Raw genomic sequence first — 72,089 nt, forward strand, 5'->3', positions numbered from 1 at the left:
ATTGCTTAGGTCAATGAAAACCCCATTAGTCCAGATTTGTCTTCCTTTGTTTCTGCTCACATCTAGTCTACAAGTTCTGCCTCTCTTAACGACCATCTCTCTGTACTCACCATCTTTACTTTTGTCTGAGTCTTCATTATACTTTGTCTGGAACATTTTAATAGCCTCCTGTGTGATTTGCCTCCCACACCAAACCATTCTCCACCCAGCACCCAGAGTGAAAATATCATAGCACGAAACTGGCTGTTTCACCGGCTCTCCACTGCCTACAGGGTAAAGTTCACTTTCCTTAGCAAAGCATTCAAGAGATGGCCTTTTGGACTTTGAACCTCATCTTTTGGTTTGGTTTGTTCCACCACTTCCCCAGAGCTTCAGTCATATCAGACTACTTATAGGACCCCAATGTGCATAACGGTTGCATGCCTTTACTTAAACTTTTCTCTCTGTCTGGAATATCCTCCTTCTCAGCTCACAACTACTTAGAAAAAGGCTAAGGGCCAGATCTTCTGTTTGAAGATGAGTTAAGAGAGGCAAACCTATGCGAGAGCTTACTTACTCTTGGGGGAAGTTCCAGCCGACTCGCTGTTGGTAAATTGCACCTTTTACATCTGGGCTCTGGAGCCCTGTGGTGTGGTGACCCTGGATCCCTTCCAGGAGCTGCAGGGCAAAGACAACTTCTGTGGTGAACTCTTCTGGATGTGTGTCAGTTCCGGGTGAGGCTGCAAGGCTGCCAAGTTCTCAGGCTGGATCTCCTGCTGGCAGGCTGACAGTTTCTCCGTGCCCCGGGTGCCAGCATTATGAAGGCTTCTGCTGGGGGTTGCAGTTCCCCACAGCTCCACAGACAGCTAGACCTTCCCTTGTCTTAGGGCCTGATTCAAAACAGATGGGTGGATGGGACCATTCTCATCCCTATTGGCTCCTAGGCAGAGCACTCCACCTGCAAAAGTGCTGTTGTTTCTCTAAATAACTTATAGGATAACTTCTCTCTCTCCCTCTCAGCATTTATTCAATCAACCAGTATTTATTGACTAACACTTATACAGTAGGCATTCTACTAAATACTGAGGACATAGCAATGTACAAAACAAGCAAAAAAGCACTGCCTTCTTTCAGTCTGCAGTCCAGTATGGGAGATAGACATTAAATAGAAAAACCTACAAATATTTATTTAATGACAGTTAAGAAGGAAAAAGTGCAATAAAGGAAAAAGGCAGGGTTCTATGAAAGAACTGGGTCTTTACAGCCTGATTTGTGGAAGAAATGACATTCCTGAAATGAGCACAAAGTAATGGTTTTTCTTGACCTTTTAGGTTTTTCTCCTCTATTTGTATGATTTTTTTAATACATTAAAGCTATTTTTTTTTTTTTTGAGATGGAGTTTCACTCTTGTTGCCCAGGCTAGAGTTCAATGGTGCGATCTCAGCTCACTGCAAACTCCACCTCCCAGGTTCAAGCAATTCTCCTGCCTCAGCCTCCCGAGTAGCTGAGATTAAAGGCACCTGCCACCATGCCCAGCTAATTTTTTGCATTTTTAGTAAAGATCGGGTTTCACCATGTTGGCCAGGCTGTCTCGAACTCCTGACCTCAAGTGTTCCACCTGCTTTGGCCTCCCAAATTGCTGGGATTACAGGCGTGAAGTTATTCTTTTTACCTTTATATTATTAAGTATTTTAAGGACTCGTTCCTCACCCTGCTTAGACTGCAACATCCCACACCAGGCTGCCCCTCCATGGACACCATTCTCACTCAGGAATGGACAACCTCTTTACCCTGTTCAAGCTCTGGCACCACACCATGCTGAGCTACTCCCATGTGTGGACAGTCTGACCACCCTGCTCAGACTCTGACCCCCTGTACCTGCTTGGCATCTGTATTAGTTCATTCTCACACTTCTAAAAAAGACATACCGGAGACTAGGCAATTTATAAAGGAAAGAGGTTTAATTGACTCACAGTTCAGGTTGGCTGGAGAGGCCTCAGGAAACACAATCATGCTGAAAGGGGAAGCAAACACATCGTTCTTCACATGGCAGCAGGAGAGAGAAGAATGAGAGCCAAGTGAAGGGGGAAGCCCCTTATAAAACCATCAGATCTTGTGAGAACTCACTCACTATCATGAGAATAGCATGAGGGTAACCGCCCCCATGATTCAATTACTTCTCACCAGGTCCCTCCCATGACACATGGGGATTATGGGAACTACAAGATGAGATTTGGGTGGGGACACAACCAAAACATATCAGCATCTGACTCTGCACACCATGCTGGGGCTCTGCAGGGACACCATTCTCACTGTGCTTAATCTCTGACTCCTCCCTCCAAACTGCCTTTCCATATACCTTGCTCCAGACCTCATGATGGCCTGGGCACTGAATTATTCAGGAAGAGAAGGACAAGGAAGAGAAGAGGAACAAGTAGAATTCTACCCATTTAACAGGCTCCAACCACTCTGCTGCCTTTAGTTTCTGAGGCCACCATACCTCTCACCCAGGATTACCTGAGTTACTTCAAAAAGCTCCACCTTTTAAAAGGGTCATTTTAAATGTCATCTCTTTATGAAGCATTTTCTTCTCAATCTATCCACATGGCATGGACTACACTGGAGGCAAGAAAGACGAAGAGAAGCTGATGGATATAGAATACACGATGGAGGTAAAACTGACAGGACCATCTGAAGGATTGTTTGTGAGAGGGAAAGAGAAGAATCAAGAATGACAGGTCTTGGCTTTAGCAACGGGGTGGTGCCAATAACCGAGACAGGGAAGATTGGGAAAGAGAAAGGTTGGGGTGGAGGGGGGAAATCTAGAATTCTATTTTAGCAAGGATGAATTTTGAGTTCTATCAATCAGATATCCAAATTGAGAATGTTAAGTAGGCAACTGGATATAAATCTTTGAAATTTACTCTATTTTAAAATTTCTGTCATACCTGCCTTGCTAATCCTCAATACTGGACAAACACAGTTATGTCTCTTTTTTAAAAAAAAATTTGTTCCCTTTACGGGGTTCATGAACCCTCTGAATTTGTGTGAGAATTTTGTGTAAGAACTCTCTGATGTTTGTGTAAGGATTTTCCATATGCATGTATGTACAGTTATATGGATAGACAATTCATCATAGTTATCACATTTGCAAAAATCCAGGTTGTAAAAAAAGTTTTAGAACAATTGCATTCAATGGTACTGACACATATTAAAAACAAGCCAGAACAATAATTAGTCTCATTGTAAATTCATGTTATCAAGCTTAGCTGGTTTCTTAATGTTATTTAGTGATTTTTTTTTTTTTTTTTTTTACTGTTACTGTTTACTCCTGTTAAAAGTTCAGGTTGGAGATATTTGAGGATAAAAATATAGGTTTTTTTGAGACAGGGTCTCACTCTGTCACCCAGGCTGGAGTACAGTAGCACAATCATGTCTCAGTGCAACCTCTGCCTCTTGGGCACGAGCAGTCCTGCCAAAGGGCTAAGGTTATAGCATGAACCACTGTGCCACCTATACAATTATATTGAGGTTGATTCTTGACTTATAGATGTTTCTCAAGGTATGCTGAATATTCAGCTAGACAGGGTAGAACAGAAAAAGCATGGAATCAACTGACCCAAGTTCTAGTTCCATATCTGCCTAAAACTCAGGGTGTGTGTTTGGGCAAGTCATCTAACTACCTCTAAGCCTCACTTTCCTCATCTGCAAATAAATATAATAATATCTCACAAGGTTTTTAAAGGTCAAAATTGTAACCAATATTTATGAAAGCATTTAGTGCATATCTAAACTTCAAACCACATGCTGAAAATGAGAAATGTCTTAATTTTTGATGGTGTGGTTTGAGGAACTGCTAGACTGTTTTTACTGGGCAGTTTTTAGAATCTACAAATGCACTGCCCACCTCACTCATCAAAATCAAAATTTCCCCTTTTACAACAGGTTGAGAAGAAGGGTCACCAGAGTGAAGGCCTGGAAGCAATAGAAAGTGGACTGAAAATTCATAACTAGTAATTGATTCAATGTTTTGGTGTAAACATACTCCTGGAAATATTTTCGATCTTTAGCTGTAAATCTCTAGGCACTAAGCTGGGGCAAACAGGGAGGGGTTCTCCTTGGATAAACGATGAAATCCAGGATGTGTCTTTTTGACCCTCTCATGCCCTCCCCACCCCCACACTCCATCCCTGCCCTCAGTGTCCCCTACTGGCAGAATCAGAATATATCTCACCCTCCAGAAATGTGGGAATGTGGAACAGCCTGAGGGCCGAAAGAGGCAGAGAGAAGTCAAGCAATCATTCCTGCCAATTTCCCTTCCCTTTACCGCTTGCCCAAAAGAAGTCATGTGTTTACCTGGTTCTCTCTCTGTCTGTCAACTTCCTTTCTGCCAGGGAGCTTTGCAGTTTCTTAAGAAACTTTTGAAGACCCATAATCTTTCCAGGCCCAAATGAAGGATTTTTTCATGGTGTTATTCTAGGTAATGTGACAAGCAGTATGTGGAAGCTGGGCTTTCTCAGCACATTGAAAATTCAGCCTGATATTTGCTGTCTTTCCTTCCTGCTTCAATGATGAGTCTTGGTGACAGAAAAGAGAGCTACAAGTCTGGAAAGTCCTAGTCAAACCTTCTCTTCCCAGAATTATGTCACTAAGTTAGTTGACTTAGCTAATGAATAAATATTGAAGTACCACTGGCTTCTTGTTGAATCCTTGCAGTTGATAATTATTCAAAAATATCTAATATTAAGTAGTGCCATGTATCAAATGTCATTGAGATTATGGTGTATCGCAATGGTGCTCAATGCAGGGTGCACAATGGAGTCTACTTGGAGGGTAAATTATTGGAATCAAGTGACACCCAACCCTAGCAAGTATGATTCATTTGGTCAGGGTTGGGGGATAAGTGAGGTGGGCAGTGCATTAGTAGATTCTAAAAACTGCCCAGGTAAAACAGTCTAGCAGTTCCTCAAACTATTAAATATAGAGTTATATGACCTGGCAATGCCAGTCGTAGGTATATGCCCAAGAGAAGTGAAAACATATGTTCACACACAATATTGTACACGAGTGGTTTATAGCAATGTTATTCACAACAACCAAAAGATGAAAGCAGCCCAAAATCTATCAATGGCTGAAGGGATAAACAAAATAAATACATACATACAATGGAGTATTATTTTGCAATAAAAAGGAATGAAATACTGATACATACTGCAACTTGGATGAACCTTGAAGACATTATGCTAAATGAAAGAAGCCAGTCACCAAAAGTCCAGATATTATATGATTCCATTCATATGAAAGCCCAGAATAGGGAAATCTATAGGGATAGCCAGGAGATTAGTGGTTGCTTAGGGCTGACTGTGGAGGATGGGGGATGTCAGGGTGATAGCTAGTGGGTATGATATTCCCTTCTGAGGTGATGAAACATTCTAAAATTAACTGCAGTGAGGAATGCACCTATCTGTGAATATATTAAAGCCATTGAATTGTACACCCAAATTGTACGGTGTGGATTATATCCCAATAGAGTTGATTTAAAGAGAGAAAAAAATACTCCCCAGATGATTTTAATGTGCAGCTGAGTTTGAGAACCACTGATGTAGTTGAAAGAGCATGCACTTGAAGTTAGACAGATTGGAACAAAATGACTGTGTCATTAGGTGACCCAGCTGTGGCTTTCTGAGCCTCATTTTCCTCATCTGGAGAATGAGGATAATAATTACTGTCTCATAGGCTTTAGAAAGAGGATTTGGTGTGGAAAACAAATGAAAGTATGTGTAGAGTCTGACACTTAGCAAGCCAGCACTCTACTAAAGGAAGCTATTGCCATCATTGTTTTTCTTTTCTGCCTGAAGGCTCACAGGGCCAGCATTAGAAATATGCGTCCTCACTGCACTGACCGGGGAGAAGGTGATCTGGAGTAGAGGGGACCAGGCCAAATGCATTATCTGAATGCAGACTCAATAAATGTCCTCTGTGCTCATAACAATCTTTTTGGTCCCATCACAAAGCCCACATTCTTCCCATGAGTAAGACTGCAGCGTCATTGTTCTCTAAGGAAATGTGATTGCTTTTGTTTTTGTTTTTTTTTTTTTCTTTTGGGCCATTAAAACTTATGGAAGACCAAACACAGGTCCACAGTGGGATCTTACTGGTAGACCCTTGCCTTTCATAATATATTTGTCATCAAATTCTATCAAATCTACTGCTATAATACGCCTCTCAAATCCAGCCACTTGTATCCATTTCCACTGCAACTACCCTAGACCAGGCCTCTAGCATCTCTTACCTAATAATTCTGATCTTCTTTAACTGCCTCTACCCTTTTCCCCCTCCAAATCCTTCTCTGCACTGCAGCCAGAGTGATTTTTGTAAAATGCCAATTTGATCAAATCTCTCATTTAAAGACCTTCAAATGGCTTAAAATCTTTCAATGATCCCCTATAGCTCTAAGAGTCCAACGTCTTTCTTACCCTCCAGCCTTATCTCTTACTACTCTCTGTCTCCTAAATATCTTTTGAAATTGGCCATTTCTTTGTTGCTCTACACTGTGAGTCCAATCTGCCATCATACTCAATCAGGGCTCTTGAACAGCTTGCAAACAGTTTTTCCCAGCTTCAGCCATGCCCCCTTTGAATCCACCTTCCACACAGCAGCCATTTTGACTCCTTTGCTTAAACCCTTTTTATGTCCCCTAGTTTGCCTAAAAACAAAGATCAAGCTTCTTATCAGGGCTATAAGACCTTCCATGATTTGACCCTGCTGACTTATCCCCCTTCAAGCATAATTACTCAGTTTTCCGTACACATTACTTCTTCCTATCCACAGACCTTTGCAAACATTCTTGCTTTCTGGAATTTCCTGCCTCTGTCCTTGCACGTCCAAGTCCACTACATCCTTCAAGGCCTAGTTCAAATAATACTGTATTCAGGAACTCTCCCCCAACTTCCCCGAGGAACAGTTCTTCCTGGCTTTTAGACATCTCATTTTGCATTATCTTTGTCTCATCACTTTCTCATTTAGTTTATCATCATGTCTAGTATGGATCTCTCTGCCTCAAATCTAAGATTGTTGAGATTTAACCACAAATTTTGTTTGAGCCACAATAACTGAGTCTTAAACAAAAAAACAGAGGATCTGGGCAATACCTGAAGGTATTGATTGGGGAGGATGTGGCTATGCAAGTGTGAGGAGTAACAAGCTTAAATATATAAACTCCTTGGATTACTAAAATAGATTAGAATCATCCCTCCTAGGTGGTGCAATGTGTGAATTTAGATTGAGGGGAGTTAAAATGAGAGAAGTTGTCATAGAGTTGAAAAACAAAATCAAGATCATTGGCAAGGAACTAGATCTAACTAGAAACGTGTTAGAAGGATGTGCTGGGCGTGTACCACTGAATGTGCATATGTATACATAAATGTGCACATGCATGCTTTTTTATAGGTATGAATGATTACATGTATGCATGAGTTTAAGTGTGTGAATGCATAGCTCTACACGAACAGACATGTATGTATCTGTTATAAATATTTTAAATGTGGTTTTATATGTGTGCATAGTTGGGGAGCAGGGAGGGTCCTAGCTTGAGCCTAAGCTCTGTCATTGCTGACATTCACACATGCCTGGGCATGGCTGGGAAACTGGGGGCAGGCCCGTCAGAAATATATTTGTATTGAAGGACTAAGGATCCTCCTGGGAGATAATTTATCCTGGAAAAAGAAAGAGGTATACAAACTTGGCCCAGTTAGAAAGCTTTAGTCACTAGAGGGAGGGACATTTCTGAATAGAGCACAGTGGCTGTCACTTGAGTTTGTCTACAGACTTAGCACCATAGATTCAATGTCTGAGCCTTATGAGTATGTAAGAAGTTGTAGTCAATAAAAACAAAAAGAGTTGTTTTACAAAAAATATTTTGTCATTAGGCACATGCATGACTGCTTTGGGACTGTACTAATTCATTCATTTTTTTCAGTCAACAAATATATTTATCTAACACCTGCTCTGTACCAGATACTGTGCTAAACGTTGGGGATGAAGTAGTAAACAAGTGACAGCTTACATTTGAGTGTAGCCCCCAAAAGAGGCATTTTCTGCCACATCCTCCAATTATCATATACATGGACATCTACAGGCAGAGTTGCAGCTAGTCTATACTGTATCTGTACAAATTAGAAAATGGCACTTGCTCTAGGCAGCCCCAAATCTTAGAGAGGGGACAATGCACTCTCTGAGCAGGTGAATTAGAAATAGGTATCCATCTTCTACTCTAGGACAGATTCAACTCCACAGGCATACTGCATGACAGGGGAACATGGGATGAAATTGACAACTCCTTGTCCTCTCAGAGAGGCATCTCTTGTGCAGTGTGCAATCTGCACAACAGTCCATGGTGACCGTGGCTGCAAGTCTTCAAGGTGTCAACAGTTGCTCTGGGCACAAGATAGTGATGGCCAACACTAATTTTGGTGGGTATCTTAGAAAAGCTACTACTAAGGGAAACTATTATTACTCCATAGAAATAACAGCAGTTTCTACTATGAATTGCAGAAGCCAGCAGAGGCAGCTGATATCCAGTTGATGTGGTACCATGCCTTCCAAATGCAGCATTACACAGCCTAAGTGTCAGCTCTGCTTAGAAAACATAGCAATGCTTAGATCACATAAAGGCACCTAGAGGATATAAGCTGGAGCACAATAATGGGAGAAAGAAAACATAAAAGCCATGTACTTATTCTGACACTACACATTCATGATCATGTGTGAGAACCCCCCTAAAAACACCCAGAGAAAATTTATTGTGGTACAAACCCTTCAGGGGGATAAAGGAGAAGGCCAGGACTAGGAAGTGTGTGTGTGTGTATGTGTGTGTGAGAGAGAGAGCACATGCATGTGTGCAAATATGTGTGTGCACAGGCAGACCAGGGGCTTCTCTTTGCATTTCGCATAAAGGATAGAGCCCAAAATGTGTAGCTATAGCTTTCCAGCCTCTCCAAGAAGAGGGGTAGTTTTCCCTTGAGTAAAATAAAATCCATTTGTTCAGCTACGCAGAGAGTTTTCCTCAATATTGGTTGAACAATTGAGTTTAGATCCACAGGACTCAAAGTACTATTGATAGCAATATTAGGATATTTATATCTAGAATCTTAACGCTTTGTTTAGATTTATGCGAGTTTTTTGTATAATAAGAATATCAACCATTTAAAGAACTGCTGTAAATATTCACAGTTTTTCCTAATGTGTTGCTTTTTATTAACAGACTCTTTTCTGATTTTAAAAGCAGCATATGCTAGCCTGAAGAGTATGTAAAATTCATAAAGAAGGAAATAAAAATTAGCCATAGCCCCACCATCTACACACACACACACACACACACACATACAAATGCTAGGTAAATAGTAGTTATACTATATTTTTTATTTTCATTATTATAATAATATATGAATAGTTTTGATCAGCATTGGTTGATTCCACAGATGCAGAACCCATGGATATCCAATCCTGGTTACAGAGGGCTGATTGTATATATACATATATAATCCATATCCACGGGATTATCTGCTATACACATTCTGCGTTCTGATTTCACTAACCTTATATATATATATATATACAATCAGCCCTCCTTTCCATGGGTTCCACATCCATGTGTTCTGCATCTGCAGAATCAACCAACCGCTGGTCAAAACTATTCCAAAAATATATACAAAAACAATAAAATAATACAAATAAAATATATAGTACAACTATTTACATAGCATTTTCCTTGTGTTAGGTATGATAAGTAATCTAGAGGCAACTTAAACTGTATGGGGGGATATGTATAGGTTATATGCAAATACTACACCATTTTATATCAGGGATTTGACCATCACAGATTTTGGTATCCACGGGGGTACTGATAGCAATCCCCTACAGATACTGGGGGACGTGTGTGTGTGTGTGTGTGTGTGTATCCGCTAATATTGTGATGTTTTTCCCTGCATACACACACACACGCACATTAGGATTATGCCTCTATATACAATTTTGTGTTCTGATTTTCACTTAACCTTTTATCGAGAACATTTCCCCATGTCAAATTGTATATTCTTTTTTTTTTTTTTTTTGAGACGGAGTCTCGCCCTGTCACCCAGGCTAGAATGTAGTGGCACAATCTCGGCTCACCACAACCTCCACCTCCAGGGTTCAAATGATTCTCCTGCCTCAGCCTCCCCAGTAGCTGGGATTACAGGCACCCACCACCAAACCTGGCTAATTTTTGTATCTTTAGTAGAGATGGGGTTTCACCACGTTGGTCAGGCTGGTCTTGAACTTCTGACCTTGTGATCCACCCACCTCGGCCTCCCAAATGCTGGGATCACAGGTGTGAGCCACCGTGCCCGGCCGTCATATTAATTTATTAAAATTATTTAATAAATGGCTGCATACTATTTCATTTTATGAATATGCCATAAAGATTTTCTTTTGCTATTATAAATACCATTTCAATAAACATCCTCAAAATACATGTTTATGAGCATCTTTGCTTAGTTACTATTATATATTATTGGAAGTGGAATTATTCAGTTGAGTTGATGAACATTTAAACAGATTCCAGATACATATCACTAAAGTGTCCTCTATTTAAGGTTAAGCTAATTTACACTCAATGTACGGTCTTAGTAGTATGTATAAGTACTCTTTTTACCCCATGTCTGTTAATATGAGGATTATCTTTTTATAAATATCTTTATTAATTTCACTCATAACAATATGTATGTTTTAGTTTCAAATAGTATGGCTGTCTAGGAATTTCGACATATTTCTGCAGGCAGAAAATAGCTAAAACTGCTGGATAAAGTATATGCATATTATGCTAGTACAGTGTATATATACATACATAGATAGTGTATATATGATATGTGTGGAGAAAGAGAGAGAGAATCTTGTTAAAAGTGTCAAAAAGCTAATGAGATGGAAATTACCAGGCACGGATCTAAATGAAGGCAGCAACCCAAAGAAATAAGCCAAGCCCTGAAATTTTTCCCTAGGGCCATTTGCCAAAACAGCCTAATTTGAGCTTTGCTCTTTTGGTCTATGTGATTTATCCAGATATGGGGACAGAACATAAAGCTCAGGGCTCTACCAAGATGGGGAACTAATTAGGATTCCCTACCACTATAAATCTAGTGTCCTAAAGGGTTATGTTTTAGTGTAAAGTGAACCAGAAATAAATACATATCCTCAGGAAAATGTAAGGAAAGTTTCTTTGTTGCCTATCACAGCTAGTTGGTGGGAAAAGGCAAATAATCATTCCTGGTAAATTATAACCACAATTTAGTTCTTGTGTGGGTTTATTGCCCCAAATTTACATTACAAGTGAGAACATGTGGTATTTGGTTTTCTGTTCCTGCATTAATTCATTTAGGATAATGGCCTCCAGCTGTATTCATGTTGTTGCAAAGGACTTGATTTCCTTTTTTATGGCTGCATAGTATTTCATGTATGTACCACATCTATGAAAATATCTTTGAATCTTGAGGATAAAATACAATTTTCAAACAGAGACTTTGCCACCAGCAGACATACAATATAAGAAATGATAAAGGATGTATACTACAGGCAGAAAATGATTTTGATAGAACATCTGATTACCAAGAAAGGTTGATAAGCAAAGAAAATGACAAATATGCAGGGATAAGGAAACATTAACTATATAAAACAATAGTAACTTGTGGAGTTTTTTAAAAATAAGAGAAGTTAAGTACACAATAATGAAATAATATTTTGCTGTTGTATTATTTGCATATTTTTGTTACCAGTAAGCTTGAACAATTTTTGTATGTAGCCATATATATCCTTTTCTATGAAATATTTTGTCTAATTTTCTCGAGTTTTAAAGTTTTTCTTCTCAATTGTATGAGTTTTAAAAGATAGATAAAGCTATCAATCCCTCATTTATCATATTTGTTACAATATTCTTCCAAGTTTTAAAAATCTAGTACAATCTAAAAATATTTTGTTATGTCATCCATTGCTTTTAAACTAAAAAGGTTTTCACTATTAGCAGATCTGATGAACAGTCTTTTTGTTTTTGTTTTTCTATTGTTTTTGTTCAGTTCTTCACATTCCCTTTTTCAGATCCTTCTGGATTCTATACTGATACATATTGTGAGATGAAGCTCTAAAGAAGCCATGTTTGCTCATTTTTGCTTGCAAGCATAATTTCACAAATACCCTGACTCTGTGATAATGTGCATCTCTCTGGAAAGATGCTTTGAAGACAAAACAGGATAGAGCACATGGTCCCCCACTTCTCTTGCCTGAGACCTATATTCCTTGAAAGATGAATGACCCTAGTCCTTGCCTTTCAGCACAGAAGATAACATCTGACTGGGTTACTGATTATGCCTCTGTATTGATAACCATATGTAATCTTTATTTTTTTCAGACGGAGTTTAGCTCTGTCACCGAGGCTGCAGTGCAGTGGCGTGATCTCAGCTCACTGCAACCTCTGCCTCCTGGGTTCAAACCATTCTTCTGCCTCAGCCTCCCAAGTAGCCAGGACTACTGGTGCACACCACCACACCTGGCTAATTATCTGTATTTTTAGTAGAGATGGGGTTTCACCATGTTGGCCAGGCTGGTCTTGAACTCCTGACCTCAAATGATCCACCTGCCTTGGCCTCCCAATGTGCTGGGATTACAGGCATGAGCCACCGTGCTCGGTCCCAGATGTACTCTTATACCCAAACACGTTATATGATTGGAATGTAACTTCTGAGCAAGTTTAAACCCTACAACCTGTATATAAGCAATAGGCTGAAATACAGTATTTAGGCCTTGGTCTATAGTCCTCCAGAAGACTCAATAAGACTAACTTCATTTAAAGGCTTGACTTTTTTCTTTAGTCAAAATAGTTATCTAATTATCCAAGCACTATTTGTAGTATAATTTCATACTTCCCCACATATGTTAATACCTTCTTATAATGTATTACATTTATGAACAAGAAATCTTTGGGGGGATGATCCTTCTTTCACTGATTTGTCTGTTCATTCTTACAGTTGTGTCAACCTGTTTTAATTACTATAGCTTTGTAGTATATTTTCATGAATGCTAAGGCTAAAGCCTTGTGCTTCCCATTACTCTTAGTTTTCCAAATAATTTGAAAATCAAGATGAACAGTAAATTGGTTTTCAGAAGTATATTGATTGATTTGATCTTGAGGCCATCTAATTCAATGTTAATAGATCATCAGGAAGATAAAATACAAGGTAATTAATATGCCTTCACAGAGTGTGACAGAACCAGAATAAAACATCATATCTAATTTACCTGTCTTAGGATACCCAGAAGAACATAAGACTTGGGGCAGACAAAAATGGCCTTTCCTTCCTCATGCTAACTTTTAGGATCATAATAAACTCTAAAAGAAACAAATGTGCTATTGTGAAGCTAGTACAGTGTACATGATCCTGATCTTAGGTGGAGGAAGGCCCTGAGGTAGCTAAGTGCAGAACTACCCATGTAGAGAGGTCCTGTTTCTTGAGTCAAAGAAGGTCTTTTAGGTGTAGCCTTGTCTTCTTTATGGTATATTTCTATAATGTCCATCATGGGGTTTCCTAACGAGACACATTTAGAGAACAAGACACAATAGGATGAAATCCTATGCTAGACAGCGTAGATGCATACTATAGGATGACTATCCTCTACAAGGTGGGTGATCTCTACACTCAATCTTATAACACTGCCATATATCATTTTCTAACAGCAAATAAATAAATATATCAGAGCCAGAATTATTTGCCAAAGGCAATGCATGTATTAGTTTCTAAGGCCTCCATGGAAACCTTAATCGGAGGCTGAAGCCCTTAAGTTTGTTTACATCAATGAAAGATACTTCAGCACATCCAAATAAAATATGGAAAAATACTCACTCACTCAGTAACAGACTAAGAAGCATCTTGATTTGCTGGAAGGAAGGGAAAGGGAAAGCGGGACTGGAATTTACCCATAAATGTGCAAGGTTTGCAGCAATAAGAGATCCTGATATTAGCTTCACTTGACTTTGGCTACAGCCCCACTTGAGGCTGATGGAAGAAAAAAAATCTTTATCATCCTATTCCAACCCCCATCTTCAGGCACAGAGCCAGAGGCAGAGAGGACTAGAAATTTGGCATGGCTGACTTTTCCGCACTGGGTGTGGATTTGGTGTTGATGTAAATTGGGAGGCTGACATCCACCATGCTTAAATAGAAACGGTGTTTGGGTCTGCTTTAAGAGTGCCACTCCATGAATGGGCAGAAGACAGAGGCCTGTCCTTGAGATAATTAGGGAAAGTACCCACCGCACCTCCCCACCTGTCACATGCAGTTCGCCATGCTCCAAGCTGAAATTACACACCCCCTTCACTCCCAACTACCCCATTAACTTCCTTTTGCAGTACAAAAGGTCTACTGATAGTATTATCATCTACCCAGCTGAGTTCAGTTCAAAAATCTTTACTGATCATCTATTTTGTGCTGGATACTGAGATAACTAGTAAATTACACATTAACCTTTCTCTTTTAGAGCTTACAATCTAGAAAAAGAGACAGACAAGCAATTTCAGTGTATGAGTAGGATAGGAGATAGGCAAAGAAGAGGAAGGAAGTTTCATATGGACGAAAGATGCTAAGCAAAATCTTGAGAGTGTATGCAAGAAGTTATGAACTCATGTGATAGTCAAAGGGAAAAGTGTGAGGATAGAAGCAGTGGAAAACAGAGACAAACAAGTAGTCAGGGGCCAGGTCATTCTAAGAAGTCTGGACCAAGCCTGATAGTGATAATGAGACACTGGGGAGCTTTTGACTGGGGAGAGTCAGGATTATATTGACATTTGTAAAAGATCATTGTGGCTGTTTCATAAAGAAAATACTAGAATGGATCAAGAGTGAAAGCAAAAATACTTATTTAGAATCTAGATTATTTAGGCCTGTCCAGTTACCCAAGCTAGAAATTGCTTACTTTATACTTCCCCCTTTTCATCATAACCAATAATCACATCAAGTTCTCCCAGTTCTACTGCCAAAATTCATTTAATCACTCAGCGTTTATTGAACTCTTCTATGCATCCATGCCATGATAGGTGAAAATAATTCATTTTTCTCCTGAGAGGCTGATTGCCTTGTGGGAGTGGAAAACATGTAAACAGGTAATTTTGAAATAATATAATAAGTATTTACTGGGTGCTCTCCAAGGTGGAAGTGTAGAGAAAGATGGGGGTGGGGGAGAAAGATAAAGAGAGGGAAAGAGAGAGAGAGAGAGAGAGAGATTCTCTGTGAGGTGAATGAGAGAGAAATAAGGGATCCATGGAGATGAAGTATGAGTTATAAAGATGAGTAAGAATTCCCTAGGGGAGGAAGTTGGGAAGAGGGTATTGCATGTGATGGAATAGCTCATGCAGAGGCATGGAAACATGATTGAGTAGGGCTTGGTTTAGGAACCAGCAAGAAGTTTGGAGTCGCTGAACTGGAGCTTAGGTTATGAGAGTTAGCATAAAAGGTGAGGTTGGAGAGGTAGGCCAAGTTGGAATGTGAAAGCCCTCGTGTGATGAGGTGAATCCTGGAGAGTCATGAGAGATTTTTAAGCTTAAGAATGTGATTGATCAGATTTCGGACTTGACTCCATATCCTAGGTCACTATAATTTATCACCATCTCTTCATTCTCCCTAATTGTGCCCTATGAAAGCTCTTGCTCTTTCTTATTTATATGATTGTAGTGGTCTCCTTACAGATCTCCCTGCCCCAGGTAAACCCCTCCAAACTATCCTTCACTTTTGTGTCTTTCTAAAACCCCAATCTGCTCCTACCACTCTGCTGCAGCAGGCCAGTGACTCCCCATCGTTGCCAGGAGAAATCCTCAAAGGCTCAATATGGCATGCAAGACTCTCATGTTCCAGCCTGTGCTGCTTTGTACCCTCATCTCCCATCTCTCTTTCTCACTCTTATTCTAGCCAGCCCCTCTTGACATCCCTGCTAACTCCAGGTCTCCCAAACCTGCCAGGCACACTCAGGACTCCACGCCTTTCCTGAGTCTCCTCTCTCAAAATCTATCTGGAGATGTTCTTACTGCAAATTGCTCCTTAATCTTCAAGAATCAGCCCACAAGGCAAGTTCCTCTGACCTTGCCTTGACTCCTACAGGAAAAATAAATCCCTTTCCTTCTCTGAGCTCCCTGGCATATGGCACATGCTGATATTAGCGCATACATCACATTGCCTCATAATTGTTGCTTAAAAGTTTGTCTCTTAGGCGAGAATATAAGTTCTACCAGAGGATGAGGCCATATCACATTCTTCCTATAAACTCAGCTCATAGCACCGTGCCTGGCACATACTTAGAAGCTTGGCAAATGTTAAAGACACTGATCTTCTTGTCCCATTTTTGTCTGGAATCTAGAATCTTCCTCACTAAGCAACTACTTCCTGTCCAAGGGAGGTCACTCTTTTTTGGGCTAGGTTTCCATTGCTAGGTCACTGCAATTATTCTCTTTAACCAGTCAGACAGTAAAAGGCCTGTAGCTGAGACATTTTTTGAGTTAGAGAGCACAGGCCTCATTCTCCATGCCATAGCTTCCAGAGGGACTCAAACACCCAACACAGTCTCAGCTTGCAACCAAGCAACATGATAAAGCCTGTGTTTGTCTTTTAAATGTCCACCCCTTCCATTCACCTCTGTATATTTTGGGGCCCAAGCAAAGACCAAGAACATTCTCAGAGCTATCGTGGGGCATGGCATAACGTCTATACCTCAGCTGAGATTTTTCTAAGGATAGCCATACATATGTCCCAAAGAGGGATTACAAAAAAACAGGGAAAACTATGTCTGCTAGTATCCGGGCTTCCTATGGCTCCCTCTTAAATGGAGGAACAACAAACCCCAAACTGGGGTTAGTTGAAGGGTCAGAGCCCTCAGAAATCCTTCTATTTCTCAATTGTGGATTTAACATCCACCCACTTTCAAACTCCAAGTAAAGTTCAGCATGGGCTCTAACCCACCCCCCACACCATTCCCTCAACTTTTACTGTTTACAGCAGCTGGTAGGAACTTCAAACTACTAAGCCCAGGGCACTACCTGGAGCTTACAGCATGAGTAAGAAAGTATCCAGTGCCTCAGGAGCCAATTCTGGAGGGCTTTCTGGGGCACCCAGGAGTCTCTGGTACTTGGCAGACTGCACAGGCTACTCCTATTGAAGCACACATGTAGGGCTAACATTTTGCGGGGTAACCTTAGGTCGGTTTAAGGGCAACCTGAAATGTCTCTAATTATTGCTGTCAAAAGAGTTGAAGACTGACTTTGGGAGGCCAAGGCAGGGGGATCACCTGTGGTCAGGAGTTCGAGACCAGCCTGGCCAACAGCGAGACCTTGTTCCTACTAAAAATACAAAAATTAGCCGAGTGTGGTGGCAGGTGACTGTAATCCCAGCTACTTGAGAGGCTGAGGCAGGGGAATCGCTTGAACCCGTGAGGCGGAGGTTCCAGTGAGCCGAGATCACGCCACTGAACCCAGCCTGAGCGACAGAGCAAGACTCTGTCAAAAAAAAAAAAAAAAAAAAAAAGTTGGAGACTGAGTCTTGGGGCTTGTGGGAAGCAGAGTAAGAAAATTTTACTTCCAATAGCTTTAGTGCTCATAAAACTATCATGATTCATATAGAAAAAATGGAAGGGACAGGGTAGGAGTTCAGTTAAATGAGGGTACACATTAGTTGTGGGTACAATGAGGGTATGGGGCAGAGACAAAGGAAAAGCAGAGGAATTGACTGCAGGGAAACAGGTGGGGGATCACCCGAAATTTTGGAAGGTTTGAAGAACAGGTATTATTGCCTCATTAAGGGAAATACTTAAGATGTTTAGGAACACTATAAACATTTCTCTGATTTGCCTAAGAATGAAGTAGGAACAGGTCTGGGTAAGCTTCAGGATCTACTGGAGAGGAAACCCAGGCATGGATAGCAAATACCCTTTCTTTGATTGTATTCTTGTCCCTGTAGTCTTAGGGGATTTAGTTTTAGACTCAAGGCCCTCTAGTCCATATTCACAGTGTGACTGTATGGACCATCTCTCTATAGTATACATTTTCCCTGGAAGCGAGTTATAGAACAACTATTATAAACAAAAACAGGAAGCAAAACAAACAAGCAAATAACAATTTAGCACTGCAGAGGATGGGGGAGAGAAAATGCACTTCCCACACTACCTAAATGTTATAAATTTTAAAAGACCAGCAGAAAATGGCAAGGTTAGGATTTTCTAAACAGCAAACACCAACTGCTTTACTCATTCTGTTACTATAACTTCATTAAATATTTATTGAACACTATAAAGTACCACAGATAAGCACTAAGGATGAAGAGGTGACTTATGCAAAGTCCTTACCTTCAAGGAATTCACAGTCTATGGGAGAACACTCATAAATTATAACACCATACCAGGGCCATTGAGCTTGGGAGTGGGATGACCTCACCCATTGAGAACAATGCTTTTAAGCACAGGGATATGGCTCTGTGCTGACAAAAGACGAGTTGAAGATCAGCTGCACTTCTGGTTCTCCATTCAAACTGTAAGTTTAGGTAGAAAAGGGGTGCAGCTGAGCTTTGCAATTGATTCAGAATACAGCTGCTAAATCTAACTACAGTTCTTTTGGCACTGCTTACCAGGTTGGATTCTGCCTGGTGGTCAAAGGCTGCCAAATCCTAGATTTAAGACATTGCCTTTCCAAAGAAAAATAGCTATAATGAAAATAGCTTATGACTTACATAAATTTTAGTAATATAACACACACATTACCTTTAAAAAGGATGCTAGTATTTTGTTACATATGGACCATCACACTGACTTAAAATAGTTATTTCGTGCTTTATCTGGTTTCCAAGCTTTATAATTTTAATAGTACCCATCTGACTCTACCTAATGATACATTTTTTTGAAAACTTTCCAAAAGAAACTTTCTCAACATTTTAATTTGGACCTACCTTTATGAACCTAAGGCACAACTTTCCTGAGCCTTGGTTTCATCAACTATAAAATGGGAACAATAAACTCCAAAACACCAGCTAGCGGTAAAGTTCAAATGAGATTAATATGTGTACAAGCTGAAGTTTAACAGAAAAATGGTCTCTACTTTAAATCTAAATGAGAAATCTTATAGCCTTGAAGCTTGACCCAAGATGCTATAACCTGGAAAAGTGTTAAGACTAGGTAAATCTTTTCCCAGGATAAGAATGGCACGAAGAGGACAATGGGGAGGAGATAAAGGTAGTCGGCTGTGACGGAGTCCCTTACTGATATTCAATGCTGATTTGGCTCATCAGGCTAGTTTTCCTTAGCTCTTACCTTCCTGTCCTCTCATCCTGTTACTCACTTGGTTAAACACGTTGACCTTGCTGGATGAAGGGATACCACTCCTTTAGTGGAAAAAAGGTGGAAGGTCCTGAATCCTGAGTGCCTTCATTTTAGAAAAAAGTTATGATTGACTGCAAGGGCAGCATCTAAGGCAGCACATATGGAGTGTCTGGAGCCCAATTGATGGCCAATAGTTGATAATAATAAACAATAAGATATTTTCTATATGATACAGGCACATAAACTACCCATTCATTTACAAATATTTAAAAATGCAGTCCACGTACATTTGGATAGACAGAACTGCCTAACTTCAAAGAAAAGACTGATAATGATTTTTAAAAATTAAGGTTAAAAATCTATTCAACAATTAAAAATTGTTGAATTGGACAGCGAATTAAAGTGATTGTCAAAATGTTTCACTGAATAAAACAAAATAATTGTGTCAGAGTTCCTTAACATTTTCAAATTTAATTGTATTGCTTAATATTGTCTGAAATCTGGGCTGGACATGGTGGCTCGCCCCTGTAATCCAAGCACTTTGGGAGGACAAGGCAGGAGGATTGTTTAAGCCCAGGAGTTTGAGGCCAGCCTGGGCAACATAGTGAGATGCCCCCATCTCTACAAAAAAAATGGAAAAATTAGCTGGGCATGGTAGCAAGCATCTGTAGTCCCAGTTTCTCAAGAGGCTGGGGCAGGCAGATCACTTGATCCTAGAAGTTCAAGGTTGAAGTGAGCTATGATTGTGCCACTGCACTCCAGCCTGAGTGACAGAGCAAGACTGCCTCCAAAAAAATATATTGTCTGAAATATTTTATACATGGACCATTCCCAGTGGACAAATTTGTTGTTTGGCCACTTTCTGCATGTAGATCAGGTTATATACATCATTCTTTTTTAGCCATTGTCTATAATTTCTGACTTATTTACAAATTATTCAAATTGATTACATATTATATTTTAGGGCATATCATTCTCAGTTTTCCCCAAAAATATGCCAGAATGGTAATTAAGGAAACAGGCAAATGAATGTTTAACTTTGTTTAAAAATGTACTGCAATACACATGATCATTTTGATAAAAATCAATGACTTTCAGTTTTGAGAAAGATTTATAAGTTAGCAAATCCAGAACATGAAGCAATACACCAAATAATTAAAGAAACCAACCTCAGTAATACAGATGTCTATTTTATTAAAAAAGTTACAAACTGGTGGACTGCAGGGTCGTCTTACAAATGACAAGAATGAAATCTATTGGAAAAATTTTACTGTTACAAATCTTTATAGGTAATTGTTCAATGTTTGTACTTGTTATTTGAGATTTTACCTTTCACTGATAAAGTTACAGTACATTAGATCCATGATAATAGGTTACATTATTTTATTTGCAGAGCCCTACTGCAGTGATTTGAACAACTCCTAAACAGATGCCATAGTAAAGACAAGACATATATTGCATTTAATATTAATTTATTATCCTAATAAGCAACATGCAATCTATTGAGGAAGCTAAAATAACTTTTGGTCCCTTTTCTTAAAATGTGCTGGAGAAACCACCTTTAAAATCACTTTCCCCTGATTCCTGTGATTCTAAGTGAATTCAAGTCAAATTTGCTGCTGAGGTCAATGACAATGAACACTGTAATTTAGAGAGAGAGAGAGGAGAGAGAGAGAGAACAAGAATACAATCTATAGGAAAGAAACACTACAAAAAATCAAAATCTCTAGAAAATTTAAATCATGATGAATTATTTGATTCCTTTAGAATTTCACAAAGCCACAAAGCTAATAACATGATCCATGATCACTTAACCTACTTTTAAATGAGTGTTTGGTTTTAAGTTTGGTATTAAAGTGCAAACTTAAATTAAGTATTCATTTCAAGCAGTTCATAAATAAGTAACAATGTTTCAATTGCCTCTATCTTTACAATCTCACCATAAAATTCAAATTTAAGAATAAGAGTTCACTTTGAGGGAATTTGCTCAGGAATCAAATGCAACACGATTTAAAAAAAGGAAATCAAAGTTTAATCAATTTCTACTCAATAATTAATGGTCATGCTGACCAATAAATCACATGAATGTAGATACCACTTTATTTGAACATCACACACAATATAAATTTAAAATTGCCACACCCTTTCATAAACCATCACTGCATATATTAGAGCTTTCCTTGACAAAGTTATTGAGCTATTATTATAGATCAAAAGTATAGTTTTGGTTTTTTTTTGTTTTATTTTATTTAGAAGCATGTTCAAATGACTAAAGCTGGGCTCCTAAAATCGAGAACTTTGGTGCAGTAGATGAGCTGCAGTTACTAACTTCTGCAAATGAAAAGCACACAACTAAAACCAAATAAAAACCCAACAATAAAATACTGTCAAACTTATACAATTTAAAAATCATTGCTAGAAAAAGCCCTCATTGTCACGATGTTAAAACTGAACCAAAATATTACTCTTCATAAGTTTCCTTTCTGATTCTATACCTGCGTTACTGTTAAAATGTTCAAGTATTCAGACAAAATGTGCTGATTAGGTAAACAACATGGAAGGCAATGGCTATTAGAAAGCACATTTGCAAAAATAAAAAATAGCCCAGAGACTTGGCGCTATTCTCCCTCCTGTTACACAGATTTTGTCTCTACTACGAACATGCTTCTTGAGAAATAACTAAAAAGCAATTGTGATAGTGCAAGAAAACTTTAACAAATATTGCTTTAAACTATTATTGAGAAAGACAAATATTAAGAACTAGAAAGTGTATATGATTTTATTTGAATTCAATTTACATGTGCAGAAGTCTACTAGATGTCAATTACAAGCCTGATAGGCAAAGATGAGCTATCTCTGTTTAGGTATACAATTAATTTACCATGGATACAATATCCCTTTTCAAAGGCATTGCTAAATAGGTCATAACTAAATTTAGAACTTCACAGAAAGGAAAATGTTACTGCCGCAATTCAATGCTGTAAATGAGATTAACACATGTGAAAACCTAATGGAATTGAATGCTTAACTCTTCAACTAAATGCTCTACAGTCAATTTCAAATATCAATTGTAACTTTCAGAACATGTTAATTACCAAAAACAAAACAAAACAAAACAAAAAAAAAACAAACACACACACATCACAAACTGCACTTGAAGAAAAGGGATATTCCATCCATACAGGTAAAATGTGATCTTTAGTTTCTTTTTACAACACTGCCACACGTAAACAAAGTCTCAAAGTATTAACCAATAATTTTAAAGGAGAAAGATTTTACAAATAGGATGAAGCACTGGTACGAGGTAATATACAGAAGTAACCATTTGTTTAAGGCTCAATTTTTTCTCCATTATAACTTTCTTTTAAAAGGCATTGAGTAGGTAATACTGAGTTTGAGTAGTTAATAAATACAAGTCGAGAAACTGATTAAAGAAATCAATTAAAATATTAAAAATTAACCCTTGCATATTAGCCATCAATAAGAACTTAGAAAGCTATAAAAGGACTGATTGATAAAGAATAGATTTTAAACGTATGGTAAACGTGCTAAGCATTCCTGTTTAAGGTCGATGGATCTTGAAGGCCAAAGACCTTACACACTTAAATAGATGTATGGCAACATGCTGTAATAGAGACAGGTTTACCAAGGCTCAGTTCTGCAACCCAGGTTGTAAAGTTCTCCAAAGCAGCATCTGTGCAAATTTCCTCTGAGTTTTATCTGCAATTAAGATAAAACATGTCATAAAAATGTAGAAATATATAGTTTAAAAAGAGAACACTGACAACAGATCTATATACACAGCGAAGTGGTAACAGAAAAAACAAAACAGAAACACAGAAGTGATGCACTGGATATAATGTACTTTGTGTGTGCATGTGTGTAGCTATTCTAGCTTATTTTTATAATATTATTATGCCTTGTACTTGTATTATACTTATGCAATATTTAAAATGTCCTTACTGGTTTAAATGATCTTACAGTATAAAAGTTGTTGCAAATGCTGCTTCTACTTTGAACTTGATCGCTTCACATTTTAACTGGAAATGGTATTGTTATCAAATGCATGCTAATTATGAGTTAATAGGCAGTATGTTAGACTTTTCCCAAATTTAGTTTCTTGAGAGATTAAAATGAGAAAATGTCATTCAGGCCAGGCACAGTGGTTCATGTCTGTAATCCCAGTACTCTGGAAGGCCAAGGTGGGAGGACTGCAGAAAGAAAAGAAAAGAAAGAGAAAAAAGGAAGGAAGGAAGGAAGGAAGGAAGGAAGGAAGGAAGGAAGGAAGGAAGGAAGGAAAGAAGGGAGGGAGGGAGGGAGGGAGGGAATGCAATTCAATCAAGGTCTAAATATTGAGCACCTACTAGGTGCCTAGGTTAGGTCAGATGCTAGGTGATAGCAGCAGTTCACATTTTCCACTTGGGTCTTCCGTTTTTGGGGGACATCCTCCCAACCACAGGATCTTCTTTTATGACTGGAATTCCTCATTCCCTGCTCTTATAGCTCACAGATTTCTGCCCTTCCAGCTAATACCAGGGAAAAAAAAAAATCTATCGTTCAGACAGACAGAGCGTCCTTCAATTGTGCTGAATCACCAAATAGCTTCTAGGGGAGTAGAGTTATGTTTGTTTTCAAACGCATGAGATAAAAAATGTTATCATAAAGCCAGAAACAAAAGTAGAACAGCAACTATGAAAGAATGCCAAGGGAAACCAGTTTATAATCATTTAAGGGCTCTACCAATGTTTATAAATGCATAATTTTAATTTCATTTGACAGGTACACTTCTATTAGTGTTCAAAGTGCCTGACATAGTGCTTTATTAGCAGCTATATCATAAAAATGATTATTATTAAAGGACATCACTCTGCTCATTATTGAAATTCTGCTACCTAAACACATTAGGAAAAAACAGAACAAAAGTCTTCCTCTTTAGAAACTAGTATAGAAACATTTTTCCAACTAAAAGACATTTTGCATTAAATTGTTAATTAGGACACCAGTTATTTAAGCTTGGGCATGTCCGGTTTCCTCATCATTGGAAACGGATAAAAATACTTTCTTCACAGGGTTGCTGTAAATTTGTTTTCCTTTTCCAACTATGTTATAAATTTCTAGAAGACTAGGATTGTACTTTTGATATCTAGACTAAGGACCTTTATATTTTTTTGGCCTAGCTGGAACTTCTATACCTACTTGAACACAACAGTATTTCATTACATATACAGTATTCATAATGAATAAAAAATATTCATTATGAATACTTTTTTGTAATTTAGACAAGACTTCCTTCAATTAGTTTGAATTAATGAATTTGCTATAATTTTCATTTCCCTTTTTAAATCAAACAAGTATAAAGATGTTGGGATTTTCAAAAATGATTATTTCTCTTAACTATTGGAGACCTGTTCAAGCATTCTCTAAAATCAAATTGAGAAAGTAGTTATTATTTCTAGCCAAAATATTAATAATCAAATCATTTTACTAACCATAATCTATATTGAATAAAACGTGATATATTAATCACCTCCCACCCTCTAAAAACCTGGGTAACATTTGGTCTATCCACATACACAGGATGACAATACTCCTGTGAAATCCTGAGTTAGGCTCAATAATATTAACATTAGGCATACCTTTAAGCAAACAAAGTATTAATACTAGCTACTTTTCAAGAGAGTAATAAATTATAATTATCTGCAGTAATAAATCCTGAAGTAAAATGCTCGCATTAAACAAAAACAACAGTCTCTTTCAGATTAGAATTTCAAGTGCAAATGTTCTTGCTCCACAGTGACAGCAAAATTTTCAATATACTAATACACTCATGTATGTAAAAATAAATCGCTGAAGGTTTAAAGGCAGCTGGTCAAATCAGTACTTTTTAACTTGTAGGATATCACATCCAAGCACGTTGCAAAGGTATAACTTGCAGCTTTCAAGACAGAACCCAAGTTATCCTCGACCTCGCTCTCAGGTTTCCAGCAAGACACTCGACAAATCTTAACTCTGGAAGCTTCTATTCAAACTCTTACTTGTCTGGTTCTACTTTTTAGCTTTTTACTAATGCAATATTGTAGGAAAGTACAAAACAAAAACACACACTAATCCAAATCTTTTGCTCAGGAAATTATGAAATAAATAGGGTCTGTCAAGTGGGGTAAATTGGTATATGAGAGTACCAAACACAGAACAAAAAGGAACAAAGATCATTATTTATGTCAGCCTGAAGAAAAAAAGGGGATTCTTGATTCAAGACTAGCACATCATTTCACATGGCAGTAGAATGCCTGGTATGTTAACAAAGGCTCCTGAAAGGCTTAGCAGTTTATGAACGTCTTTTTAGCTTAACTGGACTTATCTAAATACAATGGTATTTACTAGCACTGTCTCTCTCTCTCACACACACACACACACAAATATTAGCATGTAATCATAATCACTTTTAATTTTTTTCTAGTTTTAGGTATATGATATTCTTGGGATTTAACCAAAATACTTTTTTGAAAACGAATTTCCTTTCATGTTTAATTATCATTTTATATACAAGTTAAAAGTTAGTTGTATTAGCAAAACATCAGGCTGGAATTATAACTTTAATAAATCATTATTTTAATAATAATGTTAATAAATCATCAAAAGTGCTATTTTAATAAATCATTAAATTATTTTAATAATTTTAAGAAAACATTAAAATTATTATTTTAATAATATTTTTAATCTCAGAGACAGGATCTTGCTCTGTCATCCAGGTTGGAGTGCAGTAGTGTAATCATAGCTTACTGAAACCTGGAATTCCTGGGCTCAAGAGATCCTCCTACCCCAGCCTCTTGAACAGCTAGGACTACAGGCACACACCACCACACTCAGCTAATTTTTTTATTTTTATTTTTTGTAGAGTCGGGGGGGGGGGGGTCTCATTACATAGCCCAGGCTGGTCTTGAACTCCTGGCCTCAAGTGATCCTTCCACCTTGGCCTCCCAAAGTGCTGGGATGAGAGGTATGAGCCACTGCATCTGGTCTTAGGCTGGAATTCTTCTGATACAGGTTATGTTTTTGTTAAATATCTTTTGTTTTGTTTCTCTATCCTAATGCGCATAGTACTCATGAAGCTTACTGGGGTTGGAGTGGGAGGACTAGGTCTTTAAACATGTTCACTGTCACCCATTAAACACAGAGAGCAAAAGCGGAACCTATGGCATAGAATCCTTGAATGGAGATGGAATCACACATGAAAGAAAGCAAGCTCACAAAATGTTTATGGTGAACCCAGGGTAGAAGGGATGGGATTAGCTATTTTTATGTACTAGATCTAAAATCTCTGAATGTTTAAATTAATATGATGAGTTCAATTCTGAGATCTCAAATATTATAACCAAGTCCAGTGATAATAAACAGCAGTGTGAGCCCAATGATCCAATTCCAGTTGCTAGCTTTGAATTAGACCAGGTAAGTTAGTACACCCCTCAACTCTAAATTGCTTTTTCTGAATTTGATATTCCTAAGATTGGCTAATCAAAAGAACTTGGGAGTATGTTTTTGATTGGATACGTTTTTCTAACAGCTGACAGGACTTAAGTTTTTCTTACTGATACTATCTTCTGAATTGTAGAATTCTGCTGAGAAGTAATCCCACGGGGACAATCTTTTCTGTAGTATGGCTAGAACACTTCCTTGGTGGCAATTCTCCAACTCCATGATGCAATTTTTGTTACTTCTACCGATGGTTCATTCTAAGCCAGAGAGGTAATGAAGTAAAACTGAATGGCTCATATGCATTTTATTCTGCAATAAAAGCCTAATCTTGAGGTTAAAAGGAAGCAATTAAAGAGGGAACAGATATACAAAGAGTCATTCTAATCACCACACACCTCCAGATCTAGAGCAGGTCTAACTAGGCATCTGTCCACTCTCAAGTCTCAAACCATGAACCAACCCTACGAATTCAGTGAAGGTCTGGGAGAATTAGGGGTAGCAGAAAGGGCAAGGTGGCTTTGTTTTTCCCTTTTACCCAAGGTTCGCTGAGGGCCTTTATGGTACATACCACCCCCAAAGCATGTTTCTTCCTCCATTCAACTCCTCTGCTCCACTTGGACTCACCATGTGAACTGGATGACAGATGAGCATTTTAAATAAGCCATTTTCCCCATTCAAAGTGATATGCAAATAGAGCAGTGGGAAAAAAAGAAGTATCTAACAAAACTATAACTTCTACAACAGAATTCCACTCCAGCGTTTTACTGGTATTATTAATATTTACCTTGTATAGCAAATTATAAGTACATGATGTGATTTGAGGATTTTTCTCCTCACATTTGCTAAAGCCCCAGCATACCATAAAAAATTAAAAACTAGGCTGGATGTGGTGGCTCACGCCTGTAATCCCAGCACTTTGGGAGGCCGAGGCGGGTGGATCACGAGGTCCAGAGTTCAAGACCAGCCTGGACAATATGGTGAAACCCCACCTCTACTGAAAATACAAAAATTAGCCGGGCTGGTGGCGGGCGCCTGTAGTCCCAGCTACTTAGGAGGCTGAGACAGGGAACTGCTTGAACCCAGGAGGTGGAGGTTGCAGTGAGCCGAGATCGTGCCACTGCACTCCAGCCTGTGTGACAGAGCAAGACTCCGTCTCAAAAAAAAAAAAAAAATTAAAAACTAAAATTAAAAGCTAAAAAAATTAAAAACCATTCTGATTCTACTTTTTTTATTTTAAAAAAATGAAAATGTTAATCAATTCCACTGTATTTAGGAATAGTAAGTCTAGCTAGACTAAAATGATGTTCAAATATGGTTTAGCCTTTCAGTAGCCTTTGTTAGCATCCCAGGCATTCTGCTGCCATGTAAAATGATGTGCTAGTCTTGAACTGAGAATTCCCCTTTTTCTTCAGGCTGAAATACATAATGAACTGGGGCTCACATAAATAGTGATCTTTGTCCTTTCAGTTTGCTTCCCTGTGTTTGGTACTCTTATGCACCATTTACTCTAGTTGGGAGGACCTGTTCCATAGTACACTGAGAAAAATGGTATAAAATCTTACAGGAGACCTTCAAACCACAGTGAATAACACCCTTTCCCCCCATTTTCTTTCTTTATCACTTTCATCAATACTGGACTGACATACAGGAATCCTTGAAAAATCATCTTTAAAACATTCTATTTGCCAAAAGGATATATCAAGCTGTCACATTTAAGAGACATCTTTACTGCACTTCCCCCCTTCCTATTAGGGAATCAACAGAATATTTTAGGATATGATTATGCTCCTTCTTGGCATTCTTTCTGTTTGAAAGTCAACACTGACACCCCCCACCCCCACCACCAATCCCCTCAAGTCCTACCCATCTTCAAAGCCTGATTCAAATGCTATTGCTCCTAATATCTCTAACTCAGTGGCTCTTAACTAAGGACAATTTTGTCCCCAGGGGGCATTTGGCAATTTCTGGAGATATTCTTGTCATAATGGGGGATTAGGAAGATGCTACTGTCATCTAGTGGGTAAAAGCTAGGGATGCTGCTAAACATCTGACAATACACAGGACAGCCCCAAACAGCAAAGATCCCAGAATGTTAAGAAACTCTTTTCTAATTGGTTGTGATCCCCTGTTTCCCTGAACTCCACAGGACAGTGATTGCTTCTTTGATAGTATTACGAGATTATTAACAAAACATCGATCTTTCTCCACAAAAATATACCAAAACAGTGAACTGCCAATAATTTATACCAGCACAGAAGGGCTATGACATAGTGAATGAAACCAGAACAGGGAGACAATGCTGACCTGAGTTTCCATTATACTGCTGCCATACAGCAAAATAAGTCCCTTCAAAGCACTTGATCATACGCTCCTCAGATCAGTAAAGAAATCAGGATGATGGCAGTGTATAAGGAATCTGGTTATGCTTCCAAACTTACACTAAAGTTACTAATGGGAGGGTAAAAGGTGAGGAAACAATCCTGGGAGCCATGCAGACAAACAGGTGTTAGGCAAGAGACCAGTGACCCAAATTGAAAGGTGTTAAGACATAAATGTGAGGAATTATCAGAAGCAATTCTTAGAGCATTAATAAATTTTCCCTCTCAGTTAAAAAACAACCAATTAACAACAGTAACAGTGTTTCTGATTTACATCCTATTATTTCTAACTTGGACAAGGTACTCTTCTAAATATTAGGGACAAACATTTCTCAAATCACCTTTACCTGTCAAAATTTGACATTCAATTTAGATCTGGGTCTAACAGATTTCAAAGCTCCATGACTCAAGCTATAGTATTCAAAATCCACCATCTATTTTCTTTTCTTTTCAGGTAAATGGTGAACAAGGACAACCACAAATTTTACTAGCCTCAAATTAGAGATTCCCATATATGGGAATCAGTTCAATTTTATTTGATGTCAGAAAAAAACAAAAAAACAAAAACAACCCTGCATATAGTGCACTTTGTTCTAAAAGGTCTTGGTCAGGGAGTTCCCCTTAGTATTTTTAGAAATTCAGCTTATTGGATATTTTATTTCAAGGCTAACATCTTCATTTATATATTCTGCTTACAAAAACAAGCAAAAACCTACACACTATAAAAAAACCCACTACTATAAAAATGAATTATAGGTATTAATAATAATTTCCATTTTTAGTATGTTAATTAACCAAAAATATATAGTTGGCTTGAGATACTAAAAAAACTATGTACTCATTCCTGTAGGTAACCAAATAGGTTAAATATAATTCAGATCACAAAAAGTTACCAATGAAATAAACTCAGAAATGATTCAGAAGAAAAGAGGTTCAAAAATAGCTTTAGAAATTATTCACCTGCCAATTTGGCTGAGACAGCTGGCTCTTGACATGTGTGAGACCAATTTTATTCAGTTAACCTCCTATAGCTGTCTACATTAATGATGGAAGGAAAACTGAGAACATTTCGTGGGAGTTGATTAATTTTTAAAAAGATGATAAAACTAACACAAAATGTGTATGGACACTTACATCATCTGCCCAGTAAGTGTCAGATAGAAAAATAGAGCAAAACAGTAAAGATGCAATCACCACACAGAACTTGTTCAAATGTGAAGCTGGCTTACAATTTAAGGAGAGAGATTACAGCAGCAAGAATATGGGACTTGATCCATAAGCCTCTCCCCTCCTCAAAAGACTATAACGCAAGTGCGATGCTATCAACCAAACATAAGCTGGACTATGGTCTGGAAAGTGACTTTATAAAATAATAGATGTAGCTAGACATAACAAAATAAATGAGTTTTCATCATATTCTGGTATGCGAAAGGATGATGAGTGAAAGCATTTTAAATAAAGCATTGTTGTCATCCTTCATTTTCAAAGATGACATTATCTGACAGGAGACCTTGTCTGAAAAGATAAATTAGGGACCGTTAGTCTTTTCTCCAGGGAGCATACACAAAGCCAGACCCTTGATTAGGAATCATTGCTCCAATCTGAAATGCCTGTTGCCATTTGCAACACTGCCTCCTAGACTCGAGGTCAGCCTTGGCTCAGGAAGATCAATTTCATTCCTGATACTGCCAGGCTAGTCTGGCATTTGCTGCGGTTTCTCAGTCATTCACAGTATTGGCTGTTCTATCTTATTATCTAAGTGTTACTGTCTAAGTGAGACTATTTGCTCAATTACAATCTAGACTAAAAGATCATGACATGAATAATCTTGTTTTAAATGCTTCGTAGGTTTTACATAACCTTACTTTTTAAAAAAGTATGAGTTTAAAAAAAACTCATTCATTTAAAAAACTTGTAAGTTATCATTTAACTCAGTGAAAGGCCTGAAGGTTTGTTACTGTTCCTATTAATCTCATAATTTATTAAACTGAATAAATTTTTTTAATGCATGAAACTGTTCCTTCTAACACATCACAGATAATTCAACCAGATTATCGTTTGGACTGTATATTTATAATGAAGTCAGGGTACATTGTGGTACTACAATTTGTTATTATCAGAGGTCACTTAAGTCCCTCAAGTGTTAGGTACAGATGAATTTGATTAAATAATTGTATTGTTAATCAAGCACTTGGTGATTAGTAAACTGGTGATTTTAATTGCAGCAATTTGCTTGCTCAGGACATAAAAACATAAAAGTATAGAAAATACCACAAAACTTCTGGAATTATTACTGAGTGCTCTCCTGTGCATTTTGGATGCTAAATCAGAAGAACAGGGAAAAAGTGTGTTATGGTTTAACTCAATCCAAAGAAATGTTACCAATAAAGCAGAGAAGGAAGAACAATAACTCACTTAAAATCTTGGTGATGGGAATATAAGCAATTCTTACCTCCGCTTTGCTTATCTGCATTTAAAAAAATTTTCTTCATTGAATGTTGACTATTTTGTGTGATGGAAAATGTTATTTTAAAAATAAAGAAATTTAAGACAGTGCCATGTGTATTAACACTAACCAGCTTTTTGTTATACTTGATCAAAAAACAAAACACTACCTGATTCACACAGTTCCATCAAAAACTAACCTGCTCGGTATGGCCATGATTGAGGTTATCTTTTTTACTGGACGACGCAAGTTGTACAACACTGATCTTGCTTCTCGGGCAGGGATGAATAGTTCATTTGCCTGACGATCTCAGCAAAAAGTTCATCCACCATTGATTTACTTTTTGCCGATGTCTCCATGAAAGGACAGCCCCATTCTTGAGCCAGAGCTCTGCCTTCTGAAGACATAACCTCTCTTTCTGGTTCCAGATCCACTTTATTTCCTACTAGGATTAGTGGGACTTTTTCATATCGCTTCACTCTGACAATCTGATCTCTCATTGGCTTGATATCCTATTCAAGCAATCACAAAGAGAAAGAAAAACATTATGCTGTTTGTACAACCGTAACAGAAATATTACAGTATTACAAAAAGTCATACCTCAGTGAGTATACAAAGCTGAATCCAAAATGAAATCACACCTAAACAGAGAAAACGTCATCATTTTGTCCACAGAAGTAAGAACTAGATAATTTCCACAGACCCTACCTGCTAGGTTTGTCAGGAATATAAAACATGGGTTGCACACTAACCTTGACTCATATAATCACTTTTACCACCCCCAGTCTATACTGATTTAAAAAGCAAGTTTCCAAATGATTAATCCATTCGTACATAAGGATGTCTGGCCATCTCCCTAAACCTGCCTGCTTGTCATCACTCCTTGTAACACCTGTTATCCTAGCACAGGATTGCAGCATCTATGCATTCCTAGCCATGTAGCAAGAAGGCTTGAGTGAAAGTGTTTTAAGCGGGAACAAAAATCACTCTGTAATGCCTAGAAGAAAAGAGTTACAACCAGATGGATATACTTAAATGTTTTATTTTAAACTGAATGGTATGCATTTATTCCAGTAAAATCAAACACCTTAAAATACACTTAAATTCGCTAGAAACTACTGTAACAGTTAGCAACTCCTGGGAAGGACAGTGCAAGGGGAGTCTGGGTGGGAAGAAGACAGTTTTTGTTTTTTGGTTTTTTTTGCCTGTGTTTGTTTTTACTGCTTGATTGTTCCCCCATGCGTATTACTTTTTCCAAGTAGTTACAACGAATTACAAAACATAAGAGCGTTAGCAATCCTCCAGTAGCATCAATTTTGGGAGGTGGGGGCACGTATTGATTTAAGGCAATATTATAGATTTAATTATAAAATCATCATTTTTTGTAATATTTCATAATTTTAAAAGTTTGCCTTAAATAGAAAATGTATGCTTAATTGGAAGTCACAGTAAGCACAGAATATTCACATGTGGGTCTACGGGAAAGCAAGGGACTGTGAAAATCTATAAAAATATAGCTATTTGATATTTACATCAATTTGGTTTGATCATGTATCAACTCAGTCTTCTAGGTCACGCTTATTTCCCGTTGTCTTTATGGAAACATAAATTCAGCTGAAAATCCAAACTTATGGCATTTGGGCTCAAAGGAGTTTACATCTCCACTGAAATAATGGCACAGTTTTTCACTCCCAATTCATGTCTATAACAGAAATGGATATAACAGAAATCTTATGAAACACCCTTCAAAAGACTCTCAGCCTCCAGAGAGTAAGCTGATAGAATAACAAATCTCCTGAGGATCCTTTAGGGAAAATAATGCCTGTCAAACAGCACCTTCAGTACTTTGGTACTTTCTGGGGGAAAATGCTTTTATGATACTATTGTTTGGGAATTTACGCCCACATAAAGTGAATTTAGTTTGGTCTCAATAGCTTTGATTTATTTCCCCAGAATTTATCATCTTAAAAAAAAAATCTCTGAAGTTGTTCTATCAGGTTACTGGGAAAGTTCACTATAGTACTTTAATTTAAAATACTAAAGAAAGTGGAATTAGCACATTGTATTGGATAAAGCACTTAAGGTCTCTTAAGTAAGCTACATTAAGTGCATACCTTAAATGCAGAAAAAATATATCCATTTCCTAAATCAATGGAGGTCAATATAATGGGTCAATATGACGTATTTATTTTCAAGGAATAAATAGAAACATACATCGCATCTCCTAAAATAACGTTAAACCTTCAGTCTGTTTCCCAGTGAAGGACAAGACAGATTTTCTAAGAGATTGGACCACATCCAGTTTGGCCACCCAGCCGGAGTAAGAAATCTGCACTTGTTCAGTGTTCCCAGATCCACGTATTTTCTGTAAATACAGGCAGTTACCAGAAACAATTTGGATCAACTGCAGAAAAGGAGTCATTCCTGATTTTTGTTGGTTATTAATTCTAGGTACTAGTCTTTTCTATTAGTAACTTTCCTTCCTACTACACGCCCCAAGTAATTAAGTAAAATGCCTAGAAGGCAGGTCTTGAGTTCTTCATTTTGCAACACTAAGATTTATGAATCTAGTTGAGAAACTTGAGAGAGAAGGGGAGGGCGGCGGGAGGGGGTGTTGCGGGGTGGGAGGGGAAGGTGTGGGTGGGACAAACAGAGAGGACTTATCTGTGCAACAGATAATCGGCTCCAAATAATTTTTTCAAAGTGCTCTATTTACCCGAGATTATTTGTTAGATGTTTTGTTGAGTAAGTTAATCAATACTTGTTGAATTGAGCAAGCAACTTCAGAAGGTTATATTCCAGGCGAAATATACACAGACTGACATTTTTTTCACTTTTCTTTCACTTAAAAATAGCTTTAAAATATTTGTTGACGCTTGTTACTTTACTACGCTCTATAGAAACAACCCGATAGTCTTCCATGCCTGGAGTAACCTCAAAAATGCGTCATGTCTAACTTTCAAAAGCAAAGCACTGTCATTAATGCACGTTTCAAGCAACCCAGAAGTCGATGTCGGATTACCACACCCCCTTTCTAACAAATTACAAGACTTGGTTTGGTTACCTGAAAAGACTGTTGATTAACCAGGCTATAAACCAGGATGAAACCTTGGCCGTTTTTGATGTAGAGATCTCTCATGGAGGCAAACTGCTCAGTTCCTGCGGTGTCCAGAATTTCCAGCACGGAGGGGGAAGAGTCCACTTCGATCTCTTTGCGGTAGAAATCTTCAATGGGGGGTCATATTTCTCAATGAAAGTCCCAGTGACAAACTGCACAGTAAGGGCAGATTTGCCAACCCCTCCGCTCCCTAACACCACTACCTTGTATTCCCTCATGAGTCTCACCTTCACCAACTCCTACCAGAGAGGGGGAAAGATCACCCCGCTAGCTGCGGCGCGGCTAGACTAGGCGGAAGGTGGGCGGAAATCTGCGAACTGGGGAGGAGAGTGCAGAGGAGCAGAGGGCCCAACCGGGGAAGAAGAGGAAGTTACAGGAGGGGGAGGGGAAAGAGCGTAGAGTCAGGGAGGGTGGGGAAGGGATGGTAATGCCCTTCCTATAGGAACTGCGGCCCGAGCAGGGGGCGTGGGGAGGAGGGCGAGTCTGGGAAAAGCCCGGCTAGGGTGACGAGGAGGCGCGTGCCCCCGGGAAGGAAAGGGTGGGGGCCGCGACGAGGGGACCCCGCGGCGAGGCGGACGTCAGAGTAGCCCGCAGCCCAGGGCTGCCCGCACCCCTCCCCCGCCCTTCACACAAAGGGGCCCAGGGACCCCGCTTCCTGCTCGCCCAGCCCAGCCGGCCCAGGCCTGCGGGCTCCGTTCCAGTTACTGCTGCCCGGGCGGGTTTCTGGGCCCCGGCTCCCGCGGGGGTCGTCCGGCCTGTGAAGGGGAGAAGGATGCACATTACCCGGCTGACCCCCGCCCCGAACCTGCGGGGCCGGCCGCCGCCTTCCCCGGCTCCCACCCGGATCAGGCTACCGCCGCTTACCCCGCCGTCCGCACCCGCCCGGCCGCCGGGGAGGCTCTGTCAGGCCAAGGCCATGGCCACCCGCTGGCTCCTGTGTCTCTCCGCTGCCCCAGCGCTGCTGCTCGCGGCGGGGAAAGGGGCGGGGGCCGTCCGGCGGCGGCCGCAGGGACTCTAGGCGAACCCACCTCTTTTTTTTCTCACCCACCCCCCACCCCCCCCCCCCCAGCACACACCCGGAAGGGTTTCCCTGACACACTGGCTGAGGTGCCCCAGTTCCCGAGACTGGACGGGATCACTTCCGGTGGGGAAAGTCCCACCTCTTCGGGGCGAGCCGGGTAGCGCTGGGGCCGCACCCTGCTGAGCGAGCGCGCGGGCCAGGGACGGTTTCGGGTCGGGACTCCGGCCTCGGGAACAGGCCTGTGGGAACCTGCGGCGTCAGTCCTTACTTTTCCGCGGCTGCCGCGGACCGTCCCACCCTCAAACCCGTAGAAGCGCCTCCGCCCCGCAGCCTCCAGCCGCCCGGCTCTAGGACTTGAGCCGCTCCCTGGCCGGTGCGGACTGCGGGCTAATAATCTAGCGACCAGGAGAACGCCAAACATCCTGGACTAGAAGTTGCAGGGGTAATCAAACAGCCCAGAAAGTTTATTCTCCTTACTGGTATTCCTTCCACTTGCTATTTTGCTGAGAGATGCATGCAAACTACCCTTAGACTTCGGATGCAGTGCGTTTTACTTAGCCGTGCCTGACAATTAAACACACAAAGTACTTTTACCGTGTGGTAGACCCGCCTTGACTTTAACAGCGAATACTAAAGTCACTTAAAAAAAAAAAAGTCACAAGGCTCGAAAACAGCAGCATTAGAAGTAGACTTTATGGTACTCTGCTCAGCTATGTTCTCATTTGATTCCAACCACTACACGGCAGAAAAGGTAACCAATATTCAGGAAAGATTTGATTGGAAACGGTTTAGACCTAAAGAGTAATTTATTTTAATCGTTGATTATCTGTATGTATAACAATTTGCTTGGCTGGCTCTTACATGCTTAAGTTTTGTTTTAAAGGCCATCCTTTGTAGTCTTTGAAATTCAAAAGCAAGTAGTAACTCTGGTGTTAGATTCTAAGTTTCTATTTTTAGATAAAATTGTTACTTCCGACTATATTTCCCTTTGCTAGCTTTCTATTTGTAAACTTTGTGTCGAATCCACAGATCCCCAGGGCCAGGAGTCTAGGCTGTATTTTAGGTATGTCACTTTCTTTTCAGTTCAAGCATGTACCCAGAAACCTGCGAGACTCGGTGGCCAGCCTAGCAAAAATGACTCCGAATTCCCTTACTTGCAAGCCCTAAATGGCCAAACTCTATAAAAAGAGATTTATTACTCAGCCTAAATTGTTGGACATTAGAACACAGACGAATCACAGTAGTGTGAGGTCCCACTGTCCCTCCCTGAGTATTCCCCAATGTCACTTACAGTCTTCAAAGGAGAGTTTAGTTCAATTTCTTCTTGACCTCAGGCCGGTGCTATCTCTCCAGCGAAATTCCCAGCTCTGGCTCCAGCTGGCCTGGGCCCTGTCTCATATCAGAGGCACTGCCCTCTGCTGGAAGAGGTTTGGTCTGTGAGTTATGAGTTTCCCTACAGGTCACTGCTCCTTTCACACGTGCTGTTGCCTGATTTGGAGCTCTGCTGCTCATCTCCCTGTCTAGCTGTCTCCAGACTGTCTGGTGGGATTCACAGCCCTCCACCAGCCGTGCTTGTAACTGAGTCTGGAAATTCTTCTTCTGATCCAGCTAGTGTTGAGCAATCGTGGCAAGTCTTTGCTCTATTACTAAACTGTCAAAACAAGGAGTTCTTTTTCAGGTCATCCCACCTGTTGGCAATCCTAATATCTCTGAATGTGTTGGTCATGCTTAGGAGAGAGCTCTTTGTTTCTCCACGCAGTGAAACATACTCCTCCCCTCAGTACAGCGTCCTGTGGGGTCACTCTCGTCAACTACAGTGGACAAATATCACACTCAGTCTAAAGATCCTTCTAAACTTTCTTAGGAAGGGTATTTATTACAGCATTGATGAGGAAATCAAACAATTGGGAGAAGCTTAAATGTCCTTCAGCAGGTGATTTTTAAAAGTTTTATAGCTCTCTATATCTATTATCTATCATCTGTCTATCTACCAACCTACCTACCTGCAGGATATTATGCAGCTACTTTAAAAGAGAAAAGTAGATTTGTAAGTGCTTGTATAAAAAGATGGCCAAGGTATACTGTAGGGCTGAAAAAGCAAGATACTGAACAAATGTCTAGTTGCTACTGTTTATGTAAAACGCGGGTGTGTAATAATTACATAGCCATTCAAATCTGAAACAAAGTAATTATGGGTGAGGACTATTATGAAATGGCTTTTATTTCTCCATATTATTTTAATTTATAAACAATAATCGGGGGAAAAGGAAGTAAATATAACTTTATAATATTTTTAAAGGAGGAACAAAAGAAAGTTGTTGATCTAAAAATCCTGACTGTCTAGAGGTCAGTGGACAGGTCTGCCCAGTTTAAACAGATTCCCTACCCCTGCCTGCCCTCTCCAAACATCTCTATACTTAGAAAAGTATTTTCACATACATTATCTCATTAGACTCCAGTTGTTTTCAGTGTACTCTCATTAAGCAATGAGGGTATAAAGAGCAACTAGAAGAGTGTGGCCTGGCAGTTGAGACCTAGGGCTCTGAAATGAGACAGAAGTACATTAAAATTGCAGCTCCCCCACATTCTAGCTCTGTGTCTCCAAGCAAGTGATTTCACTTGTCTGAGCCTCTAACTCCTCACCTGTAAAAAGGAGATAAGAAGTTAATGTGAAAATGTAATGAGGTATTACAGGTAAAGTGCTTAGCACAGTCTCTTGCACATTATAAAGCCTCAATAAATGCTATTTGGTTTTTATTCAAAAGATTTAATGAAGTGTTAATTTTTTAAAAATAGCAAACATGGAGGGAACAAAATTTTAAAAGCTCAAATATCTGCAAGTGACATGAAAATAATAGTTACTCTTCACAAAGGTATTTATTGTTAGAAGCTTCTTACGTTCTTTTGGAGGGAACATTATTCATATGTCAGTATATCAATCTACCTTCTATATATATTTAAAAATTACTGCATTACAAAAGTAATCACACTATACACACTATTCTGTACCTTACTTTTTAAAATTTATTTTTTTTAAGACAGTGTCTCCCTCTGTTACCCAAGCTGGAGGGCAGTAACATGATCATAGCTCACTGCAGCTTCGACCTCCTGTACTCAAGTGATCCTCCCACCTCAGCCTTCTGAGTAGCTAGGACTACAGGTGCATGCCACCACACACAGCTAATTTAATTTAATGTGTTTATTTTTTCAAACAGAGATGGAGTCTTACTATGTTGCCCATGGTGGTCTCCAACTCCTGAGCTCAAGGGATCCTCCCAACTTGGCCTCCCAAAGTGCTGGGATTACAGGCATGAGCCACCATGCCTGGCCTTCTTAATTTTTATTGCATGACTGTATCATAAGTTAATTAGCCAGCTCCCCTTTGAAGGACGCTGATTGCTTCTGGGTTTTTGCACTAAACGCCTTGGACATATATCATTGTCGGTTAATGTTTAGGGTGAATTTCTAGTAATTCAATAATTGAAACAAAAGGCACTTGCACTTAAAATTCTTCTGGTAAGTATTGCCAAATTGTCCTTCAGAAAGGTCACACCAATTCACATTCCCACCAATGCAGTATGACCATATCACTTTATAACCTCACAGTAGCTATTACTAATTTTAGCATTTTATAGTGATTGTTACTTGCTTCAGGGTATTTTCAGGACTAACAAATGCAGGGAAGTGTTTTAGAAGGAATTTGGGCTTCAGAGCCAGACAGTCCTAACACTGCCCTTTTGCAAGCTACACCTCCATTCCTTCATTGGTAAAGTTGGGCATAATAGCAGTATCTAACTCGTAAAGAATAAATGAGAAATCCATTCAAAGCATTTAGCCTTCCAAATACTAATTGCTCAATAAATAGAAACTGCTCAAGTAATAATTTTCCACTCCGAAGGCTTGAATATGGGAAGAGGGGAATGGGAGGACTTCTCTAGAGATCATGCCCTTGAGATTCACAACTTTTGCTTTAATTCTGCATCAACCTCCTCTCCAAAGTATTGCTCAGGTATTATTTTAAAGAACACAACCCATTTTTACCATAGTGTGAAGAAACCACAGTGTGTGCACTATATGCAGATAATATAAGTAATAGGACCATAATCTCATTTTATGAAATTAGTTTGGCACAAGTTTAAAGTGCTGGATGTTTGCTACAGGTACCAGTTGCTTACTTATCCCTTTCTTGTTTTCAAGTTGTTACCTCCTTAAGTTGCAATCCTTGGAGCCACCAACTGCCTGGGATATTTTACCCTAACTTTTCACTCTCCAAATGAGCCCTCTTGCCTTCTAGGTCCTAGGAAAAAGCCCATGGCTATCCATCTATTTTCTATACATGGCTATCTATTTTCCATCCAGGCTCTTCTCTTCTCTTTTGCTAGAAGTTGCTCTTGAATTACCAGAAAGCTTGAGCCAGTAGTGTCCTCAATCTTTGCCTACAGAAATCTTATTTCAATGCTTTAGGGGCCCCATTGATATCAGCTAAATTGTCCTGGATTCTTTCTAGCTCCTACCCTCTAATATTCCAATCTTCTCTTTCAAATCCTGCCTCCAGCTACACCAATCATTAGTTAATCATTAGTTCTGTATGTCAGGCTCCTCCAGTACACAAAACCAATTTTATACCTTTATTATTATCTTTTTCTCATAAAAATAATGTTATTTGCAAAAAAAATTATAAAATAAAAGTATAATCCCACTACTTGGAGAAAATTGCTGTTAACATTTTAGTGTCTTTCACAGTTTTTTTTTTCTGGAGAGAGTTAAAGAACATTTCTTTTTTTTTGTGGGTAAACTAACAATGGGTTCAGATAAATTTGTGAATGGCTTCTTTCACTTACTGAAACATCATGTCTGCATAAAGCACTAAAAAATACTCGTGTATCCCTCATCCCCTACATGAGTAAGCCTTTCTTCCTATAGCTTTAGCTTTCCTACAGCCTCAATGAGAATTTAATCACATTCAATTTTGCTCACCTGGAATCCTTCATACAACCAATGAGATTTCACTAGAGGTGCTGCTGACCACAGAGGACACTACCCCACCCTGGCCAGGCAGACACTCCTACAAAGACACAAATTTCCTTTTCCATGTGTGACTGCTGACAAAGTTAGTTTCTCAGAACTGAGAGGCGTACTAAATAGGGATGTGTTTAAAATAGATCTGAATTCCTTAACGATTTTTCCCTCTCCATTTCATCCTTGATTTGAAAGATAGTAGTTGGAAAATTATTTTGTAATCTATCAAGTACCAAATAAATTTAAAGAATTAGTGCTAATAATAACTATACCCCTATACTCCTAATATATGTACATCAGAATCACCTGGAGGTGATGTGAAACCACAGACAGCCAGGTCTCAACCCCAGAGTTTTTTATTCAGTAGGTCTGGGTCAGGATCTATAATTTGCATATCTAAGTTCCCAGATGACACTGTTGTTGCTGGCCCAGGGACCACACTTTAAGCACCACTGTTCTATAAAGCGGCAGGACATTATTTGGGGCTTTCTTACCTGATATTCATTAATGTATCCACTCATTCATTTATCACACATTTATTGAATTCCTACTCTGTGCCAAGCACTTTACCAGCATTTTTGAGGAATATAGACAGTACAACCAACACTTACAGTAAAGCGTGGCACATCCTGTGATACAGATATCGGCCAGGGTTTTATGGGAGACTTAGGAAGGGTATCAGGGAAGATTTCCTGGAGAAGGTGATTAGGCAGTAGGCAAGGAGGCCAGAGGAATCGGTCGGTAGGGGCTAGAACCATAGGGGAAAGCCTTGAGTAATAAGCTAAGGGGTTTGACTTTTCCCCTGGAGGCTGTAGGAGGCCATGGAATGTGTTTTTACAAAGGTCTGAACTGCAATACACAAAATCAGGGGCCAGCGACATCCATGCCAGGTTCAACCATTGGCTGTGCTGCATATGTAGCCTGAGGCAAGTTACTTCTTACCTTCTCTGAGCTTCCCTTCATCATGTGTGAAGGGAAAATATTAATAGATCTACCTTATTCGGGTGTTGTGAAGATTAAGTAAGAAAAAGTGCCTAAGTATCCAGCATATGGTGTTTAACAAATGGTGATTATGATCAGGTTTAAGCCACAGAAAGAAATGACATGTAAGACATGCTTCTCAGATTATTAAAATCCATTTGAAATTGCCAAGCTAGTCTCAATATCAAGGCCATATTTGATGTGAAGATTAAGTAAGAAAAAGTGCCTAAATACCCAGCATATGGTAGGTGTTTAACAAATGGTGATTATGATCAGGTTTAAACCATAGAAAGAAATGACATGTAAGACAGGCTTCTCAGATTATTAAAATCCATTTGAAATTGCCAAGCTCGTCTCAATATCAAGGCCATATTTGATGTGGTGGCAAGTTGGATGATTTAATCATGTAATGATAATAATTTATCTTATCTTTTGTTTTGTTTTGTTTTGTTTTGTTTTGTTTTGGAGACAGTTGCTCTGTCGCCCAGGCTGGAGTGCAGTGGTGCAATCTCAGCTCACTGCAACCTCTGCCTCCTGGGTTCAAGCGATTCTCCTGCCTCAGCTTCCCCAGTAGCTGGGGCTACAGGTATACTCCAGAATCCCTGGGTAATTTTTTTGTTGTTGTTGTATTTTTTAGTAGAGATGGGGTTTCACCATATTGCCCAGACTGGCCTCCAACTCCTGTGCTCAGGCAATCTACTTGCCTCAGCCTCCCAAAGTGCTAGGTGTACAGGCGTGAGCCACCACGCCCAGCCTGATAATAATTTCTTGATTACAGATTATTTGCCAGGCACTGTGCAAAGTGATTTACACACATCATTTCATTTAATCCTAGCAATAACCTTGAGTTAGGTATCATTATTATTATATCCAATTTTACAAATGAAGGAATTAAGGCTCAGAGAAGATTAGCTTCTCTGATCTAAGATTATGTACAAGGCTATGTACAAGATTAGCTTGTACATAGTGGAACAGTTGGGTAGTGGTAGAGCTTGAATTCAAATCTAAGTTAGTCTGAGCCTATCTTATATTAGCCACTTTGGTCCACAGAAAGCAGTTTTGTTTCTTTGCAGGACAGGGCAGTGAATGGGCAGTGAGGCAAGGTTAAAGAATCTAGACTTTATTACCCTGTTTCTCTGCCCTTGAGTAAGACTGACTGTTCATACTGATTTCAAGTGCCCTCTGAAAACATGCCTCTATGACCTCCCAGGGGCCGCTTGACCTTGGATCTGTGGCACCTGGTACTGAAGCTGAGGTGGTCATAGTTACTTTCCAAGGTGCTCTGGAACATTTACAACAAGGAGCCCCCTTCTTTTGACAGCATTAGACTCCATAAGAGGAGGCATTGGGGAAAGCCTAGTTATTTATTTATTTATTTATTTATTTATTTATTTATTTTGAGACGGAGTCTCGCTCTGTCGCCCAAGCTGGAGTGCAGTGGCCAGATCTCAGCTCACTGCAAGCTCCGCCTCCCAGGTTCACGCCATTCTCCTGGCTCAGCCTCCCGAGTAGCTGGGACTACAGGCACCCGCCACCACGCCCGGCTAGTTTTTTGTATTTTTTGGTAGACACGGGGTTTCACCGTGTTAGCCAGGATGGTCTCGATCTCCTGACCTCGTGATCCACCCGTCTCGGCCTCCCAAAGTGCTGGGATTACAGGCTTGAGCCACCACACCCGGCCTAAGCCTAGTTATTTTTAATGCTGCTATTACTGCTATTGTTTATTGAGCACTTGCCATGTGTCAGAAATTCTTTAGAATACGTCAATCCTTACAGCAACCCTATAAGGCAAGCACATTATCATCATCATCTCTAGTTTAGAGATGAGGAAACTGAGGCTCACACAACTAAGTTCACACAGCCAGTAGATGGAGATTCAAGCAGAAAACTGGTTCATTCATTTTTACAAACCTTACATTTTCATTTCTTCCTTTGCCTCTGTAGCTATAACACCATCAAATACAGATGCAATCCTCCTGAATTCTTTCTGCCCACAAGCTTTAGCTACCACAAATAGTTTAAGCCCTATTTGTAATGATGTATATACAAATCGTGTTTCTCCTCAAAATTATTTCATACCATAAGAAGTCACTCTTCCCTCCCTTTATTTACAAATTCATTCCTCTTTAGAAATGAGCACTTATAGGCCGGGCGCGGTGGCTCAAGCCTGTAATCCCAGCACTTTGGGAGGCCGAGGCGGGTGGATCACGAGGTCAGGAGATCGAGACCATCCTGGCTAACTTGGTGAAACCCCGTCTCTACTAAAAATACAAAAAACTAGCCGGGTGTGGTGGCAGGTGCCTGTAGTCCCATCTACTCGGAGGCTGAGGCGGGAGAATGGCGTGAACCCGGGAGGCGGAGCTTGCAGTGAGCCGAGATCGCACCACTGCACTCCAGCCTGGGAGACACAGCGAGACTCCATCTCAAAAAAAAAAAAGAAAAAAGAAAAAAGAAATGAGCACTTATAATAATTACATGAAAGGCTAAATTTTTGCTGTTTAGTGTAAACCCATAATGTGAAATTGAGAATGATTGAAAAGCATAGTTATGAAAACATCGTGGACTCCAGACTCATCCCATACGATTTCTAAGGGAAATTTATTCTAAGTGCTTTAAAACTTACAAAGAGTTAAATTCTGAACTACTTGGGCCTCTATGCACTCTTAGCAATTCCCTCAGCAGGGAACCAAAAATGAAAATAGGAAGAAATTGCCTCAACATTGAATTCTTAGACATTTAGAAGGCCTGGAGTCTGAATACTTTAAAAGGCTGTTATTTAAATGTGGGAAATGATGTGAAAAGTATAATATAAAGATAAGATAAATATTGTTTGCTAAAATAAATCTTTTTTGTCAAATTCATGGCAATTTTAAAATCCTGTTAATTCTATTTTTTTTTTCTTATTTGGAGCAGGTAGCTGAATATGCAGAGTTCTGGCACTAGGTGTCAGCAAAAGATTAAATTAAAAACACCCACTTTGGGTTTTTTTCTTTTCTTTTTTCTTTCTACACATATATATTTGAGACGGGGGTCTCACTCTGTCACCCATGCTTTAGTGCGGTAGCATGATCATAGCTCACTGCAGCCTCGAACTCTCTGGGCTCAGGTGATCCTCCCAACTCAGCCTCTGGAGTAGCTGGGACTACAGCCATGTGCCACTATACCCAGCTAATTTTGTGTATTTTTTTTGTAGAAATGGGGTATTGCTATGTTGCCTGGGCTGGTCTCAAACTCAAGTAATTCTCCTGCCTTGGCCTCAAGCAATTGAGAATTGCCTGGATCAAGCAATTCTCCTGCCTTGGCCTCCCAAAGTGCTGGGATGAGCTACCATGCCTGGCCTAATCTTCCATATATTTCAAACTTTATAAAAATAAAAATAAAATACATAGTCTGGATTTTAAAAAGAAGAGAAAACACACTTCCTTGTTGCCATGACAATGTCAGCATGAGAGAGGCTGGGTTGCTGCTACTCAAGTAGGCACCTTACAGAGATACTCGTGGCTCAAGGAATTCACTGTAAGGCTAAGTTTGACCTTTAGCATTGAATGGCTGGGTACTTAATTTTGTGTCAAGTAGAAAGCTGGAGAATGAGAAGTTTGGAGGGTTGGATGAGGTGGTGAGGTACACTCCTGTAAACCAGATCCTGAAAGTCTAAATGTTAAATTATTTTACACAGAAATGTAGTGTTCAAGCCAACCACAGTGCTTGTGCAGACAAATTCAGTGGATGCTTTTCCCACATGGACAAGATTAACAAAATTAACTTAGAGGCTAGCTTTGAGAACCCAGGCTGATCCCAAGGGTTTCTCAAACTTACTATGTTAATATTTAGCATATCATAGGGTTTTTTTTTCCTTTTAATATCCAGAGCTTTCCCCCTCTTCTTGTGTTTCGTGTCACAGTAAATGGTGCTACCATCCAGCAGTTGTTGAAAGTAGAACTTAGGATAGGGTATTGTGTTAGGTCATTCTTGTGTTGCTAGAAAGAAATACCTAAGGTTGGGTAATTTATAAAGAAGATGTTTAACTGGGTCAAGGTTCTGCAGGCTGTACAGGACACATGGCACGTGCATCTGCTGGCTTCTAGGGAGGCCTTGGGGAGCTTTTACTCATGGTGGAAGGTCAAGCAGGAACAGGCAGGTGACATGGGGAAGGCAGGAGCAACAGGAAAAAGGCCGGAGGTGCCACACACTCTTACACAACCAGATCTTGCAACAACTGACTCACTATAGCAAGGACAGCACCAAGCCATGAAAGATCTGCCCCCATGATCCAATCACCTTCTACCAGGCCCCACCTCCAACACTGGGGATTACATTTCCACATGAGATTTTGTGGGGACACAGATCCAAACCATATCAAGTATCACTCTCAACTCTTCTTTTATCCTCATTTCCTATAACCAAACAACCATTAAGTCCTGCCAAGTCTACCTCCTTAGTCTTTCTTGTATCTGTCCTATCCTGTGTCTGCTCTAGTGTGTAGAGGGACTGGAGAAACATTTGTATGACAACTCTTTCCTGAATGCGGTAATAGCCTCCTAAATTGTTTGTATGTCTCTGGTATTTTCTGCATACTTTTACCAGTGTTATGAAACAAGTCTGTTTGAAACAAGTCTAACTACATATTTCTGCTCATTTCAACAACTCTCTATCAGAAAAAGTCCAAGTTATATGCGTGAAATATAAGGTCTTCTATATTCTTTTTCTTGTCTTTTTTTTTTTTTTTTTTCTTTTTGTGGAGAACGGGGTCTCGCTATATTACCCAGGCAGGTCTCGAACTCCTGGGCTCAAGCTATCCTCCCGCCTCTGCCTCCCTGAGAGCTGGGATTATAGGCGTGAGCCACTGCGCCTGGCCAGGTCTTCTATATTCTTATCCCTACCTACCTTCCAAGCACATCTCCCACCTTCACATTCTTTATGTTCTAGTACAAATAAAATCATCATGGTTTCAGTGAATTTGCATGCTGTCTTATGGCTTTATATCATCCTAGAGTCCTCTTTTCCCCTTATGCCATACAATCCAACCCATCTGGAGATACTGAAGTTCTTACCTTCATAATAGGTCCAAAATGTGACCATTTCTTACCACACCCACTGCTAACAATCTGGTCCAAACCACCATTTTCACTTTTCTGAATGATTATTGTATTCTTCTGATTGCTCTTGCTGTTTGTGAACTTAGCCCCTTCAATCTATTCTCAACGCAGTAGCCAAACTGATCCCGTTATAGCCACAAAATCCTACAGTAATTTCCCATCTCACTCAGAGCAAAGTCAAAGTCCTTACAATAATCTAAAAAGCCTTACATAATCTGGCTCTTCATAAATGATAGATACATTTTTACACTAGCCTTTGTACTTGCTGTGCCATCTAGAATGTTCTTCCCCCAGATTCACTGTTTCCTTCCTTTCTTCAGCTGTTTTACTCAAGAGCTCCTACTTTGTATAACATTGCATCCCCACCTTATGCAATACCTTCAAGTCTTATTTATTTTTTTCTCATTAGCACTTAAACACTTTTCTAATGTACTATGTTCTTTAGGGATTTTAATATGTTTCCCCTATTACAATGTAATCTCCACAAGGATAGGTACTTTTGTAAATATTGTTCGCTGCATATCCCATGATCTAGAAAAGTCCCTGCAACATAGTAGGTGTTAGTGATGACGTTATTAAACTGTTTACATTGTTCTGCACATATTTTATTTGCATGTGCCTTATATGTATTGCCTCTGCCCAGAGGGCTTTCCCCTATCTTCATTTCCCACCCCCCCCCCCCCATGGATTGGCAGCATTCTTTTTTCTTAAAAAAATCAACTTTATTGAAATATAATTTACACACCACATAATTCATCCATTTAAGGGGTACAATTCAATGATAGTATTATATTCACAGAATTACGCAACCATCACCACATTTTTTTCTTCAAATTCTATTTTAAGTTCAGGGGTACATGTGCAGCATGGGCAGGTTTATTACGTAGGTAAACATGTGCCACGGTGGTTTGCTGCACAGATCATCCCATCACCTAGGTATTAAGCCCTGCATCCATTAGCTATTCTTCCTGATGCTCTCCCTACCCCCACGCTCCCCTCTGACAGGCCCCAGTGTGTGCATCAACACAATTTTAGAACATTTTTATCACCTCAAAAAGAAGCCAGGTACTCTAGGTATTGTCTCTCTATCCCCCATTCCTGCAGCCCTAACCAACCACTAATCTACTTTCTGTCTCTCTAGATTTGCCTGTTCTGGACATTTAATATAAATGGAATCATATTATATGTGGTCTTTTGTGACTAGCTTGTTTCACTTAGTGTAATGTTTCTAAGCTTCATCCGTGTGAGATCTTGTATCAGTACTTCATTCCTTTTCGTAGCTATATTATATTATATTATATTATATTATATTATATTAATATACCACATTTTGTTATCCATTTTTTAGTTGATGTACAATTGGGTTGTTTCCACATTTTAACTATTATGAATAAGACTCCTGTAAACACGTGTACAATTTTAAAATGTGGACAAATTTAAAATGTGTTTTCATTTCTCTCTCTCGTTTTTTTCTTTTGAGATGGAGTCTCACTCTGCTGCCCAGGCTGGAGTGCAGTGGCATTATCTCAGCTCACTTCAACCTCTGCCTCCTGGGTTCAAGCAATTCTCCTGCCTCAGACTCCAGGGTAGCTGGGATTACAGGCACACACAGATCATCTCATCCCCTAGGTATTAAGCCCAGCATCCATTAGCTATTCTTCCTGATGCTCTCCCTCCCCGCACCCACGCCTGGCTAATTTTTGTATTTTTATTAGAGACAGGGTTTCACCACGTTGGCCAAGCTGGTCACAAACTCCTGACCTCAAGTAATCTGCCTGCCTTGGCCTCCCAAAGTGCTGGGATTACAGGCCACCATGCTCGGCCTAATTTCTTTTGAGTTGAGAATTGCTGGGTCATATGACAACTCTAGGTTTAACCATTTGAAAAACTGCCAGACCATTTTCCAAAGTGGCTGCACCATTTCACATTCCCACCAGTAGTGTATGAGGGTTGAAATTTCTCCTCATCCTCTCCAACATTTGTCATTATTTCACTCTTTGATTCTAATCATCCTCATGGGTGTGACGTGGTAACACATTGTAGTTTTGATTTGCATTTCCCCACTGACTAATGATGCTGAACACCTTTTCATGTGCTTATTGGTTTATATGTATATCTTTTTGGAGAAATGTCTAGATCCTTTGCCTATTTTCAAATTGGGTTCTTTTTCTTTTTATCGTTGAGTTGTAAGAGTTCTTTATATATCCTAGATATAAGTCTGTATTAATCTGTTCTCACACTGCTATAAAGAACTACCTGAGACTGGGCAATTTATGAAGAAAAGAGGTTTAATTGGCTCACAGTTCCACAGGCTTAACAGGAATCATGACTGGGAGGCCTCAGGAAACTTACAATAATGGCGGAAGGTGAAGGGGAAACAAGCACCTTCGTCACATGGTGGCAGGAGAGAGAGAGCAAAAAAGGAAGTGCCGCATGCTTTTAAACCATCACATCTCATGAGAACTGACTCACTATCAGGAGAACAGCAAGGGAGAAATCCTCCCCATGATCCAGTCACCTCCCACCAAGTCCCTCCTCTGATTCAACATGAGATTTGTGTAAAGACACAAATCCAAACCATCTTCAAGTCCTTTATTAGACATATACGATTTGCAAATATGATCTCTCATTCTCTAGGTTGTCTTTGGGTTGATAGTATCTTTTGGAGCACAACATTTTTTAAGTTTGATGAAGTTTAATTTATCTATTTTTTTTCTTTGGTTACTTGTGTTTTTGGTGTTGTATCTAAGGATACTTTGCCAATTTTGAGGTCATGAATATTTACCTTATATTTTCTTCTAAGAGTTTTATAAGTTTAGCTCTTACATTTACATCTTTGATTAATTTTGAGTTAATTTTTGTATATGGGGTAAGGGTACAATTTAACTCTTTCACATGGGGCTAACTAGTTCCAGCAGTTTTTTTTTTTTTTTTTTTTTGAGCAGCAGCAAGATTTATTGTGAAGAGTGAAAGATCAAAGCTTCCACAGCATGGAAGGGGACCCAAGTGGGTTGCGCATTCCAGCAGTTTTTTAAAACAACTATTCTTCCCTGTTGAATGGTCTTGGCAAAAATCAGTTGACCATAGGTGTATGGGTTTATTTCTGTACTCTCAATTCTATTCTATTGTTCTATGTCTATCCTTATGGCAGTAAAACATTGTTTTGATTACTACTGCTTTTTAGTACATTTTGAAATCAGAGGTGTGAATCTTCCAGGTTTGTTCCTCTTTTTCATGATTATTCTGGCTATTCTGGGTCATTTGCAATTCCGTGTGAATATTAGAATCAGCTAGTCAATTTCTAAAAGGAATACACCTGAGATTATGTTAGGAATTGCATTGAATCTATAGATCAATTCAAAGGGTATTGCCACCTTAACAATATTAAGTCTTCTCATCCAGAACCATGGGATATTTTTCAATTTATTTAGATATTCTAAAATTTATTGAACAATATTTGTTAGTTTGCAGAGTGTAAGATTTGCACCTCTTTTGTTAAATTTCTTCCTAAATATTTTATACTTTTTCGATGCTACTATAAATGGAATTGTTTCTTAATTTCATTTTGAATTGTTCATTGCAAATGTATAGAAATAAAATTGAATTTTGTATATTGATTTTGTACCCTAAAAACTTGCTGAATTTGCTTATTAGTTCTAATAGTTCTTTTCAGATTCCTTAGCATTATCTACATACAAGATCATGTCATCTGTGAGTAGAGATCATTTTATGTCTTCCTTTCCAATCAGGATGTCTTTTATTTCATCTTCTTGCCTAATTGCCCTGCCTAAAACTTCCAGTACAATGTTGAATAAAAATTGTGAGAACAGATCGATATCTTCGTCTGGTTTTCCATCTACTGGAAAGCATGCAGTCTTTCACCACTAAGTACGCTGTTAGCTGTGGGTTTCTTGTAGATACCCTTAATCAATTTGAGGATGTTCTTTCTAATTCTAGTCTGTGGAGTGTTTTTTAAAATAATGAAATAGTGTTAGGATATTTGTCAAATGATTTTTCTGTGTCTACTGAGATGATCATGTAATTTTCTTGTTTTATTGATGTAATGTATTATACTAATTGATTTTCAAATGTTGAACCAAACTTGCATTCCTGTGATAAATCTCACTTGGTCATGAAACATAATTCTTTTTTGGATTTTGCTGGATTCAGTTTGCTAGTGTTGTGGTGAATTTTGGTATCCATATTCATAAGAGATATTGGTCTGCAGTTTTTTTATAATTGTGATGTTTTTGTCTGTTTTTCTCTCTCAGGATAATATTGGTCCCATAGAATCAGTTGGGAGATGTTCCTTCCTCCTCTTTAATTTGGAAGAGAATGTGATGAACTGTTATTAATTCATCATCATATATTTGGTAGAATTCACTAGTGAGGCTATCTGTGCCTAGGTTTTTCTTTGTGGGTAGTTTTGCCTTTTTTTTTGTTTAACTATCTCTTAATTGTTATAGGTCTTATTTGTTATCTCTTACTTGTTATAGGTCTCTTCACATTGCCTAACTTTTCTTGAGTAAATTTTGGTAGTTTTTGTCTTTCTAGAAATTTTTTCATTTAATCCAGGTTATTTATTTTATCGGTAGACAATTGTTCATAGTACACCTTTATAATCCTTATTCCTGCAAGGTCTGTAGTAATGTTCCCTTTTATGCCTGGCTAATATATATTCCTCCTTTGAGATCCAACTCACACATCACCTATTTCACAAAGCTTTCTTTCACACTCCTCCTACCCCTATCCCCACCCCAATAATCTTTCTGAAGTAATATTCTAATACCCCTCTTCATTCCCTCATCATATCATTTTACAGACTGTATTATTTCCTCCTTATTATGTCTATTTTTCTCCTAGACTGTGAGAAACTTGAGGAAAGTAACTTTGGTCTTAATGACGCAAGATGCTTAATGAATATTTTTGGAAATTAACTGAAATTAGTGACTGTTATGAAGCTCCCTTAGCCTGATGCATCTATATCTACTATTGAACTACATTTGCTATTCCTATTTTCTCATCAGTGTCCTCTCTTATTCTTATTTCTGATCTCTCTCTTTGCCCTTCTCCATGATGACCTCTCTCTCTCATCCACAAGTTGCCAAGAACTTCCTTAAAAAGCTAAATCTCAGTTATCCATATTCCACCCTTCTAAATCATTCATGGTTCATTGTAAAATCTCTGGCTGAAAAAAAAACATAAAGAGCCCTAAACTCATGAAAAGATACTCAGTCTCACTCCATAATAAGAAAGGTGTAAATTAAAGCCACACTGAGATACTGTTTTTCACCTATCAGATTGGCAAAAGACAAAATGTTTAATAATACACTTTGTTGGCAAGTGTGTGGGAAAACTAACACTCAGAAATTGATAGTGGGACTGTAAACTGTTAACTTCTATGGAGGGAAATTTGACAATTTCTATCACCATTAGGAATCTACATAGTCTTTGATCCAGCAATCCTGGTTCTAGAAATTTATCCTACAGCTATACATACATGCATTTTAAATGACATCAAAGCATTTATTATAGCACTGTCTAAAACATCAAAATATTGAAAACAATCTAATTGTTCTTCAGTATTGGACTGATAAATCATGGCCATGTAGTGGAAAATTATGCAGCCATAAAAGAGTGAGGAACTCTTTAATGATTGTCAATAATCTTTAAGATGTATCATTGAATTTTTTAAAGAAGCAAAGTGCAGAACTTGTGTAGAGTATGCTGCCATTTGAGCAAAAGTGGAGAAAAGGTACGCACACATATTAACTTATATGTGCATGAGATATTTTCAGAATGATAAATCAGCTAAAATCTTTGGTTGCCTCTAAGGAGACATAGTGGACATCTGAGAGACTTTACTGTCTCTTTAGTTCTGCAATTTGAATTTTTGACAATATCAATATATGCTTGTCCATCTTGAGTCTTGAGTCTGTGTGATTAGGGAATTCAAAGTCATGATGTATTAGTTTGTAACCAAATGAGACTAAAACATGATCCTCATGGCCTGTCTGCTGCAAAAGATATGACCTATTTCACTAATAGTCCAATGTTTCTCAATATGTGTTCTCCAGACCTGTAGCGTTGTCATTACCTGGGAAACTTGTTAGACATACAGTCTCAGGTCTCACTGCAAACCTACTAAATCAGAAACTCGGGGGTTGGGCCCAGCAATCTGTGTTTATCATAAGCCCTCCAAGTGATTCTAATGCAAGATCAAGTTTGAGAAGCACTTCAAAGTCAAATCACCTGATGAGGCATATGTACTTAAAGAACACCTGTTGTGCAGATCATCTCCCTTTCCCTCTTTCACTGGGTCAGGCCACTGAGTCCTGTTGACTCTTCCTCTGGAATATCTCCTGCATGCATTTGCCACTGCCTCTTCCCATTCTCAGCCTCACCATCTTAGTTCAGGTCATCACCTCACATTACAAGAGCATCCTAATTCCCCACTCTACTTCTAACATTGTCCCTTCTAGTTCAACCCAAGATTCCTAGAATACTGTTCTAAAAAACTAGTTTGTCCACATCAGTCAGTGCCCTACTCAAAAAAGTGATAAATGCTTTATCTGCCTCCAAGATGAGGCACATCTTTTTCAATTGAGATTCAAGGATTTTCTTAATTTAGCCTCAAACTGACTTTAAAACATTTTTTCTTTTATGAATCCTCAACTATATATCCAAATTAATCCTTAAATTATACCATGAGAACTTTTGCCTGTATATCTTTCCCTTCTCAACTCCTCTCACCCCACACTCACCACCCTTCCCAGCTAACTCCTACTTATCCCTTAGATTTTAGCTTAGATGGGTTCTTCTCTTTCAGGAAGCCTTCCTGGGTGCTTCAGACTAGGTGAGGTACCTCTGGACTCCCATAGCACCCTGTACCTCCACACTATATTTTAAATATCTGTTTATCTTTCTCCTCCACTAGTATGTAAACTCCCTGATGGCAGGAACCTTGTTCATTAACTCAACAAATCTTTACTGAACACTACTATGTGTCAGGCCCTGTATCCCTGGCACCTAGGAGGTATTCAATAAATATTTTCAATGGATTTAAAGAAGGTTTATTCTCTTTTTATGTTTTCCCCTCCAGTCACATATTTCTCTGTTAACCATGATTTCAACGGATAAATTTTTGAACACTTAAGATCACATCCAAGGGCAAGTAAGTGGTATAAAAAATATAAGAGCTATGGAGTTAGTAGCAAAGAGGAAGGGAAGGAAAGAAACTTGTAACCATCAAGCAACTACAGTGGACCAGGCACATTACAGGAAATAAGCTATTGATTTCCTCCCTCTCCATCTTTTATATGAATTTGCAAGCTAAAATGAAGTATGTACAAATAAAATAAATTTTGCTTGAAAAGTAAGTTATTTCTGGATACATATTTGTGTATCAGAAAATATGAGTGTTTCATATTAAGATAAGGAAAGAGTGTGAATTAGGTTCAACTATACATAATTTACAGATAGATTATAAATCTTTTCCCTATCTTGCCATATGCTCCTCCTAATCCTCATTAGATAATGACATCAAATGAGAATGCATGTAATTTAGGAAAAGATAGTAGAGAATAAAAAAGGGAACTTCAATGAGTTTTCAGACAACCTGGAAAGTTCAGCCTCCTTTCAGTGTGATCAGGAAAGACTGAACTATGAACAGAATTCCAGATTCATCTAAAGTTAAGGTCGAAATTTCTAAAAGTGGGGCTGTGGATCTCTTAGAGGCTTGCAAATCCCTAAATTGAATTGTCTGTACACAATAAATAGATCTGGTATATATGTGCAATGTTTTAAATTTATATTGTTGTTATTGTGAAGAATAAAATATAAATTCACGTATGTTTAAAAAAATTTAGTTTTTTCTTTTTGGAAAAGCAATGCATGCTAATTGTCAAAAACTATGGACTGGCAAGAGGAAGAACATAAAGTTCACCTAAAATTCTACCACCCAGAAGTAACCATAGTTGTATATTTTTTGATAGAAATGATTTAGATTTACAGAAAAATTGTGAAGATAGTATAGAGTTCCCATATAATGTACACCTAGTTTCCCCTGTTATTAACATCTTACGTTAGCATGGTACATTTGTTATAATTAGTGAATCAATATTGATTCATTATTATTAACTTAAGTCCATACTGTGTTTGAATTTCCTTAGTTTTTACCTAATGCCTTTTCTCTGTTCAAAGATCCCATCCAGGATACCACATTACATTTAGTCGTCATATCTCCTTAACCTTTTCTTGGCTGTGACACTTTCTTTGACTTTCCTTGTTTTTGATGACGTTGACAGTATTGGTTAGATATTTGTAGAATGTTTCTCAGTTGGATTTGTCTGATGTTTTTTCGTAATTTGACAGAAGTTATGGAGTTTGAAGAGAAAGACTATAGAAGTAAAGTCCAATTCTCATCAGTAAAATGCCATTCCCATCACACCATATCAAGGGTATTACATTATATGTGTGTGTGTACATTACATATATGTGTGTATGTGTACATTGTAATTATATGTGTATGTATATGTAATTACATATAATTACATTGTAATTATATGTGTATGTATATATAATTACATATAATTACAATGTACATACTGTTTTGTACTCTGCTTTCACTTAAATACCTGGCATGAAACCCTTTCATGTCATTAACAGCAACATGTTAATATCTACAAGTTCATTTTAAAATGTTAATGATTTCAGAGGAGCTTTATGTCTCCATGTCTTTCCTCAAATGATGGATTCTCTGGGTCTACTTCCTATCATGTGGAAGACAGTGTCATTTGTTTACATTATAGAAAGGGGTCTGATTGAAGAGTTTGCTTCCTAGACTCTGACACTTCTCTTTGAGGCTGTAGGTTGTGTTGGGTTTTGTGAGCTATTTTGAATATTTTGAATTCCTTTTAGGATCAGTGATAAGTGAGGAGGTAAGAGAGATAAATATAGAGGATACACTATGTAGAGAATTCAGAAAAACAAGAGACTTTTGGATTTATATCTAAAGGGAGATAATCCAGTTCAGAGTCACTACCTGAGATACTATTGGAATTGACAGTCTCCAAAGGCTATGTTTTGCTAAACCACAGCATATTTCCACGAATTAGGACACAAGGGATGGGAAAGATTTGTGGCAGTAGATATTTGCGTCATTTAGAAATGTCAACTAGAACTCATGGTATTTTTTATGAATTGAAAAGTGACCTCAAATAACTAGCTAATTTGTACTTTGTGGTACCATTTTATTAAATATTAAACTTTGGTTCTTCTGGGTGGACTTTTTTTACCTAAGATAATAATTACGATATATTATCATTTAAACCAACACTGTGGTTGAACACAATGTCATATTTTGAGTGTTACTGCTATTTGGACAATGTTTACTTACTACTGCCTATGGGTTAGAGGTAAACTACATTATTTGTTTGGGCTTATCTCTGCTTATGTTGATCCAAAAGATGTAATTAATTTCTGCTAACATTATTGTTTGAATGAAGTCAAATTAAGGGTGTGTTATGATGACTAATAGGGTGAATGTATTTATTCATTATTTATTAAGTATTTGAGACTGACTCCTGGGGATACAATAGGAGATTCTGCTGGCTTTTGCCTACACATCAAGAAAAGTATGTATGCAGTATCATGCCAGGAAATGAGTGGCAGGGGCTTGGACTGGGACATTATACCAACTGTAATGTATTTGCAGCAGTAAACTAGAGGCCAGGGGAGTTACAAAAACAAGACTGCCAACTCACACCGAATGTCTATGCAAATAAGCAATTGAGAGACCTTAGTTTATTTATTCAAATGTGGTATGCTGACAACAGCAGTGGACTGAGAAGTATGAAGGTCTGAGTTTGGAAGACTTCTCCTACAACACCAACTCCCTGTGTAATCAAGACTCATCACCTCCTCTTTCTGAGTTTTCCACTCCCAAGGCTCTTTCTAGATCTAGCAGCCTATGAATCCTATGATTCTACTAGGTGGGAAGCACTAGGTGCTTTGTGAGAGCCAAAATTATAGTTCTTAAAGTTCTTTTTTTGGAGGCTGTATATTTTTAATAGAAATATTAAAAATTTCTCTGTTGTGTCACACTCTGTCACTGTGTCACCCAGGCTGGAGTGCAATAGCACAATCATGGCTCACTGCAGCATCAATCTCCTGGGCTCGAGCAATCCTCCTGCCTCAGCCTCCTGAGTAGCTGGGACTATAGGTGCACACCAGCAGACCTGGCTAATTTTTGTATTTTTTGTAGTGACAGGGTTTTGCCATGTTGCCCAGGCTGGTCTTGAGCTCCTGGGCTCAAGTGATCTTCCCGCCTTTGCTTCCCAAAGTGTTGAGATTACAGGTGTGAGCCGCTGTGCCTAGCCTCAAATTCTCTCTCTCTCTTTTTTTTTTTTTTTTTTTTTTGAGACAGAGTCTCACTCTGTTGCCAAGCTGGAATGCAGTGGTGAGATCTTGGCTCACTGCAACCTCTGCCTCCTGGGTTCAAGCGATCTCCTGCCTCAGCCTCCTGAGTAGCTGGGATTACAGGTGTGTACCACCACGCTCAGCTAATTTTTGTATTTTTCGTAGAGATGAGTTTTCACCATGTTAGCCAGGCTGGTCTCGAACTCCTGACCTCAAATGATCCACCTGGCTTGGCCTCCCAAAGTGCTGGGATTACAGGCCTGAGCCACCGTGCCTGGCCCTGGCTTCGAGTTCTTAAAAATCAAAGTAAGGAGTTGAATATTCCATAGATATTCCACAAATATTTGCTCACAGGACTCAAGAAGGCCCCAAGTACTGAGGCAGAGACAGAGCACATAAGTGGACAGTTACACAATTCTAACAATGAAGCAAGGCTACAATGTTTGTCTTCGCTTCAATTCCATTTGTTTTGCTCCAAAGATCTATCTATACACAGCTAAAAATTAGTGATAACATTGTCTCTTATCTGTTTTGTGCTGCTATAACAAAATGCCACAGACTGGGTAATTTATAACAAACAGAAATGTATTTCTCACACTTCTGGAGGCTGGGAAGTTCAAGATCAGATGCTAACATCTCGTGTCTGGTGAGGGCCTATCATGCTTCCTGACATAGCACAAGAGCAAAAAAAGAGCAAACCCACGCCACAAACCCTTTTTATAGCAGCACTAAACACCTCTCATTAGGCTGCACCTCCCAGCAGTGTTGCATTAGGGATTAAGTTTCAACATGCATTTTGGAGGGAACAAAAACATTCAAACCATAGCACATTGGTTTAAAACCAATATACCAGAACTTAAGCACAGTGTATCATCTCTTTGAAGTAATTGAACAATTATTCAAAGACACTTGGAAACTGCCTACATAACCTGTGGCGCATGTTCACATTGACTCGATTGGGATACATTTTGGTCATTGGAGAATAGAAAAGGTGTGTGGGAATAGCCAAACATCACTTAGAGCCAAATGAAGTGAATATGATGAGTGATAGACTGGGTGCAGTGGCTCACACCTGTAATCCCAGCACTTTGGGAGGCTGAAGCAGGTGGATTGCTTTAGGCCAGGAGTTTGCGACCAGCCTGGCCAAAATGGCAAAACCCCATCTCTACTAAAAATACAAAAATTAGCCAGGCATGGTGGTACGCACCTGTAGTCCCAGCTAATCGGGAGGCTGAGGCAGGAGAATCATTTGAACCTGGGAGGTTGAGGTTGCAGTGAGCCGAGACTGTGCCACTGCACTCCGGCCTGGGTGACAGAGTGATAGACCTGGTCCATAATAAAAAAAGAAGAGTGATAGACCTGGTCCATAAATTTTGAGTTAAAAATGAGGTATGATAATTAAGAAATGAGATTGGTTTTCTTGAGGGCCTCGTAATTGGCTCTGAAGGCAAGTCTTTTTTTTTTTTTTTTTGAGATGGAGTTTCGCTCTTGTTGCCCAGGCTGGAGTGCAATGGCATGATCTTGGCTCACCACAACCTCCGCCTCCTTGGTTCAAGTGATTCTCCTACCTTAGCCTCCTGAGTATCTGGGATTACAGGCATGCGCCACCATGCCTGGCTAATTTTGTATTTTTAGTAGAGACTGGGTTTCTCCATGTTGGTCTTGAACTCCCAACCTCAGGGGATCCATCTGCCTCGGCCTCCCCAAGTGCTGGGATTATAGGCGTGAGCCACCGCCCCCGGCCAGCAATTCTTATTCCTACAGGTGTTTTGAGCATTACAGGAATAAGTAGACTTCCTCCCGAGGGAGGACACTTTGAAAGGCAACAGTCCTTATCTGACAAACTTATGATTTCAGAGTTGATTTAATTAGAAGTAATAGCTATGTTATTAACGGTTACATATTGTACTTCACTGATCCTCATTGTTAGATTTTTGGTAAAAGTAATATCTTTTACTTCCGGAGGAAAAAAAATTAAAGTAACATTTACTGAATCTCTCCGCCAATCAGCTATTCATTATATGCTATATGCTGAGCTAGATTAACTCCCACAGCAACTCTGTATGAATTAGATATTCATTTTCCCCATTTGGCAAATGAAATGGCAAAACTGAGGTTCAGAAAAGTTAAGTGGCATCTTGGTAAAAATAAGAATCTTCCTTCAAGTTTGCCAAAAATCATTTAAAAACCCACCTCCATAATATATTTCAGAAGTTCTTACACAGTAATTAGCAATGTAGCATTAGTACAATTGACTTTTCCTTTTTTTTGGTATTTTAATACCATTTTAATTGACTAGAGTACACCGTTGCTTCCATACCTCCCCGCCAGAGACTAATGTAATAAAAATAAATTTTCATTGATTTAATAAATAGATGAACAATAACACTTTCACATTTGTCAGTTATCTACAAAGGGTTTCCCCACTTTTGTTATGTGGTTGGTTTTATTGAGCTTCAAGTGTGTTTGAAGTATATTGTATATTCGTCTTAGCTCCCAAAAAAATTATTTTAAGTAGTCTCTAGGTTTCTGACTTTTTTTTACAACCAAGAAAATAGGAACTATCTAACCCTAGGTAATTTATGTAATCATTCTGAACCGGTGTTCTTGTCTTTCACATGGGGATAGAAATGTCTACCTTACTGCCCTTCAGATAATTGGTAGATGGTCTGAATGCAATACTATATTTGAATGAACACTGAAGAAGTAAAATTTGTGGTACAAAAATGCACAGTATCATTTTTTTTCACATTGATTATGTGATTGACTAACCACTAAGTCAATGTCTATGTATTCTGATGTAATTTGATCTACATTCTGGGATGGCTCCAGAGAAAGATTACTTTCTCCTGGTAGCTATAGAAAACAGAAAGAAGTCATACATTACAAAAGTCCAGGCTCTGAAAAATTTCCTTTTGACAATCAAGCACAGCAGCTGTTACTACTCGCCGTCTAAGACATTCAATGAGGTGGTTCATATCAATGGACTGAATGGGGACATTTCACCAAAAAGGCACCCTTGCACAGAGAAGCTCATCAGTCTAAACAGAGATAATAAGGAGAAGGAGTAAAATATCTCAGTGCAAGGAGCAGGAGGCCCCCCAGGGCTTTCAACCCTGATTCTTGCCCACAGTTTGAAGGTGAGTCAGGCTCTGTCACATTACGATAATCAGTTTCTTTGACTAAAACAAGATGAGGGACAGAGAGAATGATACTTGCTTTATTTACTCCATTGGGGTACTGTGAAGAGTTTTGCCAGTTGTAGAGACCTATACACAAGTAAAGAATTAACTCAACAAATGTTTATTGAGTACCTACTGTGTATAATGCACAAAAGGAAACATTCATCTGCCTTCAAGAAACTATTAGCCTGCTAGAGAAAGAATAAAATATATAAAAATGAGAAATGTGAGGTAGAAAATCCTAAGTGCCAAAATAGAGGTAACATTTCTGAAAATATTGCAGTTACTACATTTCTGAAAATAAATTAAGTAGGTGGTTATTGGAATTGATCAATACAATGACTACAACTATAAAAATGATCTTTTTAAGGCACACAGCTTTAGCATCACATTTGCTTTATTCCCAGTACTTAATTAAATCATTTTCACCTGACAAACATTTATTGAGCAACTACTATGAGCTGCTCCTTGTCCTAGGAGCTGGAGATAAAGTTAAAAATGCATTTCCTTGCTCTTGATGAACTTATAGTTTAGTAAGGAGAAACAAACATGCACAACAATGATAAAAATTTACAGGTGCAGTGGGGGATAACATAAGGGAAGCAGTGGTTAGTTTTAGCTGATGGTGGAGGTTGAGCAAGGATCTGGGAAACTGCTTGGAGAAGGTTGTGTCCAGTCTTGAAGGAGAGGGAGGACTCCCTGAAGCAGGCAAGAGGCAAGGAGCCACGGATATCTCTGGCAGAGCGAAGGGCATGAACACAAACACAAAACTGCAAAGAGCCTGGGAGTGAGGGCAATTGTAAGTGGTTTCCGGTGGCACTATTGAAGTAGGCTGAGGGAAGAGAAGAGCCATGGAAAATATGAGACACCTTTTGATTTCTTTACAACTTTGCCCAGATTCAGGCCTGTAACCATCCTTCAATCTGAATTCCTTTTGTTTTATATAATAGCTTCAAGTCTGAATGATGTGCTTGGTTCTGTGTCCCAACCCAAATCTCATCTTGAATTGTTATCCCCACGTGTTGAGGGAGGAAAGTGATTGGATTATGGGGGCAGTTCCCCCTGCTGTTCTCGTGATAGTAAGTGAGTTCTCACGAGGTCTGATGGTTTTATAAATGGTAGTTTTCCCGTACTCACTCACACTGTCTCTGCCAACATGTAAGATGTGCTTGCTTCCCCTTCTGCTATGATTGTAAGTTTCCTGAGGCCTCCCAAGCCATGCGGAACTGTGAGTCAATTAAACCTATTTCCTTTATAAATTACCCAGTCTTGGGTATTTCTTTACAGCAGTGTGAGAACAGACTAATACACTCACTTACACACTGTTGAAAACACCTGCATTTGCCAAAAAAAAAGTTTTCTTTCCAAAATGTATTACAAGTATTTTCCATGTGAACATGGTGTTGAATGGCACAACTGGACTTGGGGTAGTGCATTACTCTCTACTGCATATTCATCCAAGCTGGTTAAAGGCTTTCTGTGTGAACTTCTTTTCTTCTAGGAAAAAAAAAAAGGAGTCTGAAAATTTTTAATTAACCATTCAGGTTTCTAGAGCTCTGAAACAGTTGTTAGCTCACTAAATATTAGTATTATTCTAAAACACTTTTCAACTAAAGTCTGCATTTTCTGTGTTTCCATTCCTTTTATCCCCTCACTCTGTGGCTTCACTTGCTATATTGCTTTCAAGTTTGGTGAAAATGGATCCTTTCCCTTTTACTGTGGGCCAGTTATTATTGTGTGTTAGAGCTCACTGGAATAAATGCTTGGTGCCCCTAAGAAGTCATGTTCATGCTGTTTTGTGATATACTCCCCACTCAAAATTGGAGCGCCTGCCTGTATCTGCTGTTGACTACAGGCTATCTTGCATGAGCATCATTCCTGCCTTTTGAACAGGAGCTAGTCTAGCGCAATAGCCATTTGCCATAGGGGAATTCCATTACCTCTCCTTACCAGGAGGATGGATTCTGTCTGGTGTTTACACTGAAGATGGGGGAAATTTAATTAAATTCTTTCAAGTGCTAGATTTACTTACACTATCAATTTACTGCTAAAAACCACCATTCTCATTTTGGAGAACGAGAATAGGACCATATGTCTTAAACTTATCAACTGTCAACACTTCCAGTAATAGTTTTCTGCTTAGAACCAAAGAAAGATTTGGGTTTTTGAGTTCCCAAAGCCCTCTAGTTAGAACCTTATGGATCTCATGATTTGGAACTGAATTTACTATACATTTTTTGCCCATTGGAATGAGTTTTGCAATAAATCTAGTATCTTATTTGGAAAATGTCTTGGGGTGAAGTTTGGCAGCTTCTTCAAAGAGTAGTTTGTTCCTCCCATCATTGCCTGGTAAAGACTGCAGAAATTAGATTAAACAACACCACTGCCAATAAATCATCCAGATGTTTGGCCAAATAACAAAATACTGGACTATGGGGAAAGCTAGGATAAGTACACACAATAATTGGCATAAAAATAAATCAGATAAAGAGAAGCATGGTAAAAATTTCAGATGCCAGAGATAAAGCATTCTTAATCCTGTCAAAAATTGATATTATGAGAAAACTCCCCTTGAGTTTCAGTTTAGATCACTATTTGAAGATGGAAAAGGAATACATATGGATTTTGTTTGTAATTTGTTTACAAAATGTTTGACACTTGGATAAAAGCTGAAAAAAATCTATCAAAAATCTAATCGACATGAAACCTGTTCTCAAGTAGTTTATAACATAGTTGAAAAGATAAGACTTCCACACTTGGCATCTTTAAAGTCAAAGAAAGCTTGCAATGATGAGTGAAATGCATATAACTTAGTGTAAACCTGCATGATACAGACACACATCAAAAGCTATGGAAATTCAGGGAAAGAAAGGATTAATGAGGAGCTCAAGTCTTGGGAAAAGCTTCATGAGGGATGTATGATTTGTGTTGACTCGGAGGCTAGGCACTAGTCTCAGTTTGGGTGCACAGAAGGGAGAGAGAATGAGATATTCTGATTGAAAAGGGGGAAGAAAAAGAGCAAAGGCATGAGAGATAGAATGAAATTGGGGGGCAGAAGAAGCCAGGCTACCTAGGGTAGAGTATGTGAGAAGGCTGGCATGGCCGGGTAGACTCAGACTTGGCAATGCAGGCTTTAGAAGTTAGTTTGAGTTCCAAAGGCAAAGAAGAGCCATCAGGATCCATTGAGCAGTATAGTGACACAATGAATGCAGTGTTGTGGGAAAATTAGACCAGGATTTATGGGATTACATATGGCCATCCAGATGGCAAACACACCAGTTGCAAAGATTCTTACTTGCTGGTGCAATGAATGTGAAGGGAAAGAGGCTGAAGGCTGGCATGAAATCAGGCTATGATGGAGGCTCAGATCAATGAGAATGGATTCAGATGGAGGGTACAGATAGTTTCTACTGGCATGTGAGAGAGGTGAGATGAAATATTCTGATGTAGACTACCCAAAAGAAACTAAGAGGAAAAAAGAAACCAAGGAGAATGAGAGAGCTGGAATAGTTAAGGTCCATTATTATCTGGCTCCTGCCTCTGACTCCAGCTTAATTTTCACGTGTCTTCCATTCATATGGAACTGACCATGGTTCCTTGAAATCAATGTTTTCTCATCTTTCGAGGCTTTTTCCCAGAACACCCTTTCTCTAATTTTTTTCCTGAATGCATTTGTTGTAAGCAGAATGGCCTCCAAAGATATCCAGGCTCTAATCTCTGGAATCTGTGGTTATGCTGCATCACACAGCAAAAGGGACTTTGCAGATATAATTAAGGTTACAGTCTTCAAGATAAGGGAGATTATCCTGGATTTTCCATTTGGGCCCAATTTAATCACATGAAGCCTTAAAGGCAGAGAGCTTTCTCCAGTTGGAGTCAGAGAGATGTGACAGGAGAAATCAGAGAGATTTGAAGTGTGAGAGAAACTCAAATCTGTTTCTGAAATTGAGAGGCACATGGAAATCATGAGAAGGAACAACAGTAGCCTCTAGGAGCAAAGACTGGCCTCTGGCTGACAGCAAGGGAATGAGGGACTTCAGTACTAAAACTTAAGGAACTAGATTTGGTGAACAACCTAAAATGAGCTTGGAAGTAGATTCTTCCCAGAACTCCAGAAAGGAATGCAGCTGCTGGACACCTTGGTTTTGACTTGTGAGGCTCATAGCATAGGAACCATCCAAACCATACTGTAGCCAGACTTTTAACCTACAGAACTGTGAGATAATAAATGGATGTTATTTTAAGGCACAAAATTTGTGGAAATTGATATGGAAGCCATTGAAAATGAATGCATCATCCTTTAACACTCAACTCCAATGGCGTGCTTCTGGGAAGGCTTTCTTAATCATGGCAGCCGATAATTATTGTTCAGTAGGGCTTAGGAGCAGTGTGGTGGCCATAGCCACTGGAGATGCAAATAAATACTAAAGGAGACTGAAAGGTTAGGAGGAAATATCAATAATAGACAAGCTGATTCATCCTAGAGGACTTTGGAGAAGGTCCAAATTGCAGGCATTAAGTTCTGCCACCAGTTACAAAGCCCCACTAATGGAATACAACTTCCAATGCACTGTCTAGTTCGCTCTTAAGCAGGAATGGATAGCCAAAAATCACCAGTTATTTGAAGGAAAACTCCAATTTGAAAAAGAGAGACCAAAACAAAGATGAAAAAAGAAAACAAATCTAAACAATGTTAGGTGTAGCCGACAAATGTATGAAGAAAAGCTCATCATCACTAATCATTACCTAATGCAAATCAGAACCCCAATGAGATAGTATCTTATATCAGTCAGAATGGCTATTACTAAAAAGTCAAAAAACAACAGATGCTGGCAGAGTTTCAGAGAATAGGGAACACTTACACACTGGTAGTATGAATGTAAATTAGTTCAGCCACTGTGGAAAGTAGCATGGAGATTTCTCAAAGCAGTGTGGAGATTTCTGTTTAAAACAACTGTCGTTCAACCCAGAAATCCCATTACTGGGTTCTCATGGAAATCATGAGAAGGAACAACAGTAGCCTCTAGGAGCAAAGACTGGCCTCTGGCTGACAGCAAGGGAATGAGGGACTTCAGTACTAAAACTTAAGGAACTAGTTATGTGTGTATAGTCAAAGGAAATAAATCATTCTACCAAAAAGACACATGCACATGTATGTTCATTGCAATACTACTCACCATAGCAAAGACGTGGAATCATCCTAGGTGTCCATCAACAGTGGATTGGATAAAGAAAATGTGCCACATAAATAATAGACACATAGACCAATGGAACAGGATGGAGAGCCCAGAAAAAATGCTACACACCTACAACAATCTGATTTTTGACAAAGCTGATGAAAACAAGCAATGGGGAAAGAACTCCCTATTCAATAAATGGTGCTAGGATAACTGACTAGCTATATGCAGATAATTGAAACTGGACCCCCTTCCTTACACCATATACAAAAATCAACTTGAAATGGATTAAAGATTTAAATGTAAAACCTAAAAATATAAATATCCTGGAAGACAGTCTAGAAAGTACCATTCTGGACATAGGAACTGGCAAAGATTTCATGACGAAGATGCCAAGAGTAATTGCAATAAAAGCAAAAATTGACAAATGGAATTTAATTAAACAGCTTTTGCATAGCAAAAGAAACCATCAACAGAATAAACAGACAACCTACAGAATAGGAGAAAATATTTGCAAACTATCCATCTGACAAAGGTATAATATCCAGAATCTGAAAGGAACTTAAACAAATTTATAAGCAAAAAACAAACAACCCCACTAAAAAGTAGGCAAAGGACATGAACAGACACTTTTCAAAAGAAGACATACATATGGCCAACAAGCATATGAAAAAATACGGCCGGGCGCGGTGGCTCACGCCTGTAATCCCAGCACTCTGGGAGGCCGAGGCCATCCTGACTAACACAGTGAAACCCCGTATAAAAAATTAGCCAGGCGCGGTGGCGGGTGCCTGTAGTCCCAGCTACTCGGGAGGCTGAGGCAGGAGAATGGCGTAAACCCAGGAGGCGGAGCTTGCAGTGAGTGGAGATCGCGCCACTGCATTCCAGCCTGGGCGACAGAGCAAGACTCTGTCTCAAAAAAAAAAAAAAGGAAAAAGAAAAAATGCTCAACATCACTAATCATTAGAGAAATGCAAATCAAAACCACAGTAAGATACCATCTCACATCAGTCAAATGGTTATTATTAAAAAACAAAAAATAACATGCTGGTGAGTTGTAGAGAAAAGGAAACACTTATACACTCCTGGCAGGAGTGTAAATTAATTCAGCCATTGTGGAAAGCAGTGTGGTGATTCCTCAAAGAGCTAAAAACAGAACTGCCACCCAACCCAGCAATCCCTTTATTGGCCATATACCCAAAGGAATATAAATCTCTCTACCATAAAGACACATGCACATGTATGCTCATTGTAGTACTATTCACAATAACGACATGGAATCAACTTAAATGCCAATCCATGGTAGATTGGATAAAGAAAATGTGGTACATATACACCATGGAATACTACAGAGCCATAAAAAGGAATGAGATCGTGCCTTTGCAGCAACATAGATGGAGCTGGAGACCATTATCCTTAGCAAACTAATGTAAGAACAGAAAACCAAATACTATATGTTCTCACTTGTAAAGGGGAGCCAAATAATGAGAACACATGGACACAAAGAGGGGAAAAAAAGACACTACAGCCTACTTGAGGATGGAGGGCAGGAGGAGGGAGAGGATCAGAAAAAATACCTGTTGATTACGTGGCTTAGAACCTGGGTGATGAAATAATCTGTACACCAAACTCCTGTAACACAAGTTTACCTGTATAACAAACCTGCACATGTACCCCTCAACCTAAAATAAAAGTTAAAAGAAAAAAAGAAGAAAATATGGTGCATATGCACCATGGAATACTACGTAGCCATAAAAAGAATGAAATCATGTCTTTTGCAGCAACATGGATGCAGATGGAGGCCAGTATCCTAAGTGAATTAACACAGGAATAGAAAACTGAATACCATGTGTTCTCACATACAAGTGGGAACTAAACAATGAATACACATGGACACAAAGATGGGAACAATAGACACTGGGGACTGTTTGGAGGGGGAGAGGAGAAGGGGAGTATGAGATGCAAAGCCACCTATTAGGTACTATGCTCTGTACCTGGGTGATGAGATCATTTGTACACCAAGCCTCAGTAACATGCAATTTACCCATTTAACAAATAGGCAAATGTACCCTCCAGAACCTAAAGCAAAAGGAGAAGAAAGCCTGTAATCCCAGCACTTTGGGAGACTAAGGCAGGAGGATCACCTGAGCCCAGGAGTTTGAGACCAGCCTGGGCAACATAGGTAGACCCCATCTCTACAAAAAATTAAAACTTAGCCAGGCATGGTGGCGCATGCCTGTGGTCCCAGGAGGCTGTGGTGGGAGGATCGCCTGAACCCATCCAGTCAAGACTGCAGTGATACATGATAGTGCCACTGCCCTCCAACTTGGACAACAGAGTGAGACTTCATCTCTAAAAACAAAAGGAAAAAGTTCTGAGAAAGTGATTATTTCACCATGAATTTTATCCTCAGCTAAGCTATCAATCAAATCAGAAGGTAGAATAAAAACATTTTCAGATATGCGAAGTCTCAAAAATATTACCTACCATGCATCCTTATTCATTGGCCCAGCCAATGAATAATGCATTTGGCTCAGCCAAAACAACGATGGAAACCATGGGAGAGATTCACAAAACAGGGTGCTATCCAGGAGAGTGGGGACAGGAATGTACAAGACAACAGCTGTGCAGCAAGCTTAGAAAGCAAGCAGTTCAGACTGGAGCAGACCAGAGGGCCCCAAGAGGGACATTTCTAGGGGAAAACCCCCTAAACCCAAACAAACAAAACAATAGCCTAACAGAGAATCTGAAAGCTTTGCTTTTGTGACCATGTGAACATTGTACTGAGGCATTTGATAAGACTGTTGGCAAGTATAGGAAGATTTGGTCACAGGTTCAAATAAACTATGCAAAGGAAAAAATGAATCGGGTGAATTATTTACTTTTATTTTATTTTACTTTTAGAAACAGAGTCTCACTCTATCACTCAGGCTGGAGTGTAGTGGTGCAATTATAGCTCACTGTAACATTGTGTTCCTGGGCTCTAGTGATCCTTCCACCTCAGCTTCCCTAGTAGCTGGGGCTACAGGCATGCGCCACCACACTGGCTAATTAAAAATAAAATTTGTGTGTGTAGAGACAGGGTCCCACTATGCTGCCCAGGCTGGTCTCGAACTCCTGGTCTTAAGTGATCCTTCTGCTTCTGCCTTCCAAAGTGCTGGGATTATGGGCGTGAGCCACCGTGCCCAGCCAGTCATTATCTTTTTTAAAAACAGAAATGGTACAAAAAATGTTACCACAGTATACTTCTTGGTTCAGTAGTGAACAATATTAGCATAGTCATAATGATGCAAACTTTAAATTGTGATATATAACTCTATTGGTAGAGCAGAGGAGGAGAGGGGATTTGTAAGCAAATTGACTCCTCGTTTACCGGTATAAGATGGCAATAGATTAATTATAATGGATCAAAAGACAGCAATGCCTGCATGTTATTTAAGAATATGAAAGTAAATGTCAGAAGAAACAGTTAAAAAATTGAAAGTAAGATGGGGCAAGTGTGAGGGCAGAGGGAGAACAAGGAGACAGGAGTCTTGCTTTTTGTTATAGCATAAACCTTTTATACTACGGTAATAAAACATTGTAATTCAGTATATATTATTTAGTCAAAAATAAGATCAGTTTGAAAAAGTGTCAATGGTGGTTAAACATAAGGTAGAGGTTATTTTCACCCCCATTTTCTCAACTGTCTGCTCCCATACGTCCTGTGGTTTCCTCCTGGCCATAATTGGAGAGAAAAGAGCCTGAAAAGCTCTTTCACACTGAGATCATAGTCTCCTACACTCCAGCATGGGTGACAGAGTGAGACTATGTTTCTAAAAGTAAAAAATATTTATGAAATAAAATAAAAGTAAATGATTTACCAGATTCATTTTTCTTTTGCATAGTTTATTTGAACCTGTGACCCTAAGCACTTAAGTGTCTATCCCTTCAGGAAGAGGGTACTGGAGGGTAGAATCTACCTTTTTAAAAAAGGAGTTTGGAGCAGGTCAATGCTAAGCAAGAAATAATTTCTGAATATGGATATATAGGCGTTTGTACATTTTCTGACCAAAATGGAGTTTGGTTGCAATGGGTGGGCAGGTGACATACTTTCTTTTTCTTTTCTTTTTTTTTTTTAGAGACGGAGTCTGGCTCTGTCACCCAGGCTGGAGTGCAGTGGCACTATCTTGGCTCACTGTAAGCTCTGCCTCTCGGGTTGACGCCATTCTCCTGCCTCAACCTCCCGAGTAGCTGGGACTACAGGTGCCCGCCACCACGCCAGCTAATTTTTTTTTTTCTGTATTTTTAGTAGAGACGGGATTTCACCGTGTTAGCCAGAATGATCTCAATCTCCTGACCTCATGATCCGCTCGCCTCAGCCTCCCAAAGTGCTGGGATTACAGGCGTGAGCCATGGCACCCGGCCACAAGTGACATACTTTCTAGCAGGGAAGTTTTCACGTTGTTCTCAAATACAGCCATGTAATAAAACCAAGCATTTGTATTGCATTTATGAAGTATTTTCATCTAGGTCGTCTTATCTGAGTCCCATAAGGCCAAGGTCATCCAGCTAATGCATGAACAAAGATGGAGCAGCACTAAGATCCCAGACGGGCTGCCAGGGATCCCAGCCTCTGTACTACTTCATTGAAGTGCCCTCGCTGCCCTTAGAAGAATCACTTGGCCACAAACTAGTGCTGCACATGCCCCAGCTCCTCCCAGCATCCCTTCAGCAACCTGCCCTGCTCACTACCTCTTTTCTTTCTAAGCCCTAAACAAAGGTAAGCAAAGGAAAGGCAGGAACATCAGAAAAAGGAAGGCAAACAGATGAGGTTAGGTGGAGAAACAGAAGGTAAAGTAGTCCCCAGGTCCCTTTCTGCTTGGTGACTGGAATTGCAAACATGACACCTATGTACACACTCAATGTTCATCTCATCAGATTCACAGACCTGAACCCTTTTCACTGCTAACACTCAAGGCAGAAGAAGATAGGCATTAAGGATCATGTGTACTGACAGAAAACATGAGGAAAGGCATATCATTGCCCCTTGATAGCAAACCACCCAAAGTGCTAATGTAGTGGTCTTCTCAGAGTGTACCAGCCTTCCCAGCAAGAAACTAAAAATTCCATGCAAGGTCTGCCCCATCAGGGATTCTCTGATTGCCTTCAACCACACACCTGGCAAGTTGGACATCATCCTGAACAATGTCCCAATCAGCATCTCAAGAAAACCTGCCAGTCCTAGCCTGGAGCCTGGTAAGTTTCCCAACTGTGGGAATATTGGGAGAAACTGAGCTTGAGAGGTGAAAAGAGATGAGTGATGAGGACTTTGCTCCAAAGTTATTTAAGGGGTGGCCCCTGGGAATGTCCAGAGACCCACTGTTTTCGTCAGCCTTGGGAATCTGAGTGGGTTAATCTTTGCCCCACTAGTGGTTGCGTTTTCACAAGCAAGCCTCCCTGTCAAGCTAGGACAGAGACTGATGGTGCCTGAAACCTGAACAGCAGGGATGCCTCTGCTGCATTTCTTCTTTTCCCCAATAGCTTATCCTTCCCCATGTTCCACTTTGTGACCAATGGAGGAGACCACGGATCGCAGATTACTCCCTCCCTCCATCTTGAGAAAACAAAGGGATCAATGGAAATAAATACATTGAAGCATTAAGAAGAATCTCAGAAGCCTTGCATTTTAACAGAGGCGTGAGACAGTAAATCTTTACCCAGAACTCGAAGCAATGACAGCCTGTGGCTACCCTCAAACATATAGAAATTGAGAGCTAGCAGAACCACTGGAAATCACCTGTCTGCATCCTCATTTTACAGAAGGGGAAACTGAGGTCCAGATAGCTGAAGGGACTTGCTCATCATCCTTAAGGAGTTAGCGGCAGAGAACCAAATTCCCTTGCCAGCAGGGCAAGATTCTCTGCACTTAACCACACCATCTTTAACTCCTAGTTCCAAACAAATTCCTTAGAAACAAACTTGGAGACCAGTTCATTCATAAGACAGGGTTTGGTAGCACTGTATACTTTTCTGTCTTCCATGTAGAAACAAACTCTTGGAGACCAGCTCATTCATAAGGCAGGGCTTGATAGCACTGTATACTTTTCTGTCTTCTATGTAAACTATCAGGGGGTTCACTCATTAAGTAAATTAGTAAGTGCAGGTGTAGTATCGGATATGGGGAATTGGTAGGGCATGGTGGTTCATGCCTGTAATCCGAGCACTTTAGGAGGCCAAGGTTGGTGGGTTATTTGAGGTTAGGAGTTTGAGACCAGCCTGACCAACATGGCAAAACCCTGTCTCTACTAAAAATACAAAAATTAGCCTGGCGTGGTGGCAGGTGCCTGTAATCCCAGCTAGTCGGGAGGCTGAGGCACGAGAATCGCTTGAACCTGGGAGGCAGAAGTTGCAGTGAGCTGAGATTGTACCACTGCACTCCAGCCT

The 72,089-nt window shown here is 39.3% G+C and overlaps 1 protein-coding gene across 1 annotated transcript; it reads right to left on the reverse strand.

Annotated features, from left to right (window-relative positions):
• Positions 1 to 20,520: 20,520 nt before the first annotated feature.
• On the reverse strand, positions 20,521 to 35,904 carry RAP2C (RAP2C, member of RAS oncogene family). Its single transcript, XM_033201020.1, is given in 5 exon segments — positions 20,521 to 23,070; positions 31,850 to 32,162; positions 34,715 to 34,884; positions 34,887 to 35,523; positions 35,633 to 35,904. Coding segments are annotated over 3 exon segments (549 nt in total). The 5' UTR covers positions 34,987 to 35,523; positions 35,633 to 35,904; the 3' UTR covers positions 20,521 to 23,070; positions 31,850 to 31,883.
• Positions 35,905 to 72,089: the final 36,185 nt, after the last annotated feature.

The sequence above is a fragment of the Trachypithecus francoisi genome, unplaced genomic scaffold (assembly GCF_009764315.1).
Source record: "Trachypithecus francoisi isolate TF-2019V2 unplaced genomic scaffold, Tfra_2.0 Lachesis_group6, whole genome shotgun sequence".
In the NCBI taxonomy this organism is placed as follows: Eukaryota; Metazoa; Chordata; class Mammalia; order Primates; family Cercopithecidae; genus Trachypithecus; species Trachypithecus francoisi.